We start from the raw sequence: 58407 nt of genomic DNA on the forward strand, positions 1-58407 counted from the left end.
AGTTATTTAAAACAAAATCCGAAATTTAATCATGATTTAGAGCCCATTTGGTATCAAAAGTTTTTTGATTAAAAAAATACTTTTTTAAGTTGGTTTTTAAAAGTGCTTTTTTAAGTAAAAGTTGTGTTAATATTGTGTTTGGATGAATAGATAAAAAGCACTTTTTAAATTAATAAATGTGTTTGGATACATATCATTAAAGTGCTTTTTTAACTCATTAATTTATATATATATATTTTATAACGGATTTCTAAGCAAGTGTGATGTATAAATATAAATAATTAAATCCATACCAAACAATAAAATATTGAAATCTTAAAAATCATAAAAACAATTGTTAATAACAATGGTTAATGTTTACATTTGTAAGGACCGTGTATCGTATTATCGTAAATCCTATATGATTATCGATAATTCATTAATTTGATATATGATTATACATTTGATGTATATTATGACAATGAAATTGAGAAATGAATATTGAATATGAATTGACGTTGTAAGAGCTCGATTGGAGAGGCCGGACGCCAATATAATACCAAAACCAACATTTGGTACAGTACATGTGGCGCCCGGGCGGTAGAAAATGACCGCCCGAGCGCCAGTGTGGAATATGGTGTGCTCTCGGACAGAACATGCCGCGCCGGAGCGGTAATTTGTAACCGCTCGAGCGCGGTATATATTTGACTTGGGGGCAGAACCTCTCGCGCTCGGGCGCGAGAATTCTACCGCCCGAGCACCGAAGCGGTGATGATAAGATTAAGTTCTTTCCTTCTTCTTATCATTTTGTATTCGATAATCGAGAGAGAGAAACGAGAGATCTTCATTTTCTTTCGTCCAAATCGACTTCGAAACGCTGTCTAAACGCGAAACAAATGATATATTTGTGATCTTCGCGTCGAGGGCTTCTAACTGAGGTAATTTTCTTCTAGTTCCAGCACCTCTAAATATCAAAGTGCTGGAATAGCATGTATTTGAAGTTGAATTTCTGATATGTAGTAGAATAACCGACAAGAAACTTGTATTCGAAGTCGAAATTGAATTATGATATGAATTTTTGAAGTTTCAAATGATATTTGAAACTCATATTAATGATTTTAGAGTATGTTATTGATTGGAATGAGTATGTTATTGATGTAGATAAAGTGTAATATCAATATCTTCAGGCTACATCAACTGGAAACAAAGAATTGAGGTATGTTGCGACCGGGTAACATACGACATGTATCTGTATTATATGATATATGTCGGATTGATTTGATTGATTGGAATGAGATTATGTGTCTATATGCCTTATTTGTTGATTGATGTGACATACATGACATTGAGATTGAGATATCGATGTATAAAATAAATGTTTTGTTAACACACATCATTTTATGCATACATCGATACATGACATGCACGTTGAGCTATGATCCTTGGATACCTTGATATGATTGGATTGGATTCCGGGGTTTGTGAACACAATCGCTATGCCGGTATTATATGACCCGTAAAGCATAGACAATTGTGGCCCCATATGATTGGATATGAGATTTGGGAATTTGATGGCGCTTTGCCGACGCTATCATACGAGTATCCCATATTGGCCGGTGTGTCAGCTCGAGCATTGATTTGATAGCGATTCGATTGATTCTAACATGTGCTCAGTGGATGGGCATTTGACCTGATACCTCAACGACATACATGCATTGCATACCATATATCATTGTTTAGATACTTGTGGTATATATGATGGTTGTTCCATACGGAGCTTTGCTCACCCCCAAGGGGGGCTGTTGTTGTCTTTGTGTGTGGACAATGGCAGGTACTCCAGGATATCAGGAGACCGGAGAGGGTGCTTCTGGACGGAGTCACAGTTTGAGTTGAGGTTTATATTTTGTTCCCAGTATATATGTATATATATATATATATATGTATCTATATACCGGGGCATGTCCCGAGGATATGAGTTGTTTGTATGTGATTGGCTTTGATTACGTGTGGGCGTGTTTTATGATTTGAGATTAAATACTATTTTCAGTATTCAAATTATAAAAGAGATATTTTTGGGCTCATTGTAAAGAAATTTTAAACTCGTTTTCCGCTGTAATTAGTTAACCCTAATCAAAGTGCATTGTAATAACGATTAGGAGCTAAGGGCCCCACAACATTCTACTTTAATTTATTTAAATAAAAACTAATAGTTCAATGTCGACCTTGTATTGGCAGTGAATTTCTTATGTCATCTCTCAATTCTTTCATTTCCGTAATATTTTCTTGTGTTGGCTCTTGTAATATTTTCTTGGGCCATGAGTGGATCATAGACCTTGTAATAGTTTCTTGTGTTGGCTCCAACCAGCGCATACAAAAGTAAAGCACATGTCGAAGTCGCATACAGCCATAACATTTGTTGAAGTATACCCTTTTCTTCCAATGAAATCTATTTGCTTGCTAGGCGGAACATGAATGCATATATGTGTGCCATCAATAGCCCCTATACAATCTTTAAAATAAGGCCAATATCTTTTGTCATTCTTAATATATTCAGGGACATCTGTAAAATTAAGATCGATAGGTTTGATGATATCTCTCGACAACTTCCATATGGACTCTAAAACGCTGTGAAACTGTCTTGAAACAGTTTCCCCCGAGTGTTGAAAACGCTCTTGAACATTTCTAACTGAAGCAGGTTGACCCATCATGTACAAAAATAATCCCACCTTTTCATAGATATCAACTCCTTTTGTTGGCTGTAAGCTATACTTTTGGAGTAGATCGTCACATAGTTTATAAAAAACATGTTTTCCTCATTCTAAACATTTCAAAGCATCATGTCTCATTATCATTCAATATCTCTGCCACCCATTGAGAACCTGATAACCACGATGTCCTGCATTTTTCTTTAACAATATATTTCAAAACATAATTCGTAACACCACACAAGGATAACAAAACCATTCTTTTCTTAGAGACATGTGTATTTCTAATACAATCAACAGAAATGTCGGAATCACTTGATGCATCAGAGTTATCTGATATAGTGGAGCCTGAACTCGCAGACATCCTGTGAAAATATATTAATAAAGATAAATATATATAAAAAAATAAACATTGAAAGTTTTAGATTATTGCATTAAAAATTTAAACATACTACTTAGTAAAGTTGACTCATCAATCAATAAAAGAAAAAAACAAGTGCATTATTCAAGTATTTTTCCTAAAAACATAACTCATGTCAATAACGCTTCAAATCATCTTTAGTGAATGTCTTTGCCCAACCAAGCTGCAGTTCCGAGTCCTTCAATCCGATAAATGTTTGCCTATTATGATTTTTACCCAAAACTCTAGTAACTATGAAGAATTGCTCACTGCCCCAACCACCATACCAGGCAAACTACGAAGAACCTCCAGACAATTTTCAATGCTACATGGATCATCTTTTGGTGTTTCGTGTATAGAATTTTGAGTCTCAAATTCTTGAAGGACACGATCAAGTTGATCGGCTAACCTAGTGGCAATGGGACCTCTTTTTTCCCCACTCTCCCTTCTTTTTCTCTTCCTTTGCTGCATAGAGTTAGTCAGCTCCCATTGTTGAGTTTTTCATAAATTCTTGGCTTTCAACATTAATATAAACATCACTTTGAAACTCTCCATCTAACTGAACATCTCAATCATTTGTATCATCGTTGAAATTATTATGAATTGGTTGATCCTCTGATGGTGCTATTGCAGCATAGCCAGTTGCTATGGAACCTTTAAATATATTTTCCAATAAATCTAAATTCTTGGGTCCCCTCAATCTAAACTTTGCATACTCGGGATTTTCATGTAATTTGCAACGTAACAAAAAATAAATAAAAATAATTGATTAAAAATTTAAAATGTAGTATATAAATTATGTACCTTAATCTTATCCTCCCACCAACTATTATCAGCTTGCACGGTCATCTTGTTATGATCCCAACCAAGGCCAGTCTCATTATTTCCAATAAGTTGTGCCCACAGTGCAAAATATTTTCTCATAGAATCTCATTTATTTTTGAATTGTTTTTTATTCAAAGAAAGTCCCGTTCTCTCATGAAATTTTGAAACTAAATTTGTGTACCCCGTTTTGTTTAAATGTTTGGTAGGCTTATTGCCGGATTCAATTTCTTCCTCACAAATTTTTAAGAATATTTCGGTATTCTGATCAGTCCAATCCGCCTTATTATTCCCATCAGCAACAAATCCAGGTTCAACAGTCTCAATCGTATATCTATGTAATTGACTTGGATTTGATAATCGTCGTTTAGAAGCTAACTTCGAATACATTCTATATTCAAAAAATAAAACATAAAAAAACAATAGATTATCTAATTCACAATATCATAAATGAAAAAGTAATACAAACAAGGATTAAATAATATTACAGTAATATTATGGTATATAACATATTTTAATTAATATAATATTATATACGTAGTACACAAGAATTGATGAATATTATATACGTAGTTGCAAAAAATGGAATAAGCAAATACTTTCCCCTTCCTGACTTCCTGGATTTATCGGATCATTGACCAAATTGTAACATAATTATCTAATTCACAATACGTAATACAGACGTAAATGAATAGGGAGTGTAGATTCTGTAGCAAAAAGAAAGCAGAAAAAAATGAACGAACAAAAACCTCGACGGAAAAAAAAAAAATTGTGTCTTGTAGAAGAATGGAGAAAAGATTGAGAGGAGGCTACTGATAGATGTTTTTTTTAAGGTTATTAAAAAAGCTAGTGAAAAAAGCTCTAAAATAGGGCTTTTAAAAAAGCTCTAATTTCAACTTAAATAAGTATTTTTTTAAGCATTAGAAGCCCACTCAAACAAATTAAAAATTAAAAAAACACACATTTTTAATTGTAGTTTTTTATACCAAACGGGCTCAATTGTCCACTCGATTAATTCGTGTAAACGTTCTAAAAATTTCTCTCTCTCTCTAGGGTTTTACACTGCACTGTTCGTATTTCGGATCCAACCAAAGATGGCGGCACCCGTGGTATCGAAGCCGAAGACGGAGACATTCGTAGACAACAAGCGGAAAGATGACATCCGCATGGCCAACATCGCGGCGGCTCAGTCCGTCGCTAACGCCGTTCGCACCAGTCTCGGTCCCAAGGGCATGGATAAGATGATTTCCACTTCCACCGGCGAAGTCATCATCACCAATGATGGCGCCACCATCCTCAACAAGATGGAGGTCCTCCAACCTGCTGCAAAGTTTCTCGTCGAGCTGTCCAAGTCTCAGGATGTTGTCGCTGGTGATGGAACCACTACCGTCGTTGTTATCGCTGGTTCTCTACTCAAATCGTCACTTTCCCTTCTCACGTCCGGCATTCACCCAACTGTCATATCCGACGCCCTAAATAAGGCTTCGATTAAGGCTGTCGAGATTTTGTCTGCAATGGCTGTGCCTATTGAGCTAACTGATCGTGATTCCTTGGTTAAATCGGCCTCCACATCGTTAAATTCAAAGGTGGTTTCACAGTATTCCACACTTTTAGCCCCTCTAGCTGTTGATGCCGTGCTTTTTGTGGTGGACCCTGAGAAGCCGGATCTGGTTGATCTGAGAGATATAAAGATTGTGAAGAAACTCGGGGGCACCGTTGATGACACTGAGTTGGTGAAAGGGTTGGTTTTCGATAAGAAGGTTAGTCACGCTGCCGGTGGATTGACGAGGGTGGAGAATGCAAAGATTGGGGTGATACAGTTTCAGATTTCTCCCCCCAAAACTGATATTGAGCAGAGCATTGTGGTGTCTGACTACACACAAATGGATCGGATTTTGAAGGAGGAGAGAAACTATATTTTAAGCATGATAAAGAAAATTAAAGCCACCGGATGTAACGTATTGTTGATTCAGAAGAGTATTTTGAGGGATGCTGTTACAGACTTGTCGTTGCATTACTTGGCAAAGGCAAAGATTTTGGTTATTAAGGATGTGGAGAGGGATGAGATAGAGTTTATTACCAAGACACTGAATTGCTTGCCTATTTCCAACATTGAGCATTTTCGTACAGAGAAGTTGGGGTTTGCTGATTTGGTGGAGGAGGTATCATTGGGAGATGGCGGGAAGCTAGTGAAGATTACAGGGATTAAGGAAATGGGGAGGACTACAAGTGTTCTGGTCCGTGGATCAAATCAATTGGTGCTTGATGAGGCCGAGAGAAGTTTGCATGATGCTCTGTGTGTTGTGAGGTGTTTGGTGAACAAAAAGTTTTTGATTGCCGGAGGTGGAGCTCCTGAGATTGAGCTATCAAGGCAATTGGGTGCATGGGCGAAGGTGCTACATGGAATGGAAGGGTACTGTGTGAAAGCTTTCGCTGAAGCTCTCGAGGTTATTCCTTACACTTTGGCTGAGAATGCAGGGTTAAACCCGATTGCTATTGTGACTGAGCTAAGGAATAGGCACGCACAGGGAGAGATAAATGCAGGTATCAATGTGAGGAAGGGGCAGATCACTAACATTTTGGAGGAGAATGTGGTGCAGCCTCTCTTGGTGAGCACAAGTGCAATTTCATTGGCCGCAGAGTGTGTTCGTATGATCTTGAAGATTGATGACATAGTTACTGTGAGGTAGAGTTGATCGGTGCCTCAAAAATATTTTGGTCATCTAGAAAACTGTTTTTATGATACTATTGTTACATTTATGTGTGCTTGTTATTCGGTTTAGTGTATTTTTGGTTGTTTTGAATTAGAACTGTCCCTTTCTTTTCACAGTGATTGGTATCTTTTTGTTATTCGGAATTGTTATGGCTTAACCAACAACACATGTAGTCTCTATGAAGTTTTACAGGTTAACAGCTTATCTTAAAAGCACAAGCATTTTTTGCCCTTGTGATGACCACACATCCTCAACAAAGTTTCTTTATATAAATTAACTGGACAAACAGATAAATTCCTCATTCTTGTTCTCGACCCAAACTATGGCAAGTTTTAGAATCGAAAATTCTAAGCCAGACGTGGATGATGGTTCATATAACGGCAGCATTCATTTCATTTGAAGTTCGTAATTATGCAGCTCATTTTCATTGTTATGACCTTTTTTACGGATTAAAGGCTCCTGGAAACGTGTAATGTTTCTAAATCGCCGAACAGTTCAAACATTCCAGTAAAGATACACATGTTAAGATATTTGATGCTAAGGTTGTCTGAGAACAGTTGAATTTGTGTTCCGTGAAATTGACCTTGTAGTTTTTTAGCAAATCACCATGTGTTGATGACTGAAGAATGTTATGGAATATCAGCTTCACCAGGGCACTCTTGGCCTCTGTTGTTACTCTGTAGCAGATGTTTTGTCAATGTTTCATCATTATGTTGGATTTTAATATTTGTCTCTGCTGCTGCTTTATCCCATAAGACTATATTGAGGCCAATCATAATGAGGACAGCTCCAATGACCCTGCAGTTAGGAAAATTCATTTGAGTTTTGGGGAAGTATTCCAAGTTATTTTGGTGATTGTAGACATTCTATCTTTTTCCTTCAATGTCTTGACATATCCAGAGTATAATTGGTCGCCAAGAATTACAAATGCCATGCCAGCGACCAAAACTGTTTGAGCTGGCTGGAAACTTGCAACAAAAACTGGACCTTCTTTCTGAATAAACCAGGTCTTTGGAGATATAACTCCCTGCAAGTACAGTAGAAGAATGATGTTGATAGTTCTCTAAAATTAGTAGTTCAAACAATAAGTGTATAGGGTTTGAAGTTTTACTGCATAGAGGATAGTGAAAATTTCTTCATCAGATTGGATTTGCCAATGTTTTGGATGTATATTTAGTTAATTTGTTATTGCCTTATCTAAGAAATATGACATTCAAGTCATTTTGCAGTCAAGCATGTTGCAGAGTGCAGATATAATGTAATCCTCCACATGGTTGAATAACATGATTCTTTTAGTTATCTTTTTTCATAATAACGACATACTTTATTTTTTGTTGAATTCTTCCTTAAAGTTCCATCTTGCATGTATCTGCAAGGTGTAGATTTAAATCTAATATGATTGGGTGCATAAAAGTTGAACATCGTTAGGGGGACAAAACAGGGGTGGTCCATGTTAGGCAGTGGTCAAGGATAGGGACGAAATTTTATTTTAATTATTTTGGAACCGATCACTCATTAGATAGCTTCGATGATTGAAAACCAAATCTGTCCAGCAAAGGGAGTCAGGAGTACTTGCATGACAACCAATGTAACACTCCACTTTTTGGTGCACTAGTTAGTGTGTTCGGAGACTGTATATTTGTTTTGAGGGTTATTTTTTGAGACAAAATAAGGTTTTATAGATAGAAATGTTGATTTGGCATCATGGAGTTATTAGAATTTGACCTGTACATTAGTTTACATGCTAATTATTTTCACTGGTATTGTGGTGTGATGTCCTTGAAGTGAGCGGCTTTAGATAGTTCATTCCGAAGCAGACATGACCTCCTGTGTGACGAGATAATTATCCACTGCAGTCGGGTCGATTATGTGTTGTGTACCTCTTGAAGGTCAGAACCCTTCTACCCGTATTCTGTTCCACCCGTATATAATGAACTCTTCTACTCGTATTCTGTTTCACCGTATCGTCGTATATTTATCCTATTATCTGGAGCACTGACTATGTGAACTAGATTAAGAAATATTTGAACTATTATATGAACTCTTCTACCCGTATTCTGTTCCACCCGTATATCATTGATCATGTATGATCATTGTTACACATTTTACTGTCGTGGTACATGACTGTTGGGGATTTTATCACCCCTCGGCCCTCGATGGCTCGATCAAGACTGCTTTTTAGCTGGGAAAGGGGGATATATGCAATGCAGGCGGATAGGTCTCATGTTTGTAAATACACTCACTAACAAAATGTATCTCTCCCACATCGAATATTTTGACCTATTGAAGAAAAATGGTAAAGTTTGTAGAAACTTAAATGGTGAAACCGAACTTGAGACGAGAATAGAAATATTTAAAAAATAATAAATATAAATATGAACTTAATGACGCAAAAGCTTTAAAGCCTTAGCTAGTGTGTCTTTAAATCTGTGTACATCAATAGTAACATTCTGATTATCCAAGTAAATGGTTTTAAGCCCTTCCCATCCGTTTCTATGGAAAGACAAAGGATCCCTCAAAACTGGATGATCCTTTCCATATTTTTCGCTCAAAGAGCTCTCATTCTCTCTTATCTTGTAATTCAAATACTTAATATTCATATCACCAGAAGGGTTTTCGAAATCGAGCTTTGCGAATCTGTCGATACCCCCTAAGGGAACTATTTGAATCAACACTGCGTTATCCGGCAGGAAAACCATGTTAGTTAGCCCCGCCCCATGGATCCCCACCAGTACATCACAGGAATTTACAACTTGCGCAAATCTTGACATGTTACTAGCCGAGGTTGCCTCTGCTAAGACCACCTCATATCCGAGCTTTCGTGCCACACCTGTGATTTCACCTTCGTTTGTTAAGATTCGAGTTCTTTTCCTCGTTATGACCATTAAACGAGGTCTTGTCCCGTCTCTAGCATTTAATCTGATCGCGCTTTTCCTTTCCAGGGAGAACGTTTTTCGTAGGAGTCGCCTGAAATTTCCCATTGAGGGCTCATTTGACTTCCCGAGAACCGGTTTTATTCTAAGCTCTTGGTTATATATGAGACCGGCGACAAGTTTATCATAGCAATGCACTTGTTTTTCTTTGTCAATAGCGACTATTTCATGCACAGTTAGTTTTTCAAGCAATCCTTGGAACTTTGCCACCCAAAATGACTTGTAATCGCTGGCGAGAAAACTGAACGTCCCTCTTGAAACGGTAGGAGGTTGAGTATAACGGAGTTATCAGATCCGCAAAGTCGTGAAAATAGTTTCCAGAGAAACCCCCTAACGAGAAAAGCATGGCAGGAAGGGTGTGGTTTTGTGTACATTTCGGGACGTTTACATCTTCGTCTGATACCCATTTTACAGTCCAATGTTTTACATATGGAACGCCTTTTCTGGGATAAGGTTGCATAGTCCAAGAATTTGTTGTATTTGGTGTGTTTGAAGGAGGTGTTACCAAATATATTGTGGTGGAATTGGGTTGAATTCTAATGTCCCCTTCCATCTCACAATAATCTGCCATCGTCTCTTGTACTCTGCATATAGGTTCCACTTTCTTTGTTTCTTTCTCTGCAAAATCAAGAGCCCATAGATGACGTAAATGTAAATCACATAATACATGACAAAATGTGTTTCATGTAACTAAACTTAAATTATATATATATATATATATATATATATAATTTGAAATAGAAATATGGAGAGTTGAATATTTATTATTTCAAGCCATATCGTTTTTTTTAAGTATTCCAAGTGATTGAAAACTAGAGAATGCATTTTCAGTACATACGTACCCGTTTGTCGGATCAAACAGCTAAAGTAAGTGAATCAAAACTCAAAATAGGCAAAATTAATTAATAAACCAAGAGAGTATTTTTCCCCCGTATGCCAAGTGATTGAAAACTAAATAATGCATTTTCAGTACATACCTGTTTGTTGGGAGATAATGGCGCTTGTGTTCATGATTTGGACTATATTTTCGTTAGTCCCGATGGATGTCCGGGAATTTGAATCATTGTTAACTGTAGTAATAAAGGTCAAAAATTATAAAATGACTTCCAATCAGATGAAAAAAATTGTCGTGTAAATATAGGTAAATCTTACCTATTGGCTTGGAGGATTTACCCTTTTCAATATCTATTAAAATAAAGTCTTCTGCAGCATTTACGGACACATCCAAGTCAACACCATCACCAACTGCAACAGTTCGTAAAATCAAGATTAATGTCAAAGTAACGAGAGAGGTTAAGCGTGAAAACCAGAAAACAATGTAAAAATATGGATGAGGGGCCAAAATTTGAGGTTAAACAAGGGTTGGCCCAGAGAAAAGATGGAGAAAAAAGTGATGATTTAATATAAACATATTTGAATGGTCGAAACCTATACTTTTTCTAAAATTTATGACAAAACTTTTCACGAATAGCAATTAAGCTAATTCAACGACACGACAATGCAGGGAAGTATAGAAGACTAACTCATTGGCAAGGGATGCATGCGATTCTTGAAAGTTGAACAAATGCTCAATGCGAAAACCAAGCACAAAATTAGCGCAGAAAACCCAAGTCTCTTGCGTTCATGTTGGCTAAAACTTTTTGATAATATTGGATCATACATTTTTGCTCGAACATGCATGGATCGGAGTTGCTAATGCACACTTCCACGTTCGAGCATGAAGAATAAAGTGACACTCAAAAAGTCAGAAGAACACGAACAAGGCTGGCCAGAAGCTGTATGCATTATCATTTATTGAATAAATTTCATGCTACACTGATTCGTCATGAAGAGAATGTGATCTAATAATTTATAACTAATCTCACAGTTTGTTGGTGGAATAATGTATGAAAACTTGTAGCTTTTAATAATAGATTATAATTTAAATCAATTAAACTATGCGATTACAGTTCAAATGTTATGTTTCAGTTGACGTGACAAATATTTTTGCAAATCACAATATTTAATAATCATGTTAATTTTTTTTACTTTTAACTATAGATTGAACATCGATCTTTAATTGTGTTGTATCAAAGCTTATAATTATTAAAGAAATTAAAAATCAAATATTTGATTCTTATCTAAAAATATTTAAACTAAACATCAATTTACACATGATGTATACATGGAAAGATGCAATTTTTTTTTTTTCGATTTTGATTTTCTAAGTTGTTAAATTTTAGTTTTATTCCACTATTTTTTTTTCTTGGCGATTGTAGGCTTTTTTTATGTGTAGCTGATGTGTCACCAATGTGACACTGATGTGTATAGTGTAACATAACGCTTCAGATGAAAAATAAGTAAAATTGTAAAAAAATTGAAAAGATATATAATAAGATTGAAATTCAATAATAATCAAAATCGCAAAAAGAAAAACATTAAATACCAAAAACTCAATTTTCCATACATATGTGTGTGTAAAATCAACGAGAGCAATCAGCGCCAGCGCTTATAAGACCCAACAACTAATAATTAGCTATATTAGTGCGATGAAATTCATCATATTGCTTTCTTTTTCATTTTCCTTTTTTCTTTTTTTTTAAATAATACTCATGCGAGTGGCGGTACCGAATGATATTATTTAATTTAATAGTTTACTCATTTGAAAGGAGTAATTCAACTAATGGTATTGAAAAAAGCGTGAAATTAAAGATTTCGAAGATTTATCGTGACAATTATGATTAGAAAGTCTAAATAGATGGGTCAAAAATGGTAGCTGGTGAGACAGTGTATATATATATATATATATATATATATATATATATATATATATATATGTGTGTGTGTGTGTGTGTGTGTGTGTGTGTGGGGGGGGGGGGAATTAAAATGTGTGACTCTTTCTTGTGCAATTGCATCTTAATTTTTAAATTATATAATTTTTGTCGACATTATGAAATCTCTTAATAATGAATTTAACCACCTCCTGTCGGTTGATAGAAAGATGGAGAAATAAGTAGGGGAATAATCAAGTATTTGCTGGTGCGGGAATGACATGAATTAGTCGGTCATATATCGGCGTTGAGTTATTTTTAGATAACATTTTTGTTTAATTTATTATTAGTATTTATGTACGACCGAATGCTCGTCGTTTCACCAAAAACTATACACGTCGGAAGTAGGTTTTCAAGTGGATTTATTCACCAAGTTCGATCAAAAATTTTAAATGATTTAGAGTAAATATATACTCTATATTCGGTCCATCAGCTTACATTATCATGCAACGATTACATTTGTTTTTTTGTTAACACTTGCGGGTGTAATGTTCAAAATAATTTGTTTAATGATAATCTCACATATTTTTATTAATAAGACGAGTTAATATTGTTTATATTTATAATAAAAACTAATATTTTTTATGTATGATTCAAAAAAAATACATATCTCATAAAATTAATCCGTAAAATCGTTTGATAACAATTTTTGTGTTGTGTAATTGACCCCTAATTGTGCAATTTATTAGAATTGGTTAATGGGCCATAATATATGAAAGAAATTCAAGGAGTTGTTAAAACTATTATAAATTAATGGAATCTGCACCTAATGGACACGATGATCTTGGTCTCAATGATTACTGCATTCAATGTGGCGATGACTTGTAGAAAATAAGATCTTAATTTTGAATGAAATTTTGATCTAATTATAACAATCCACAAAAACAAAAATTTGTGTGAGACGATCTCATGAGTCGTATTTTGTGAGATGGATCTCTTATTTGAGTCATCGATGAAAAATTATTATTTTTTATGTTAAGAGTATTACTTTTTATTATGAATATTGGTATGGTTGACCGTTTCACAGATAAATATTCGTGAGACCGTCTCACAAGAGACCTACTCATCCACAAACTAAAAAAAGTCTTGTTGAACATGTTCAATGTGCACTGAAAATATTTATATATTATTTTCCACACATATCTTATATTATGTTTCTATCTATTTTATCTATAAGAAGAGATTAATTTGATTTATTCAACAGAGGATTTTAAAGTAAAATTTTTCCTTAAGAAAGAGTCAAAGTAGTTTTTATTTTTGAATCTTTGATTAAATAGAAGTTAGTAGAAACATTAAATTTTAATTTTGTTCTTCTGTGCATAAATCCATAATTTCCAGTTCTGTCGACAAAATTGAAGAGACTTTTAAAAGCTCTTGTAAACATTCAAAATATATTTAAAAAAGATAAATAAATTTTTAAAACTAATTTTAGCAAAATATAGTCTAAATTTTATCTTTGCCTTTACCTGATATCGACTAAAAAATTATTATCCATCTCGGAATTACTGTCTTGTTCAGGCAAAGAAGGCCGAAGAGAGAGTCCACGAGTCGACCGTTCCCGTGGATATGTCATGAAGATATGGTTTGCGACTTGCTTAATGGAATCCAGAATAGAGTGAAAGATCAAATTAACAAAATTTGGGAACTTGAACATTTGCTCATTTAAAACTGGTAAAATAACATTATATTAATCAACACCAAAACGGCCACATTACAATCCATACTCAAAATTTACCAAAACTTATTCCAGATAAAAATGTCAATCCAGAGTACATCAAAAGGCCAGTTAACACAACATTCTTGAAACTAAATGGATACAATGTCAAATCTTGATGCAAGTTTCTGCGGATAAAATCCCCTCAACTAAAGCATAGGAAGCTTCATCTTAAAAAACAATAATGAAAACGTTGCCTCAAACAATATTGGATCTCTTTTTACATCTCAAATACATGTGTACTTGACTTTTTATATTCAATACCAAAATTCAAGTTTCAAATCATGTATAAATGATCAAATATAGCTCTTGCTGCTCTACTGTGCACATTCTGAGTTCATGAGAGACGCCAAATACAATTGTAATAATTCTGAATCAAATAACGACTTCATTCTTCACATCTTAAGTTTTGTTGCTCTGATAGACATTACTGGTAATAGACAAAGAAGAACGAACAATTTAACAATGAAACAGATAATCAAAATATGAAATGAAGCTAAAAGAAAATTTGTGTTAGAGATCCAGCACAAACCTCTGGTAGCAGACAGGATTGATTTGTCCACAAAAACTTAAAAAGCCAGATATTTGTCCATAAATTATTCTTCTCCAGGTAATTGAAATTCAAGATCAAGTTTCATCTTCAGATGTGATCTGTCAGCGCTGAAATAAGACCCCCAAATGGCAAAGGGGTTCAGAACGTAGAAAAGTAGTACCATGAGAGATTCTGATTACGAACCATAATGAAAATGAAAAGGGGACCAAAAAACTCACACGCAAAAACTTTTGACAGCTGGAGTTTTTTCAATATAAAATTATATTTCTCTAAGTTATAGGATATAAGAGCGCTTTTAATCAACCATAGAAAGTCGAAAGGCCACTGATCAACTGTAAATTTAAGAAGAATCCATTCCCGACAATAATTTTTGTAATTTCTTTATAGGGGTGCATCCTCCAGAAAAACCAAGATATTGATTCAGTCTTCTCGCTGACATTTTAGCCTGATGTAACTCAGGCCCTAGCCACCATTTCATTACATACAAAACCACATGGCAAACGGCATATTCTAACTGCAGGTTAGATAATTCCAATAATCTCCCTCCAAATAAAAAATAAACATAAAGGGGTGTCAATGAGAAATTTTTTCTCTAGTTAAGAATATTTCTCCTTAAGAAGCAGCAGAAGGATGAGAATTAGCTAACAATTCTACCATGCTAGTTTATTCAACAGATAAATTAAGGTCAACTGTTCACAAGTGTTAGCTGGCATATTCAGAAATCCAAGGTTACTGGATGTGAACAGGATAATACATACATGTTAATAGTTGGTCTATTAAGTGGCCTCATTCCAAAAACTGAGAAATCTAGCGATGTTGGAGCCTGTCTGCTCCTCTCTCCATCTGTCGGTCTTATCTCATTACCATGAACATCCATTTTATCCACGTGGTGAGCATTTAGATCAAATCCCTCACGATGAGGCATCACTCTTCTAACTTTTCTTGGAGGAGACAATACAGTTGGACCCTCCTGGGCATTGAAGTCTGAAACCTTAGGATTGACTGACTCCCTCTTTGGTGGAGGCCTTGGGAGCAAAGCAGGTTCTGTAGGTGGAGGAATGGAAGAAAAATACCTATAGAACAGAAAATCAGTCCAATGGCTGCAAGGTAACCATGAAAAACTTTAATTACATACCGATGCTCCAGCGCATGTTGTGCTGAAATCCTTGATTTTGGATCGTATGTAAACATCTTAGATAAAAGATCCAAGGTGTCATCACTAGCCATGGGAAATAATGTACGCAACGGTTGGCCAGGAACAAATTGATATTCCACGTAATCAGGAAGATATACCATATCTTGCCACTGAGATGGCTTTGGTGTTCCAAAAGCGGCAAAAATCTTTCCCAGTTGATCAATATCACTATTTCCCTACATTAACTCATTTTGACCCATAATTTAACCACTAAAACAAGTAAAAAGTCCAAAGGGACAGCATCTTTGCAAACTATGAGCATGAGAATGTTTCCCAGCAAATAAATCATAGTTAGCTTAAAAGAATAAAGGAGGTGAGCAGCTTTTGTTAACAGTAGATGATATCAAGCACAGGTGGTCGCATCAGTAACACTAAACTGCAACATCGCTTTCACAAAAGATCTCCATTGATGATTATGATTAATTGCCCACAAGCTATAAACATACAAAATCAAAGCTTTCAAACACTCAAACACAATAACCGATATAGATCTACATATCTACCTCGTTTGTGAATTCATAGGTATCAATGATTTCAAATTGTTTTAACAGCCTCACATAACAAGGGCGATCAACAACACTCAAAACTCACATTCATAACAATAGTCACCAAGAAAGTAAAGCAGTAATCGCTGTCAACAGGTTAGTTGATATATAACCACAAGGGTAGCAAGAGTCACCTGCAGAAATGGTCGACGTAAGAGTAGTTCAGCAAAAATACAAGCTGCAGCCCATACATCTACCCCTGGACCATATTGTTTAGCACCAAACAACAGCTCAGGTGCTCTGTACCATCTAGCAAAAACCTATGATTGCACAGAATTTAAAGGCTTCTGTAAATGGTTGATTTAAAAGATACTAGTTTAAGAACAAACTTAAGACACATGGATTTCTGCACATGCCACTTTCAGTTAATCTAAAACGTGATGGCCTTCAACTTCCTATCTCAGGATGGAGTAGTCAGACTTGGGCATACCTGGTGAGTGAATCTCCGATCAGGGCTCCCAAATAAACGAGCTAGACCAAAATCAGCAAGTTTAAGCTGTCCACGGGATCCTATAAGCAAGTTGTTGGGTTTCATGTCCCTGCTCAAATTAATAGAAAAGGCTCAAAAATCCTGAGCAAGTTGAAGAATCCGAACAAATGCATGGAACATCAATGCACCTATGCAGGACCCATTTCCTATGGCAAAACGCAAGTCCCTTCAAGGTCATCTGAATGTATGACTTTATATCAGCTGGGGAAAGAACTATATTCCTATCCCGGATAACGGCCTCTAAATCTGTCTCCATGAACTCAAACACGAGATGCAAGTTCCCCTTATGGGGGAAGGTGTCAATTAACTCGATAATATTTTCATCCTTAAGCTCCTTGAGCAATTTAATTTCTCTCAATGCGGTAAAATTCACCCCCTCCTTCTGCTTCCCCAGTCGAATCTTCTTAATAGCGACTGTCTGCCCTGTCTGCACAAAGCCAAAAACTTGAATCAATTTGCTGCGTCACATTTGAGCTGATCTATCCAATATCAGTAGAAAGTACTTCTGAAGTAACGAATCGAAATTACTTCTCCCAACCAACATTATAATCAAGCATTCAAAACAAGGCACTCCGAGAAGACCCAAAATATAGCTAAAACCCTAGAGCACTGTGCACAACTTTAAAAAGAAAAAAAGAAAAAAGAAAAAGGAGGATAGCACATAGGATAATAGACTCCTTACCTTGGTATCGATGGCTTTGAAAACGACACCGTATGTACCTTCGCCGAGGACCTCCCGCTTCAGGTAACGATCGGCAACTTTCTTGCTAATTAACTGCTCCACTTCTGCCATTTCTCCTCTGAATCTCTCGTTTCAGGTGACGCTTCTGGCCCAATTACACCAAAATTTGGACGAGTCTTGAAAATTTAACCTTAATACCACAATTCTGTAAACTCATTATTCTAGCCAAGATTGTTTAGGACAAACGAGCTTCATTTGTCCGCAGCCACCTCCGACTTCCGATGGCCACAGGACGAGGATTATTTATTTATATATATTTATATATGTAAATAACTAAATACTGACGTTCTCCGCTTAGACGAGCTCTTTTTTAAAAAAAAAATAAATTGATTTTTTTAAAAAATATATTAAAGTATTTTTTTATTGATAATTGATTAAAACAATTATTTAAATAGTATAGATTTGTATTATTTATAGTGTTTTATATTTTGTATTATTTATAGTGTTTTTTGTTTAAACTTTTTTTTAAATATAATTTGTTTAACTTTTAAATATAATATAATCAATATTTTATGCAACCCTAAATAAAACTGCTTTAATTCATCTCGGCCCAGCCTGAAAAATCTGATCCAATAAAATGTGAACAATGGAGCCCAACTTTGTTAAGCAAACCCATTGTAGTGTTTTTGCGTTTATATATATATATATATACTTTTCGACTTATATAATATGATATTTGAAAACCCTACACCACATTTGGTATGTCTTTCCAAAATTAATTTTCCTCCCAAAAACAATAAAAATACACAATTTGTTTGTATTTTGTTCATTAACGTTCTTTAGTGCATTTAATTTTTAATAATTTGTATAAATGAGACTTGTTTGATAAAAATATAGCACGATTTGAAACACCAAACATAGCAGATGATTTCGTCCTCATTTGTAATCTTTTCTCAAATTTTTTTGAACACCTATCAAAGAATTATTAATAGGTTTTAATTCAACATCTTCTCACTTTCAATAAACTTCGTGTTTGATTAATATTTTAGTGAAATATAATCATAAGTCTAGATTGTATATTTAATTTGGAAGTTGATGGAGATAAAAACATATAAACGTAATGAGTATAAAACGATGGTGAATAGTATACTTATTGGTAGGAAAAATAAATAACAAGTGATTGTGTTTTATACTAACCATTAAATATGTAGAGTATGACTTTCATATAGTTCTACAGTAGTGGTTGATAAACAATATCGAAGAAACAAGGATAACAAGAAAGAGAGTCAAAATACATATAAAAACTCATATGAGAAGGTCTCACGGATCAATTTCATGAGACATATCTCCTATTTGACTAACTCATTTAAAAAATTATTTTGCATACTAAAAATAGTATTTTTTTTATTATAAATATAAAAAAAATTAATCCAAAATATATATATGATATTATCTTACAAGATATTTTTACACGAAGGAAAGATAGGTAAAAGAATATGACAAAAACTTGTGTGAGACGATCTCGTGGTTCGTATTTTGTGAGATGAATCTCTTATTTGAGTTATCCATGAAAAAATATTACTTTTTATGCTAATAGTATTACTTTTTAGTGTGAACAGAGTATTACTTTTTATTATGAATATCGATAGAGTTGATTCATTTTACGTATAAATATCCGTGAGATATACTCAATCAATATAAACAAGATATGTAATGATAAAATATTCATTCTTAGCGGTCCTAAGAGCAACGTTTCGTTTCCCAGAAACGAGGTAATCCCTCCCTGTTTACCCAGCAAATGAACTGGATTCAATGATAGAGTTGGAGAGGTCATTCAAAGAAAGTACATATATATACAGTATTTTGTAATAATGCAGTATTTATTATTCACAACTATTCCCTGCAGTCAAACGTAACATTGAATTCCCTCAAAACAAAAAAACAAAAAAACAAAAAAAAAATTTAAAATGTCCCTTCTCTTGTTGTAAATGTAGCTATGTTAACCATATCTATCTATGCAAGATAATTTTTGAATAAAAACTCTCTTTATATGTATATATATATATATATATATATATATATATAATTTCTTTAGGTGTATTTGGTAAACAATGTAACGAAAACATTATTTGAATTTATAATTAAGTATACACAAAAACTGTTGTTGGATGGTTTCATTGGTCAATTTTGTGATATATATATTATCTTTGGGTCTCGATAATTTATATATATATATATCAAAATTATTATTTTTATTGTAAATATGAGTAGAATTGACTGAGTCTCATGAATAAAGATAAATGAAACTGTTTTTCTTGAAAATAAAAGCCCTTGAGTCTATATATTTGAAAGTTCTAGCTCTTTAATCAAAAAATAAAAAAATAAAACATTTTTTTTAAAATTTGACTCATACATTAAAATTTTCAGGTACGACGTCAAACGACTCACATGTTATTTGTGACACCTTATCGAACAATATGAAACATGAGACGTGGTTCACATTTCAAGCTCGGATGAACACTTTGTCAAGACAATGATCGACCCATTCGTTTATTGAAAAAATTAAGATTGTTGTAAGCAACTCCACCCATTTTTTTTTCAAATAGTGTTTATTAGATTAAATATTTATCGTTCTCTCCTAGGGTTTACGGCCTATGCGCTGTCTATAAACTGTTAAACAGGGGCAGTAGAGGTTGGTCAGATTTCTTTCTTTCGTCTGCAGAAGTGTATATCTCAGGTCACGTAGAGTTCTTTAGATTCAGCCGTATAATATTTTTTCTTCCTACTATCTCTTGCTTTCATTTCCATGGCTTAGATCTGGAAGAAGATCTTCTCTGTATTCACGCCAAATCAGCGAGTTGATTTCTTGTTCATACGGGCGATTAATTTCTAGCTTCGACCCTTGATTTCTTCAACAATAATTCATACTTGGGTTCCATATTCTTGAAAATATTTAGTAACAGGATTTTTTTCCATCTGTGCGTTTCCATGTCCATATTTCTTTCAAGATTATTAGTGTAAAAGCGTGGAGCTCCTTGAAGTCCAAAAGAGGATATTATTGGGAAGATTAAGCTGCTGATCTATGGATCCCTCAGCCCTATCCATGTTAGGGTTTTAATTGGATGGATTTGTGGTTTCCATATACCAGGAGCTTGAATTCAACCCAATATTTACACCTTCTTTGGATTGAAGGGAGCTCTACACTTTTGCCTTGCTTAAACACACTGACATATACACACAATATTTAGTCAACCATTGATCTTCTGTTATTTTTTTAGTTTACTTTCTTGGATTTTTGTTCAAGTCTTGCTCTACGAGATAACAGATTTATCTATTGTTACCGGTGATCTCGATATATTCAATGTTAAAGCTTCTTTTTTCAAGATTATCCGCGTGAAATTTTATCTTATCTCCAACTGTATCTGCATGGAAACTCAGACTCCTGTAAATTTGTGAATCCACCTCTAGGTTTACTTTACTATTTTTGGTTGCTGGGGAAGTCATCGATGCTGACAAATGAGCTTTGTTTAACCCAGTTTGGAGGTATATTATTTACTTTATTTATTGTTTCTCTTGGAGTTTTGTTCTTATTTTTACAGGGATCACAATGGAAAATACTCTTGCCGTAATGTAACAGATGGGAAGAGGCCGAATTATATTATTAATTTACTCAAAATTAGCTTGGGTGGGATTCGTGGGAAATTAATTATTCATGATATATATCTGGTGTTAATTTTCAGTTCATATTGTAATTTTCTTTTTAGATTTTGTAATGAATGAGAACTCATTTTCATATCTAAAATATCTATCAATCTATATTTTATTTATTTTTTTATTTGAAGAACCAAATTATACTTTTATATTATAACTGTATATAGGAGAAATTTGATAAAATGTCTCTCAAATTATACTTTATAATAGTATTACCGTGAAAAGGAGGAAATTTGACAATTTAAGACATGGCCCATTCACAATACGACTTACCTTTATTATTATTTGTTTCCTTCGTCTTTTTGACGAGTTTTTTTTTTTTTTTTAATGTGCGTTGATGCCTCTGCATTTCAAAATTATCAGATATTTTCTGTAAAATATATAAATAAATATATATATTTATATTCAAAATTATCAGATATCTTCTGTAAAATATATATAAAGTTCTTTTTATATGTCGACCAGTCACAAACTATCAGAATTATTTTATTTTTTATTTTTTCATATGAAGAGATATTAAATGTAAAAACATATTTATTTATTTATCATATAAGTTTTAAGCTTAAAAATTTGTGTGAGACGGTCTCACGGGTCGTATTTTGTGAGAGATATCTGAAATTTGTTTGTATTGATGACTTTTACCAATAAGAATATTCATATATATGTGTGAAAAAACAAATAAACAAACAAACATATTTATTCGAGACCAGAGCGGAAGCATATTAAATTTTCAGAATTTTAGGATATTGTTATTTCATTGTATTTTCAATTAGCATCAATTCTCTAAAACTGTGTAAAAAAAAAATTATTTAATCGAAGTCTCTCACGTTAAGTGTATAGAGACTCTGTATATTTTTGGTATAGTTTTAAATATTATTGGAAAACAAAAACGTTACTCCCAATGACAATTTAATGTTGCTTGGCAAACACTAAGAGCAGATTTTCAACGATAGGTTTCTAATATTATGGCTACTCTACTTTCAGATGCAACCATTTTCTTGCTACTTTTTAAGCCCAAGTTTTAGTCTTTTCCACCTCCTATCCTATTTTGCTATCTCCCTCAAAAGAGTAAATATTTATATAATTGGTGATTTTACACTCAAACAGTTTGATGCAAATCATAAAAGGGTAAATCTCCATTAAAAAATAAAATAAAAAAAATTACTTTTGCCCGAAAGATCTGGTACTTAGCTAATGGGTAACTGACACTTTTTAGTCTTTTTAGGTTAATAAATTTTGGCACCATTCCCCCAACAATACTTTGATATCGCCCTGGTCCCTTGGTAAATGATGTGTAGTCATTTTCTCTCAAATTTCCTGTCATTACTTCTAGGTGTTTGGTAGAAATTAAACATTGATATGGGCATCTTCTTTCAATTTCGGTTAGTGTAATTTTCAGTTAACGTAATTATTTCTTTAGTTAATATAATATATTATAATTTTCAATCATGTAATCGTTGAAAACTAGTCGTTGCATAAGAATAACAGTATATATAGAGATTTTGTGTTCTATAATTCTTTATTATAAGAAGATATACCATTTGACAAACAAATAGACTTAAATTTTATTACTCCAAAATGTCCAAATATTTGAACAACTTCAGCACTAGCTCTAGCCCTAGCTCCACAAGCCAAAGCGAAGTTCAAGTCGAAGATGATGACAAATGTTATGATACATAAGAAGAATTAATGTTATTGATATTTCAACCAAGCCGACAAATACTTGAAGTATATTAAAGTAATGACGAGATGTGACGAAGAAGAAGGTTCACCCAAATAAATCGCGATGTCAGAAACGCGAGGCTCGTCAATGATCATTTTTCCATAAATCCGGCGTATCTAGATCTAATATTTTGAAGACGATTTCGAATACGAAGAGAGTTCTTTATTCGCATAGCGATTGCGCTTGAAAATCATTCATTGTATGCAGCAAGAAGAAAAGACTTGTCATCACTACAAAAATGCACGGCTACGATTTGTTAATTGCCTTGTGAAATCCATGTCGACCATCTTGAAGGGTACCTAAGTATTGATGAATCAGCTGCCATCTAATGCCTTTTCAAGTTCTATGAATCTGGTTGAACTATTTAGTAATCGATACTATTAATAATAATCATTTAACGAAGATTGAACAAATATTTATTTAATATAAAATAAAATAAATGAATAATCACACAAATAATCAATTATCAAAAATTAAATTCCTTTAAGCAACTAATTTTTGGTATTTCTTCACACCACATTTTCTCTCTACTAATTCAATTTAAAAAACGTATACATTTCATTTTTTTTTTATTTTTTTTTTAAAAATAATCTTTCCCTTCGTTTCTACAAATTACACGTATGATACGTAAGCCACGACCGGCTAATCTCAATTGAGTCGCACATCAACAATTACAATCCACAAATATAATATTAAACGAAAGTTGGTACATGATGATCACTAAAAACAAAGGCGATCCAATGTAGCAGACAGACAAATGATGACGACAGAGCCGTGGTGTCTGCAAATCTCCGGAAGCATACACACAAAGAAGGCCTCTTATCTTCTGTCATGGTGAAAAACCCACCAAGAATCTCTGAAAATTATTAATCCATCCAACTAACACTAAATCATGTAGGGATAAACGACGGAATAAAAACACTAAAAGCTAAAAAAAAAGATTACAACATTTCACAACCTTATGTCTCGCCTTCCTCCAGATCTCGCAGATCACCAGAAACTTCTTTATGAATGTTTGAGATTACAATACTACCACAACGATTCTACACTATGAAGTGGGCGTGCTTGAGTACAAGAGGGTGAAGAATAGTTCTACCTCTGGTATGGTTTGAATATGTTGGATATACTTATTCCTATTTGATTCTTGAAGAAGCAACTCACTCATCCGAGCAATTCTTGGAAGAAGTTTGGCCAGTGGCATCCCAGAAACTAAATCGCTACCTCCAAACTCAGAAATTAGATCTTCCAACATCATGCTCACCAATGCTCGCAACGAAATGTCGACAATATTTCCAAATTCAGCACTGTATAAAGACAGATCATAACAAAATAGGCAGCGTTACGCGTTTCAAGATTAACTTGTTCTACTAAGGTATCACAAGTTTTGAATAGGTAACATCTAACCATACCTTGATACAACTGCACGTGTCTCTGCCATGAGTAATTCATATTTGGTAGCACGAGCAATATCGGAGCCAATTGTGCTAGAGGATGCAACAAGTTTATAAGCTCCAGCATCATCAGGCATCAAATAACTCACCCAGTGATGAGGGCTCCCCTTGCTCAACAAAGTGTCAAGTATCTGAATAATAAATTCGTGGAGAGACGAAAGACTGAAGAAATCCTTCAATTGTGCTCTGCAAAATTTAAGATCATGAGAAGTTAAACAAGATGTAAAACTAAGTGTATCACTGGGGGTTGCAAAAGCTGAATTATATGGAACGACCAAAGGAACAGGAACAAGTAAAAACAATTTTACAAACACGGTGCAAGAAAAAGTAGATAGTAATTTCATGGATTTCATCTCCTTCACACAACTAATCAAGTTGGCAAGCCACAAGCTCTAGGAAAGCTACTGGCGCGCATATTAAGGACCCGAGCCTGGTGAGATAGTGATCATCACTGTCAGGTTGAGTTGCCTCAATTTATGTAAAACTTTCAAAGTAAGGCTCCTAACTCTCTACTGTATATTAACCACATCAATTGTGCCTTTTCAAGGCAAAACATATCTGACTAGTTCATTTACCAAATAATATACTGCTGAGCTGATATAAGTTATATTTTACACAGGATAAATTAGTATGTGATGGAAAGAGGATAAATAAGTTTCCCTCTAGTTGATACACAGTATAAATCGACAAATCTAACCAATAGTTTAAATCGCTCATCAAACTCGGGGAAAGTTTGGGTGTATTTTCAGATGAAATCCACAGCGATTGTGTTTTCACTAGTTCATTTTATTGAAAATCAAATAAAAACTGAATACGATGGCTACATTTTCGAAAAAATATTTTTTAATAAAAAATTCAAGTTTAATTGGGTAACTATTAAAAAATTTCCGCAAGTTTGTTACTAAGAACTTTAAAGTTTAAACCATGAATACAGAGGCCCGTGACCAAAATATAAAAACCTGAATTTGTTGTCAGAATATAAACAGGTTAAAACAATACACAGTACAGTTACATGACAAAGTATGAAAAGCACAGAGGTTTAAGCAAGTGAAGGCCCTAGCATGCTTCCATGGGGATATAACAGTGCTCTAAATGGCGTTCGAAACAGCTGCCTAGGCAGGAGGCAACCGCCGACCGCATTGCCTTTGCCTTCGGCGGCCGAAGATGAGAAGCGGCGGGCTAGGCGGCATTTATTTTTAATAAAACCGTAATGCCGCCGCAGCCGCAGAGAACACTCCGTGTTTGGTAATATCATACGACCGGCCCGCCACCGCCTACCGCCATTTACAAAACTGGGATATAACATAATTAACTTCATCTCAATCTCATACAGGTATAAGAATGAATATTCAGTAGCATGTCATATGCACATGTACACATCAAAACACTAAAGACTTTAAAAAGAAGTTCCTTCGCTACCTCCAATCAGCTACATAAAAAAAGGTGATTTTACTTTAACTGAAAGGGCCTACCCTTTAAGGACTTCAGAAGCCACTGCCTCTGTATAAGATATAAGGGCAAGAAGGCCGTAATTTGAAAGGTAATCAGCACAGACCAAAAACTGCTGCTCGTCATTTCTGTCAATTAGCTCAGCTTCATCCTGAACACAGAAATGAAATAGCCTATAGATACATAGTAAACTAAGAAACACGAATTTATTCATAGGGCATTTTCACATGCAAGCTTGATTCTCTAAATCATAGATCGTCACAAAATAAACTTAGCAAAAAGCACCAACGATGCTCGCGGTCAAGAAATTTAACTGGTTAAATAGAATCATGCAGGCAAAAGTTGTCTCAAATTCTCCCAGTCCAAAAGTATTCTACTGGTCTAAAGAAGTCATCCCAAAAGGAAACTGCTACGGACAAACTAGGGTAATAAAACACAGTATTCATGGTTAGTCGAGGATAAAACCAAGAAGCCCGTGAAGCGGAAATTTTGTTATTCAAAAAAGAGGAGGAACAATGCTGCTCAATTCAACAAAGGATTTTCACCTACTCAGGGTTCGCTACAAGTTACGAGTTCAATTCTAATGATCATCTTTACTAAAGGTAATAGCATTAGATGTCACAACAAATAAACATCCAATTTAAACTTTGATCTAAATACAAACAAACATATAAAGAAGGAATCAAGGAAATGTTAAGTGCAACTGTGCTCCATTCAAACAAGATTTAAGGTAGTAAACTAGAAAGTCTAATATTCAAGTTCATATACAGAGTAGGCAGTCTGCGTTTATGTAAGTATTAGTTACACGACCTTAAAGTTTATCGTCTCAAGCAAGTTTCCAATTACATGTAAAAAAATTATATTTTAAACTATCAACACGTACATCGGTACATGAAGTATTATGGTTAGCTCATCCATAGAGAAAGAAGAATGTGATTTTCTTTTCTTAAGCCAAATCAAGAACCATAATAAGGGATTATCAATAGCTTGTGGTTATTTTAAAATTTGTTAAGTATCATATATTTGGATCAGGATCCTCCTAGAATAGAACTAAAGCAATATCAAATATAACTAAATAATAAAATACAAGCAAAAATGATATTTGTGACTATCAGATAAAACAAATACACAGTACTGCACTGTGCTTACAAGTATGTGAGAACTTCCAAGACCTCGTGCAGTGTCGATATATAGATGTCTCCCTAATATGTTGACTTGGACTTTGATATAGAGGCTCAGCATAGTCATTGACCAAAGAGCCAGTATCATCTTCGTAAAACCTGGAAGCACAGCGGCCAACTGAATAAAAAATAGTGATAATCCAACAAAACCATTAAATTTTTTGGTATCATAGTAGATGAAAGAGCACAGTAGATACACACTGAGAATTTTGAGTTTATCCCATAATTCAAGTTTTTCTGACGTAGATAAAGTGTTCGGCTGGCCCTTTCCTTGAATCAATCTCTTCGTCAACTGTGTAAGGTCCAAGTTCTCAGCTAATCTACAATCTAATAGATCCATTACATGGGGAAGTGTTGTTGAATCAGATATTCCCTGAACGCTCTCGAAATGGGCTTGAATTCTATTGATCAAACAAAAAAAAAGGAATATGAGCACTGAGTTGCTTTAATAGAACAAATAAAATAAGATTCAGAGGCATCCTAGTTCTCAACTGAGCTTTGATGAGTTCATCATTCTCTCTTTCAACTGCATACTGTTTCTCGAGATCATTAAGCCTAGCCCTCCTAGCATCATAGAGTTTGTAAAATAGATATCCACTTCCAAAAACTCCAAGTGTAATGCACACTTTCCTCTTATGCCTCCTCCAAAACTCCCTATTCATAAATATACGCGAAAATAAATATAAAATGTAAATAAGCCGAAAATATTAGGTGACAGACAGATGAACACAAGATATGGCCTTTTATGTGAAATGATCATGGATTTGGGGAAGATAAAAGGTGAAATGGAAATGGGAAGCATAATATATGTAAGCGAAGCTTCATCACGCTTTCGACAAATTAAGCATACTTCAAATTCATGTTTACCACAAACTGAAATAAACATATAACACACTGATATTAGATAAAATCACCTTCATGTCAATATTTAGCTTCCCAGTAACCAAACGGATGTAATAAATCAGATCCATGATAAAACAGGAAAGGCAATTCGATCCATGCTTTCCACGAAAAATCCCCAACAACAGACATGGCTAAGTTCCCATTAAATGAAACAAGAAATTAGGTCACGGCCCTATAACAATTTGTTCATGCAAACAAATCCATATCAAATATAAAAAAGAACAAATGGAGACAAGAAAGCGATTCGAGCGCAGAATTGATAGCTGAACAGTGAACAGAAGAACCATGGTTACACATCCACAAACTAAACCAAAGATAAAGAAATTAAGGAAAATAGATCAACAAACCACATTAAACTCTTTAATCGATCCTTATCTCTGGAGTGTTGAATTCGCTTTACCACCGTCCCCGAGCACTGTCCGACATTTGTATCTCTCTTTCACACCACCAAATGCGAGCCGAGAGGGTTTTTGGGGAGCGACGGAATTCGTGAAGACTCCTACGTCGTTTGTTTGTTTGTTTGTCGGGAATATAATAATAAATCATTAATATGTAATAAAGAAATTTAACAAAATATCAACAAAAATTTATAAGGAGCCGAGGCAAGTTCGATTAAATGAAGGGTTGGGGTCTTTTAATTTTATTTTCTTAAAAAAATTTAGATTATTAAATAAATCGATTAAATTATGATTTTTAATAAGGAATAAAACTAAGAATATTGATATTAACGAAGTGAAATAAATTTTAGACACGATTACAATGATGACCTGGAAATTTTATATAATATAATATAGCACATTTTTTGTTTCAATTACTATGTAATAATATCGTTCAAAATTCAACATGGGCAAGAAAAAAAAATCCGGGAACAAATTTTTTTTTTCTTTTGCAAAATATAAAACTTATGGGATGTTTATTAATTATTAACACTAGTGCACCGACGGATGCATTGCTTGATTATATAATATTTTTTTATAATTCATTTGATTTATATTTAAATGAGGATCAAAATATAATTATAGGAAATAATGAGGTACTACACTTTAATTTTGATATATAAATTAAAAAATAAAACGAAAAATAAAAGAGTAAAAATAATTACCTCATTAAGAATTGAACCTATAAACCTAATCCTTAAGAAACGATGATTTTATCCACTAAACTACATATAACTTATATTAAATTTTTAACATTTTATTAATATATATAATTATTAAAACAGATCATGATACCAAATTTAATTACTGTAAGTGTCTCAATTTTAATAAAATAATATAGAAGTATAGATATCGTTGGGCCCAAATAAATAAATAAAATCAGCCCACGAGAAAAGTTGAACTCGTAATCTGAAAGGATTTTGGCCCATTAGATTTTATAAGCATATCGTCAACCACGATGGGTGGTGGAGAATCAGTAATACCAAATACCAATACCTTAAATTTTTTTGTCCAATAACTTATTCAATTGTTTTTAAGCTTTCAACATATGTTAATCGAAACAAGGAATTGTTTCAATGAACATTTTTTAATCGAAGTGTAAATGGCATAAAAATTCTCAACAAATTATATTAAAGTAGGCGAAGATGGCCGGGTGTACTTTAGCAAATTCAATCGTTGCTAAAGAGAAAAAAAATTTGTACAACCATTGTTTAGGGGTGATGACCTCTTTAAAAGTCAAGGGTTTACTTTATTTTGTGGTGTATGTCAATGACAGTATATCAAGTGATTTACACCCAATGAAACGTAGAACGACACACTAATATGGATGTGTTTGAGAACTTGAGGTGTTTGTTAATAAATTAGTCGATTAGAAAAATATTTTACTTGTGTTTGAAATTATCGAATTTGAGTTGAATTCGAACATTTTTTTCTAGTCGAACTCGAGCCCATGTTATTTTTTAGAAAGTTCACAAACCGCTCGTGATTTTTAATATTTTATTAATATAATATAATTATATACTAAATAATATATTTCGACTTTTATTTCGAGTATCTCGCCAACTTATTTGAATATTTTTAGCGAACTCGAGCCTTAATTCAAATCGAATTCGAACTCGGATACATCTAATTCAAGTCGAATTCAAACCATAAAATTTTATTAATATTCGACTCAATTCGATTTGGAATGATAAATAAGAATTTTACTCAAATTTTCAAGTATAATAAACCTTTACAAAAATGTATCCAAATTCCATCCACCAAATACTCTGGATCTTCTTTGATTTTTGGATGCCCATAAACAGGCCTTGGGTGAAATTCAAGGCTGTCGTTTGAAATGTTCTCATTCATAAATCATTGGACAAAGTATGGAATTTATATAATCAAATGCTCACAGTGAAATGAACCAAAATTTCAAAATTTGCAGTCTCAAGAACTGATAGAAACACTCGATACTGTTGCCCCTCCACTAACTTGCATTATAAAATACGTCCAAATACAACGCGATCTTCCTGCCTACGAATGAATCCCGCAATCCTCTGATGCTTCCTCATGTGATTTTTCATTTTCCTGAAGAATGAAGAGAAGAACCATGCGAGACAATAACTGCTTCCACCGGGAAAGTCCTCGCCATGACAGTTTCCAGTTCTATCATCCTTGCATAGCATCCATGGACTTGGAGTGCCGGAAGCCCTCACAACCCGGACAATTGTGCAGGCTCTCGTGAATATAAATATCACATTCGAAGCAAAAATGTTGCTTGCATTTTGGACAAGAAACACAAGGAGCTGGCAAGTTTCCTGCTTGTACAGATTCAATGAACGAAGCATAAAGCACAGAACGATGTAAACAACAGAGAAACTTCAAATAACCAAATTACTGTGCAACTTCAGAAACATTATTCAGATAATATTATGGTTCCGTTATCACGAACCAGAAATATTTGTCAAGGGAAGACATATTTCATATAAAGCTCCATTAGAATTGCCTTGCTAACACTGGGGATATGAACAGAAAAATGGTACTCGGAAAAACGGATTGAGCTTAGATTGAAAAAGAAAAACATGACAACTCGACAAACCAGTCATCTGATAGCATTTGTGCATTATCATACTTAGAGCAGCTTTAAATGTGACAAACAAGATTAAAGTGGAAAGTAGGTAAGAGTAACTACCTGGATTCAGAAGAGATTGCTGGCAACCAAAACAATTTTTCGGCAATTTGCGTGGATCATTTAACACTGATGGTGATACATCATTAAATGGCGTAATAGGAAAGAGGTGATGGTAAGATCTTGCCAAATGGGGTGATGAAACAAGTGTCAGCCCACATATTCGACATTCACTTGGAAGTTCACAGATGCGAGCTCTGCATCTCGGGCAAATATATCCCCCACCACTCTTAGCCTCCTTATGACAAGAACAAATTGAGATCACACCTTCTGCCGCTCTTTGTGGAAAACCCATCTTGATTAGATTTGGAATCGCAAATTCCGCTATAGCTGGGGGCGGCGGTGCATGCTCAAGGATTAACTCTTTCAAGTGAGCCTGTCATGGAAGCAATTCAGAAATCAGTAATAATATTGAAGATAAATATTACCCGTACTTTCGAGGGTGTGATTTTTCCTTACCGTATCAATCATAAAGAACAACACTTTTAGGATTCTTTTTAAGAAAATCTAGCTTTTCACTGCCACTCTCGCATGTTCAAATTCATTATCAAATGAAACGCACCTCATCTAGGGCAACGTAATATGATCCACCAGTTTTTTGGCAAAGACATTTGCACACGTAAAGCTCCGCAGAGAGACCAATAACTGAGGACCTGATTTTAGAACTCTTGCACTTTTCGATGGCTTCATTTACATCACCAGGATCACAAGTGCTAAGAGCAGAATACAAAATAAGAACTTCACGGTGACCGTATGTTGGGATTTGATTCAAGAGGCTGTGTACAAGATCAAGACCATTTTGGAGGGACGCGTCGCCAGAGCATTCCAACTTACCCATCAACACTTTGATATGGGACTCAGGACTTCCGCCAAGATCTGTAAGACTATGTGCAACTCCATCTTTTAATGTCACTAAACCAATTTGACTTAAAGGATTTTGGTCGAAGAACTCCCTGATGAAAGCCTCCACTTGTCGAGCAACAACAACCATTCGACTTGGTTTATAATCCATCTCTGACGCGGCCTGCATGTCAAATTCTAATTTAATCATTGCTGTTACAGAACAACTAAAAAAATTATATGCACGTATACAGGGAAATACTTCAAGAGATTTCTTATCTCACTAGTGCTGTTAAAACGGTCTAAAGCTTAATAAAAAATAATTTTTTAAAAGATGAATAAGATACAAACAGAAAATGATCACATCGGGCTCTGCTTTCTCAGATAACTCCACTGCATGTTATTCATATTTTATACAAAGACAGAAGTCGACTTCTATAATTTTGGGCAACTGCATATGGTTTTAAAAATGATACACTTAAAATAAAATTTTAACCAGTGCCACCAGATGTGCAAGGCAGGCCTAACAGTCGATCAAACTCGCAAGATATACATGTTGCCAAACACATTAATTTAAGTTCCATAAGCAAACCAACATTTCGTAAAAATTAACACATAGGAACTACTCATGCGCATTCAAGGAAATTCTTTATCTTGCATCCACAAGTCTCTTTTGTGAACAATTCCCACTCTGACTAGCTAATTAAAAGACAAACTCCAACATAACAGTTAATTTCAATTACACTATCAAAAGAGGGTGGGTGATCTTTTTCCCGATCGCAACACACTCCACCACCTCAATTGGATGATAAAATGTGGATTTACAGCAAACTATCAAGAAGAGATTACTTTCATGATGGAAAACTGTTTAATTTACATACCCGAGATAGATCAAGAACAATGTACAAATAACGAATCAGGCCTTTCTGAATTCGGACAGATGTCGCAGTGCGAAGACGTCGACGATATTGAGCATGTTGAAGGGTTTTGTTGTCAATAGGGCGGAGAAGCCCAGATTCATCCTCTTGAAGAAACTCCCAAGATCTCTCATCAGCATATGCCCTTTCCCATGCATCAAGCCCCCTACCATCTCCTTCTTCATCATCATCATCGTCCTCTTCCCTGTTAAATCGTATATCTTCACCATTTGTTTCATTGTGCGACATGCTGCTTTATTTTTACAAAACAAAACAAAAGGAAATCAGGGTATATGCAGAAAGATAACAATTTCACACAAATCTGCAATTGATTGTGTCCAAAATAGTATGTATGATTATTTCTAGAACAGCTCATTTTCCGGAATAAACGAAAATATATACCCTTCCAAGCCCCTTTCCAGGCTTGAAGCTCCCCTGCTCTGAAGCTAGGGTTGGTCTTTCTTAATTTTATATAATTATAGTAATTGGAAAAGAACAAAAAAAGTCCAATTTTTTTTTTTTTTTTTTGGAATTAAAATAGACCGAATCTCAACATTTTAACTAGAGTGAATGTAAAAGACCAAATCTGAGAAATAAACGAAAAATAGAGAACCAATTCGAAAGTAGAGTCTAAATTGACACGTGGTATAAAATGAAAAGCGAAATGAAGAATTATCTCCATATAATCATTACATTTATCTACACGATAACAAAATTTTGTTGGTTTTGTCCGGACGTCAGATTTAACAGTCATGTTAAATGACAAAAACTTGTGTATCCTGATTCAGGTGGCTCGCGTGGGGGGTTCAAGGGCCTGGGCTGGTCTGGGCGTGGTCCAGGGTTGGTTAGGGTCGGCTGGGCTCGGCTGGAGGTGTCCTAGGTTGGCTAGGAGTCCTAGAAGTACATGAGTCTCACGCGCACACACATACAAATTTTGGTTTCGGTTTCAGGCTGGGCTTGGTCAGCAGTGTCCCTAGGTGGGTTGGCTACGGTTTGGCTCGAGGTGGCTCGAGTAAATTGGGAGATGGCTCGGTAGATTCACTTATGTGTCAATTTCGAAAATTAAAGAACAAAATTTGAATCCATGGATCCACGAGTGTGGCTCATGAATTGGAAGGGTAAAAATAAATACTAAAAATGTAATGTTTAAAATTTGGAATAAAAAAAATGAGTTTTAAAATTTTCCGGGATTTAATCGCCACACGAAGCGTTAATTAACGAATTAATTGAAACGCCTAGTTTTAAACTTTATAAAATTATGAAAAATTATATTTAAGCTTAAATAATTATTAAAAGTTTAAGTTTTTAATTTGGAAATTTAATATTAAGTTTTGGTTTAATTCGGGATTAAAATGTAGTAATATGTCTTATTTAAATATTTATTTAAAATTCATCTATTTAAGCCAAATAAAAATATGAGAAAATTCATGTAAACTTAAATAATTATTTATAATAATCCCATGTCATTAAATGTGAGAAAAAGATAAATGCGAGAATTTTTACGGCCAGGGGCAAAACGAATTTTTTACATTTCGAAAAATACGAAAATGTTTGGCAGCGTTTCGTAGGATCATAATGCTTGTAAAATGATATTTTATGATTTATTATGATGATTTTGATGATATATGGTAAAGCTGTGCAATTTATACTGTCTAAAATACTATTTTTGGATAGCTGTCTTATTTTATGATTTTTAAAGAAAATGAAAAATATTTTGAAGGATGTGAATTGGCTATGACAAAAGATATGATATATGATATATGATTTTTGTGGGGATGACGTGAGGGCCAAGGCCCCAGAGGGAGCCCATATACGGGCCAAGGCCACAGAGGGATCCCGTGTGTGGGAAAAGACCCCAGAGGGACACTGACGATCGTATTTTCACGGTGGAGCCTAGTGCACATCCCCATGGACCATGTGGAGCTAAGACTACAGTCGACCAAATGATAAAAGCTAGTCACTTTCAATGATCAAACTTCACCCAAAATGATATATGGTTAAAAGCTTATGATAAAAATGATTTTTATGATATATGTTTTATGATGATGATTAAAACTATTTTTAAATGATTTTTAAGATGATTTATTTATGTTTAAATTTATTTTTAAAATGATTTTACTATGTATGATTTATTTATGCTTAAATGATTTTTAAATGGTTTATTTATGTTCAAAATATTATTTTAAATAAAAATATGATTTTAATGCATGTGGATGTATATGTATTATTTGCTATTCATGTTTAGAACGTATTGAGTCTTTAGACTCACTAGGTTTGTATGATGCAGGATTTGATGATTTTTGGAGGCGGTGACGATTGAGTCGATCGAGTGCAGCAGTACACACCCGAAGGCCTTTATGTTTCCGCACTAGCTAGATATATTTAAGATTTAAATGATTTTTATTAGAGATATTTTTATGCTTTATTTATTGTTAGTTGATCATTTTAAAGGTCAATTTATGAAGTTTTGGTTAGGTGATGATCAAAGATTTATTATATGCTCTTGAGATTTCATATGCTAAATTATTATGATTGTTGATTATGTTAAGTTATTTTATTTAGGTTAGTATTTTAGAATTTATGATTAGGAAAAAAAATCGAGGTCGTTTCATGTGTCATCGAAGTATAGGTTTCCATGTTCAGTATTACAGAAGTATTGATCAGATTGAATCGGTTCAATGAATTCTTGTTCAGTTGATCTGTTTATGAAACAAGTAGATGAAGAAGGAGCCTCTATATTAAAGTTTGGAAACATAGGAGGGACGTACTGATCACCATTAAACTGCCAACAATAATAGTTCGGTACGAAATCATATCTACCTAAATGAAACTTTACAGTCTCGGCATCCTCAAAACATTTGTTTTGACACTTCTTACGATTGCATGGACATCGTAATTTCCCATCTAATAAACAATCAGGATGACTTAGTGCAAATGACACAAATGTCTCAACACCAACACAAAATTCACTACTTAAGAACCAATTCAACAACCTATGATACATCCAACTTCTATCTATGTTCTTCATTGAAGCCTACAAGTGTTAATATTTATTTAAAATATATTATCAAAAACTATAAAACGAAAAGTTAAATAATTATCTACAAAAATAACATTAACTTAATTATCTAGTAAAAAAATCTAATGCATGATTTACAAAATAAATAATCTCCTACGCTAAAATTCATAAATAAAATACTACGCAAAAATTAAAATTAAATATTAAATTTTCTGTAAAGAAAACGCTTTAAAAACCTGACGTGCGCGAAGATATGCAGATCCACGTAACGCTGGAATATCACACCGACGAGCAAATCTACGAAATTAATATGAAAAAATGTTAGTACAAAGTAAAAAAGCCGAAACTGCGAAAAAACCGATAGAGTTTCGCTACAAATGTGACACATAGCGACGATTTAAACACCGTCGCGAACAGCGACGGTTATTCACAAACCGTTGCAAATTTAGGTCGGCGACAGTTTGTGCACAACGTCGCCATTGGCAACGGTAATATTTAAACCGTCGCTAATGACAACGGTTTTTGAACAGCCGTCGCTATTGGCGACGGTAGAAACAAACAATAGCGACAGTTTGTCCTAGCTCGGCGACGGTTGGAGGAGCGATGGTAATATCTAAACCGTCGCTAATGCAAATGTTTTTTAGCGTAACTAAAATTTTTATCTCGCCAACTTATTCAATTGTTTTTTAGCTTTCATTCAACTTTGTTTTGCTCATTTTCAGTTTTTAATATCATTTGAAATGATATAATTAGGTTTTATGTCATTTGAGAATCGATTACGCATATTTATTTGCTTAAAATTTATTTCACTAGCATCTAAAATTTTGGTTACTTTCATTTTCTTATTAGTGTCGTTTTGAAACATGACTCGTCTACGTTTTACAAAAATTCGTGTCAAACTATATTAAATTGTTGAAGTCCAACCAATAAATTAAACATGCTTGGATTAACTATTTTTGTCTAAATTTGGATTTAGCTAATTTAAGTTTATGTAAGTAATTTTATTTATGTTTTCAGTAAAATATGATACCTTTTAAGCATTTTAAAAATCATAATGATCCAATTGAAATATTTTTCAGCCGGAATAAAATAAATTTATGAAACAAAGTAATCTTTTTTCTAATAAAAATAAACGTTATTTTTAAGTGTATTATCCAGAGAAATTTTAGGGATATTTTCTAAACACGATGAGTTTTTGGATAAAAAAAATTATAAGACTTTTTTTTCTTCATTGATTTGTGCGAAAGTATTTTTAAAATAATTTTTTTAAAAAGAAAAAAGAAAAAGAAAAATGACACGACGACAGAAGCCCTAATTTCCCCAGCCATTTTTTATACGCCACAATCCATATTTTGGCTCACCGAAGCCCAAAGTAGCAACTTCACTCCGCAGGCAGAAACCCTCGAATCAAGAATCATGGCGCAAGAGCAACTGATCCTTCGGGGCACGATGCGCGCCCACACTGACTGGGTGACTGCCATTGCCGCACCCGTCGACAATTCTGACATGATCGTCTCTTCCTCCCGTGACAAATCCCTTATTCTCTGGTCCCTCACCAAGGAGGACAAAAACTATGGAGTTGCCCGCCGGCGCCTCACTGGACACGGACACTTCGTTGAGGACGTTGTCCTGTCATCCGATGGACAGTTTGCTCTTTCTGGTTCTTGGGATGGAGAGCTCCGTCTCTGGGATCTGCAATCTGGGGGCACAGCACGCCGCTTTGTGGGGCATACTAAAGACGTGTTGTCTGTTGCTTTCTCGATCGATAACAGGCAGATCATGTCAGCCTCTAGGGACAAGACGATTAAGCTGTGGAATACCCTTGGCGAATGCAAATATACGATTCAGGATCAGGACGCTCATTCCGATTGGGTTTCTTGTGTGAGGTATAACTACATGTCTCGTATTTCTTATTAATGTTATATTGTTCTATTTTATGGGTTTATGAAAGGATATTTATTTCAAAGGTAGTTATTCCCAATTAGATACCCGATCAAGTTGAGTGTCTGGTTACAATGAGACTTGTAAATCTAACTTCTCTGAAAACATTCATCATGACACGACATGATTGAAGCTGAAATTATTCTCGTAGTTATAAATGTTGATGACTTCAAAATAGTGAGTTGATAAGCAATATGTTTTGTTCTGCTTAAGGTTTTCTCCAAATGCCCTGCAGCCAATGATTGTTTCCGGGTCGTGGGATCGGACAGTTAAGATATGGAATTTGGCTAATTGTAAGCTGAGGTCTACGTTGACTGGCCATTCAGGATATGTGAATACTGTGGCAGTGTCTCCTGATGGGAGTTTGTGTGCTAGTGGTGGGAAAGATGGGATTATTTTGCTTTGGGATTTGGCTGAGGGGAAGAAGCTTTATTCTCTGGATGCTGGCTCTGTTATTCATGCTCTGTGCTTCAGCCCAAATAGGTATTGGCTGTGTGCAGCCACAGAGTCTAGTATCAAGATTTGGGATTTGGAAAGCAAGAGTGTCGTGGTAGATCTTAAGGTTGATTTAAAGCAAGAGAGCGAGATGGCTGCTGAGGAAACAACTCAGTCTGTTGCTTGTAAAAACAAGGTACATTTGCTTAATTTAAGTAGTTCCCTACTTTTTTACTCATTTTGTTGTTTTTAATTTGATGTTATGGCTCTTTAATTTCAGATTCTAACTTCCTTGACCTTTTACTGCACTTTACGATGGGATTCGACTTTCATGTACACTTTGAACTTTGAGTAGTTCGATGTTGTTATAGAGTTACCACTGCAATTGTGTTTGTTATTGTAGTTTCTTTTTAATCGCTGTGGGGTGTGATTGGCTAATAAATTTGAATCGGTGGAGTGTGTCTTGTATCATTGTGTCTGTTGTAACCAGGCATTTGTATGATTTTCATGTCAAATATGTAGGCTAGGGATGCGTTTTTTACTCCCTAAATTTTATATTAAAATACATAGGCAAAGAATGCTTTTTATACCCCTGAATTTTTTATATTAGTTTTACGCATTCAACACTGTCCCCATCATTTACTGTTGTGTTCACTAATGATTCAGTTTATCAATGCCATTCATATTCGTTCTCTCTTGATTTCAAACTTGTAGATATTATGTCGCCTATGGAAATTAATTGAGACTATTCTCCTTTTCTGATGTAATGAGCGATTTTTCTTGTCAAAAGAATCCTCCAATTCCAATTTTTCGCTGCAGATTTTTAATTGATTGAGAATTTGAGAACTTATCAAGTTAATATATTTGTTGTCATTCATTGATTGACAATTAAATCTCGTGGATTTCTCAATGAGAAATAGTTGCTGTTACTTGCTTTATAAAATCCGTTCCAACTCTTGTAAATATAACGATGTGTATCCTATTTTTCTTTCCTATAGTTTAATGTGTAATCTTAGCGCCTAGTAAAAGTTTATTGTTATAACATGCTACCAAGAGCTACTCCATTCTCATTTGGCCAACTCTTCTCCATATGTATACATGATTCAAGTCCTTTCCATCTTGTCTGGGTGTTGCAATGGATAATGTCACTGCTGCTTTTGTTCTTTTAAAATGTGCCATATGAATTTAACAACAAAGAAATAATTGGAGAACTTGTGAACACTTACTTACCTTGGATTATATATGTGTTAGCATTTTGTATGATAGCTGACTTTCTAAATTGCTTGATGTAGATCAATTACTGCACCTGTCTTAGCTGGAGTGCTGATGGAAGCACCCTTTACAGTGGTTACACAGATGGTGTTATTCGAGTTTGGGGCATTGGACGCTACTAGAAATGCGACTTCAGCAGAGCTGCCAATTTTAATTTTTTTTGTTGTTTCAGTGACCTTAAGTTGCAGTATTAGATTTCATGAAATGCTAGGTGTTTGAATTCTATTTCCCTGGTTTGATATCCGTGCTTTTTGATCATGAATAATTTGTCAGGTTACATGTATTTTTAGGACATTTGATCTCAAGTTATTTTGTCTAATGAAAGATCCATGGAATCTTGTCAGTTTTGCTGGGTACTGAGTTTTTTATGCTTGTGACGATACCAATGGTTCATGTTATCTTATTTTCAAAACTCCACATGCAGTGGCTGACCCATAAAATTGGGGGGAGGCGAAATTTGCAGGATATATTATAGGGAGGCTTACTTAAGAGTCCTCTGCAACAATTTGTTTTATGATTGATTGAATTCTATGGGACAACAATTTTATATATGTACTCTTACTTACCCACATGTTTCGCACGTGGTGAAATTAGTCTATGGTTTTTGAAGATCCGAACTAGTTAGCTAAAGAATTCAACTTTTTTTTTTATGTCTCGGTAAATGTGAAACACAAAAAAGGTTTTTTAAGTGTTGTATTTGTTTAATGATTAAGTGTGAAATATTTTTAGAATTTTTAAAATGATGTACTATATTGTAATATAATCAGAAGCTATTCCTGAAGATAATGGAAGTTAAATTACAACTTTAAAATTTAAAACAGCTCATATTATGTATTTAAATATCTAAATATGCAAAATCAATAATGATCAAAATGATATTAAATTCACGAGTATGTCTTTTATGAGACTGTCTCACAAATATTTAACTGTAAGACGAGTCAACACTACCGATATTCATAATAAAGTAACACTCTTAGCATAAAAAATAATATTTTTTTATGGATGACCCAAATAAGATATCTGTCTCACAAAATACGGTCCGTGAAATTTTCTCACACAAGTTTTTGTCTGAATTCACAATAATGAAATCATCGTAAATTTAGCCCATTACTTTTTATTATTTATTAAAAAACTTGAGAAAGGAAATATAGCTGTGGAAACTGGAAACAGAGAGTCCAGCATGTGGCACGCACGTGCATTGGGACATCTGAGATGATAATAAAAACCGCGGGAACACTTTCGACTGGTCAAACTTCAAATTCATTTGGCGGGTAATAAAGAAAACGCATCAATAAATGATCCGCCAATTTCTCATCTGACAAATTACACTCGCCACCTAAAAATTATTTATTTACCAAATAAATTAGCAAAAAAAAAAAAAATAATGGGCATCAATAATTTTCTGAGATTCATGAAGCCGCATGTTCAATCCGTTCACATAAAGAAATATTCTGGCAAACGAGTAAAATTCTTGATTTATGGACTTGATTCTGTTATCCAAGTCAAAATGCATGTCCTTCCTAGTTCCTAACTCTGTTTTTTTTTTAATCTGCGATGCAGGTAGGGATCGATGCATATTCATGGCTTCATAAAGGAGGTGATTGATAATCTCGCATAAAAAAAGTGTTATTTTTCTCGAATTACTTTTGGGGGGTTTGAATATGACATTATTGGCACTTTTTGTAGCTTATTCGTGTAGCATGGAGCTATGTCTGAATACTGATGGAGACAAGAAATCCCAATATTTGAAGTATTTTATGCATCGAATCAATATGCTTCGACACCATAAGATCACTCCGGTGGTCGTTTTTGATGGCGGGAGTATCCCGTGTAAGGCTGCCATAGAAGATGAAAGGCACAGGCATGTTGTGTTTGTGTACAGTTGCTTGTTATCTTAGAAGTGCAAAGTTCAAGGGCGATCCAAGATTGTATGCCAATGGTTTTTTTTTCCTTTTCAAACTAATGTGATTTAGGAGAAGAAAGGCCAATAGAGATATGGCGATGGAGAAGCTGAAGGAAGGTAATGCTAATGCAGCCTCTGAGCTTTTCCAGGTATTACTTCATTTTTAGTATTGTTTCTTTTAATTGTGAGCCTTCTCTTTTTGACACTAAGTTGAAACTTTGTGGGAAACTATGAAGTACAAGTATTGTAATTGCTTGTTTGTGAGTTCTAGGCAGATGATAGAATCACGTAGGGAGCACCGTTTGTTTCCAACTTCCTTGAGGATTCACAAATACATCACAGACTTTGTGTACTATCCATGACATTTTATGTCGATTTGTGTGCAAGTGGGAGTACTTTAGTTCCACATCATCTCGTTACTTGGTACTCTATGCCAAGGTGGGATTTTTGCTTTTGAACTATTTAGAGAACTTATTTTCTTCACGCCTCACGTGATATGTACAACCATCATATATAGATTTTTTTAATCAAAATAATCTTGAACAAAAGGGTTCATAAAATATAAGATGCAGAAATTACTTTGGACCTTTGTTTGTTTTCCATTTTTCCTGTAAAGTAATTGATGAGTTTACGATCCTAGGCTTTGATAAGTTGAGTTTTTTTTCTTGCATTCAGCGATAGCCTACAAGTATTATATGTTATGAGGATAAATTCTACAAATACTAAATATTGGAATATAAATCTTCATGCCACATTTTCTGTATGCTTACACGTCCTGATTATTTGTGTTATATGATGTAGAGGGCAGTGAGCATCACTCCGCTGATGGCACATCAACTTGTCCAGGTAAACATGTCAGTTCATTCATTTATAGGCTTCTATCCATTGTAAAATGTGGCATGAAGATATATCTTCAATATTTAGTATTTGTAGAATTTATCCTCACAGCATATTTTTGGATGCCTATGTTAAAAGGATATAGTGGGGTATTTTTTCATCTAACTTCGGCCAACTATTTTTTTTAAAAAAAATTAACCTCATATAGTGTATTTCAAGTAAACTTGAAGATTTAAAAAAGTTTGACCGCATCTATTTTCCCAATTTCCCTGGATATGATATAGCAGGTGCATACTAACTTCCAATACCAAACTAAGTTTCTGACGCAGGACTGATCAATAGTACCAACTGTTTTAATTTTCAGATTTTGAGATTAGAGAATATTGAGTTTGTGGTAGCTCCATACGAGGCAGATGCACAACTGGCATACCTGTCTGGTCTTAAAGCTGAAGAGGGTGGGGTTGTAGCAGTCATTTCAGAGGACAGTGACTTACTAGCATATGGTTGTCCAGCTGTAAGAAATCGCGCCTAAACAAAATCAAATGTTATTCACCCTTTGCTTGATTTCAGTTCGAACTTTTCTCGCGCCAATTTTTGCAGGTAGTCTTTAAGATGGACCGATATGGCAATGGTGAAGAGATAGTTCTGGACAAGGTCTTTAATACTGTTGGTTGCGTACCATCCTTCAAAAGTTTTGATAGAGAATTGCTAACAGGTGAATTATCTTTGTTGAATTACGGGTTATGAGTTCAAGATTTATCATAATTTCAGAACTTACAAGACCGATTAGTTTCGGTTTTAGGACCTGTCATTTAGGATCAACCCATCATGTGTACTCATGGTAAAAATATATTTTGTTTCTTTCGCTACCCCTACTAATTTCTTGCACTGATCAGGACTTCAATCATGGGTATTTCAGGTATGTGTGTCTTGGCTGGCTGTGATTTCCTTCCATCTGTTCCTGGAGTTGGAATTGCAAGAGCTCACAATCTGGTTGCCAAGTACCGAAACTTCTCCCGTGTAAGAACAGTCTTTGATCAAGTAAAAGTTGAACCAAGTCATTGATAGTATGTTAATCATGTCCTAGATACTTTTAAGAAAAGCTCAGTTATAATGCAAATCTCTCACTGGAATTTTGACGACATATTTTTTGTACATGAACCACCGATTGATGAAAATTGGTTTGTTTCAGCCAGATTTTCGCGCATGCTCATTTCGATTTTCTTCAACTTTATTCTTTTGAGCATTGATTGTTTCTTGGAATGGCTAAAAATCCTATTGAGATTCGCAGATTCTATCAGTTTTGAGATTTGAGAAGGGAAAACAAATGCCTGAAGATTACTCCGAGGCCTTCAAAGAAGCAGCTGCAGTGTTCCAGCATGCTCGAGTGTATGTATAAGATAGTATATGGTACTCTATAACACATGAAACTTCAAATTTATTTCCTGTAATCACGTTGCATATATATCATGATCTCACATCACATCTCAACAGATGACAGTACATATGGTGTACAAATTTGAGATACTCTCCTACCCAAGATACTATTCTTTTGGTTTGAATTTTCCTTTTCCAATGTCCAATGTGTTGAGAAGATGATGTGGGATCATAGCAATAATACTTGCATCACTGTTTAAAGTTGTTGGCAGATATGATGCAGCTAAAAAGCAACTCAAACCCCTCAAACCTCTAACGCCGGATCTCTTGCAAAACGAAGATAAAAATCTTGATTTCTTAGGGCCGTATCCTTGTTCTTTCAATCTATTACTTTTCAACATGCTGATGTACAGGATGCAGGTCTTAGATAATAGATCAATTATAACCTGTACACCTTTTGATTCACTTCGTTTTCCAGTCAAAACTAGTGCTACAAATCATTTATGTGAAAGAGCAGCTTGTTTAAAACTCGGTATTTTCTCTCGTTTTCTCCTCAACATCAAATAATTAGGGACTTACCCCCATCGCTAGCAATTGCAATTGCTCAAGGAAATCTGGACCCGTGCACAATGGAAGCTTTTGATCACTTCCCTCAACCAGGAAACCAGTTTAATCTCAACTCTCCAGCTTCTGCTTGTAGATTCTTGAGACAAGAAGAAGCTACTGAATCCACTGAAGGTGCATTTTTCAATGTGTCAAAAACTTCTTTTCTAGTAAATATTTGTGTATCTAACTGAACCCATGACCGACCATTAAGGTCATAGATATAAATACCTTGCAAATGATGGACCCGAGATATGGATTTGGAATCAGCAATTTAATTTATTTGGGTGGATGAATCTTACATTTTAAAATATAAGCATAAAATTTAAAGCAAAGAACTGCCTTTTCTCACTTCCGCTCGTCCATTTTAGCTCACCACCTAGAAATTTTCTTTTCACTAGCGATTTTGTAATATGCTCTAAGTTGAGGAATCGTTAGCCTAAGTGCAGTGCTCATGCTGTTTCAGGCAAACATTCAGATGATGTGCCAACAGACAAAGTGATCAATGGTTTAGCCCAACAGAAGCCCACAACAGTTGCGGAGGAAGTGCTGAACTCCAGTGAAATTTTATCACTACAAAACTTGGTTTTCCCTTCAAACGATGAAGCCTCCACAGAAAATGTAAAAACGCCCTTTCGACTTCCTTCAAAGATTCCGAACAACAACCCGTTCAAAAAACGCAAACTGGAACAAGTTCAGACGGTTGCAATTCATGAACAGGTTTCAACGGTTACTGAGATTGAGAGCCTAGGCCCCATTGTTGAATCACAGGAAAGTATAAACTCTAAACATTCATCTCTTCTTACCACAAAAGTGGAAAATATTAGCAGAAAGCTACCAAAACATAGGCATTGCACAGCTGAAGTATCTAAGAATACAAGCATCTTAAATTTCTATTCTAGAGTGTAATTACTTTTTTCTTTCTAAATATTTATTATGATTTTCATGCATTCAGATCTTGTCGGTCTTTTCCATTGATTAATCAAGGAATAGTCAACAAAAAGCAAGCAATATCATCGTTGGAAATTTGCATGTTTCTATAATTTTTGTGAAAGTATTTTTCTTTTTAGAAATAAATCAAATAGGATTATTTTACGTTTTTCTTTTAAAAAATATACATATCATCTGGATAATCTTGATCTTTCATTCGTTCAGAATTTTTTTTAAAAAAGTTTAATTTTTAAGACCAAAACAAAAGATACACGTATGGAGGGGTCGAAGCACATGTTTCATGAAATAAAAGCCAATAATTTAGGGCATCCATGATTCTTACTGATGCAGGAGGAACCTCCAACAAGCACACTACAACTCTTTATTAAACTTGTATATAATCATAGCATCAATATTTTATATATATGGTTTTGGTAACTATCTGCAAGATCAACTAATTCAGCGTTTCCGGTTGGCGGGTTCTTTGTGAGCATTGAAATAGACGGTGGCAACAGGCATTCCCAGATCAAAGTGATGCGCGAAGGCCCTCGTATTGAAATGCGAGCGGCAACCCGGCGGCTCCAATGCGCTCATTGCCACTTTCTGCCGGAAGAGCACCAGTATGTAGCGGTGGATTCCCACCGGTGGCCGTGGCCCTGCATAGGGCAGCACCTCCTTCCCTGAAACCACATCACCAATCACTAATCAAGAATATCTAACACAAAATTAAATTCAGATCATATCCACTCCTGACACTCAGTTTTATTCCAACAAGTAAATTTTCGACTAGTTCAATAATTCTTTTAATGAAATTATTTTAGACAAAGAATAATAAGAGACGTGAGGTCGTATACATCATCGCACTTCCATGGTCGATCTCTCTAAAATTCATTGTGTCAATGAATGCAAAATTAGAACAAAAATAATTAATACATGCATTAATTAACATTATCTAATTAAATTATCAACATATACGACTTTATTTGGACAACAGGAATCCAATTAATCAATTTCAAGATATCTAGATCATTTTACCTCTAGTGACATTGGTGCAGCCAGGAATGTCCGTCACGATCCTTAAAAAAAAAAAGGTACAAAAAATTATACTGGTAATGAAAACCAAAACAATAATAATTTTCAATTTAAATCAATGGTTAAGATTTTGATATTTTATGTTGTCAAATTTCAGTTTTGATATTATATTTTTATTTTTTGTATTTTATTTTTTATTTTTTATTCGGAATATTGACACTGCACACGTCATGCAACACTCTGTATGAGTGCCACGTCTGGAAAAGATTAAATTTTTAAAAAGATAAAACGTAGACTAAAATTTTACAGCATATAAAACCAAACTCGCAAAGAAGAAGGACCAAAAATGCAATTTTCTAATAAGTGGGACAATGTAACAATTATTTACCAATGGATCCATTCCCTCATGCTAGGCTCGCTCGGACTTGGAGCATCTGGATCTGTCATCACCTGCACATCATGCAACACGGCCACATCCCATTAACTACATCGAATCCGGACAAGATTAGCCACGAACAACACAACCCATAAAAATTTAGCAGCGGCATAGAAATTTTGACCAAATTTTTTTTTTCGAAAACACAAGACATGCAAATTAAACAAGTTCTGATCAACATGTAAAGAAGAAAGAAAAGAAATAGTGGACTAGCTGGTGTGAGTGGTACCAGAGTGTAGAGATCAGTAGGAAGACCAGAGATAAGGACCCTGGGTGGTGCTGCGGCCATGGAGGGCTTGATATCGCAGCCATTAGTGACATGCCTTGTTCCATAGTACACAGACATGTTCACTGTGGGCACAAACATGTCAACCACATCGCCAATCACCCTACCAACTACCAGAGGATCAACATTTGTTGCCATTTTCAATCACCAGAAATGTACACTATAGCTTATTTTATTTATTGTGTTGCAGTGGCTGGCCGGATGGATATTTATAGGGGAAGATTTGTGAGATTGGGTGGACATGCATAGGGCGATGTAAAAAGCAGTACACCACGTGTGAAAACCTTGCGCCTCACTGCATAAACCACCCTTTTCATGTTTTGTAGGCTGCTTCGCCAGGCGTCACAACTTACTTTTTTCTTTTTTTGTGGTTTTGTTTTAAAATAATTGTCCTCTTAATTGGTTTAATCATAGTCTCCATTGTGCACACTAATTTCCATACACAGTTGGATGTATTTTATGCCATAGATAGATTTCCACTATGGGTTTTATTTGTTTATAAATAGATATGACCTTTTAATTTTTTTTTAAAAAAATAACTGTTCAAGATGTTTATGCGTCTGTATGGAACTTATAATCAGTGTCTTTTAACACGTAATTGCATGTATTACTGAATTTAATTAACCTTTTTTCCCCGGTTGTTTTCTTTGGTACTCTTTCGCAGTGCTGATTCCGTGCGCTATCCAATTTTTCCGCTCAATGTTGTATAGGATGACTCGCTCTTTCGCAGTGCTGTCACTCATGTTTATATTAACGCGATTTATCGCATGTTTTATCATGTGATAGAAAAATAATAATCAAGTTTATAGTCAAGCTACTTTTCTTATGTTTTATGTGATGCATTGATAATTTGCATATAAAATGGATATTATAAAATTTCCTACATAAGTTTTTACCCCAATTACTTGAACATAAAAAATATTTGAAATCAATGTTGTTTTTATAGTCATTTGTGCTTTCAGAGTTATTTTTGATTCTCATGTTTGAATTTTTTTCAGTGCATAGAGTTTCTTTTACATCTAGAATCTTTTTTTTTTGGTTGGTTGCTTTGACACATTTTCACAGGGCTGAAAATATGATGTCCAATTTGATTTATGCTATAGAACGGAATGTGTTTTCCGTGAATAAGTACATTATATCGGTTTCGGTTTTGTAGATTTCATTTGGGATTGTTACTCATGTTTATATTCAAACGATTCATTGCGTGCTTTATGTGCTCGGTGATGATCACATATATAATAATGTGACTCATCGTATGTTTTATGTCATGTAGTGAGAATTTGCGTGTAAAATGGATATTAGAAAATTTCTTATATAAGTTTTACCACAAGGATTTGAACTTAAAAAAATGAAATCAACATTTTCATTTCGTTTTGTACTTACAGAGTTATTTTTGGTTACGAAGTTTAAACTTTTTTCAGTATATATAATTTCTTTTGCCTCTAGAATCTTTTTTTCGGGTTGGTTGCTTTGACATGTTTTTTGCAGTGCTTCAACGTGATATCCAATTTCGATTTACGTCATAAAATGAAATGTGTCTTTTTGAGCATAAATACGTAGTTTTGGTTTTGTAGATTTCAATTGAGATTTGTTGCTATTAACGTTTATATTCAAGTGATTCATCGCATGTTTTATGTGAATGACGCTTATAGTCATGCGACTGATCATATGTTTTATGTAATATAATGATCATTTGTATGTAAAATGGATATATAAAATTTTATACATATGTTTTTACCTCGAGTACTCGAATTTTTAAAAATATTTGAAATCAATGTTTTTTATCTTCTTTTGTGCTTTCCAAATTATTTTTGGTTATCATGTTTGAAGTTTTTCTGTACACGGAATTTCTTTTTCTTTTAGAATCTTTTTTTTTCTGCTTCTTTTTTTTTCGGGTTGGTTGCTCTGACACATTTTCACAGTGCTGAAAATGTGATGTCCAATTTTGATTTAAGCTATAGAACGGAAATGCACTTTTTGGTGAATGTGTGTATTTTTGGTTTTGTAGATTTCACTGTGGAATTCGTTGTTAGTCACATTTATATTCACACGATTCATCACATGTTTTATGTGATCGGTGATTTATAATCATGCGACTCATCATATGCTTTATGTGTTATAGTGATAATTTTCACGTAAAATGAATATTCGAAAACTCCTCATATAAGTTTTTTTCATGAATATTTAAACTTAAAAAATATTTGAAATCAATGTTTTTATTTCTTTTGTACTTTTAGAGTAATTTTTGGTTCTCATGTTAGAACTCTTTTCGGTACATATAATTTCTTTTGCCTCTAGAATTTTTTTTCGTGGTTGGTTGCTTTGAAACGTTTTCACGGTGCTTAAATCGTGATATCCAATTTTGATTTATATTTTAGAACAAAATGCACTTTCTCGTGAATAAATAGTTTTTAGTTTTGTAGATTTCACATGAGATTTTTTTATATTCACTTTTATATTCATGCTATTCATCACGTGTTTCATGCGATACAATGAAAATCACATTTATAGTCATGCAATGCAATCCACCGAATGTTTTATGTACTATAATGATAATTTGTAGGTAAAATTGATATTATAAAATTTCGTGTATATGTTTCTACCCAAGTACTTGAACTTGAAAAATATATGAAATTAATGTTTTTTATGTTTATTTGTGCTTTTCAGAGCTATTTATGTTTCTCATGTTTGAATTTTCTCATCAGATGAAATTTCTTTTACCTCTAGAATCTTTTTTTTTTTTTGCTTTTTATTTTTTTTCGGTTGGTTGCTCTGGCACGTTTTCACAGTGCTGAAAATGTGCTATCCAATTTTGATTTAAGCTGTAGAACGAAATGCACTTTTTGGTGAATAAGTGTGTATTTTTGGTTTTGTAGATTTCACGTGGAATTCGTTGCTACTCACGTAGTCACGTTTATATTCACGCGATTCATCACATGTTTTATGTGATCGATGATTATCATGTTTATAGTCACGCGACTCATCATATGCTTTATGTGATATAATGATAATTTGCACGTAAAATGAATATTCGAAAACTCCTCATACATGTTTTTTTCACGAATATTTAAATTTAAAAAATATTTAAAATCAATGTTTTTATTTCTTTTGTACTTTTATAGTCATTTTTGGTTCTCAAGTTAGAACTTTTTTCAGTATATATAATTTCTTTTGCCTCTAGAATCTTTTTTCGTGATTGGTTGCTTTGATACGTTTTCGCAGTGTTGAAACCGTGATATCCAATTTTGATTTATGTTATAGAACGAAATGCACTTTCTTGTGAATAAATAGTTTTTAGTTTTGTAGATTTCACATGAGATTTGTTTATATTCACGTTTATATTCATGCTATTCATCACGTGTTTTATGCGATACAATGAAAATCACATTTATAGTCATGCGATACACCGAGTGTTTTATGTACTATAATGATAATTTGTAGGTAAAATTGATATTATAAAATTTCGTGTATAGGTTTCTACCCCAAGTACTTGAACTTGAAAAATATATGAAATTAATGTGTTTTATGTTTATTTGTATTTTCAGAGCTATTTTTGTTTCTCATGTTTGAATTTTCTAAGTAGATGAAATTTCTTTTACCTCTAGAATATGTTTTTTAAGGTTGGTTGCTTTGACACATTTTCCCAGTGCTGAAAACGTGCTGTCCAACTTTGATTTGTGCTATAGAACGAAATGCCTTTTTTCGTGAATAAGCACGTGATTTTTGGTTTTATAGATTTCACGTGGGATTCGGTGCTACTCATGTATATAGTCACACTATTCATTGCGTGTTTTACGTTATACAATGATAATTACGTTTATTGTCATGTGACTAATTGTATATATGCTTTATGTGATATAGTGATAATTTTTGGTTCTCATGTTTGAACTTTTTTCAGTACATATAATTACTTTTACCTCTAGAATCTATTTTTTTTTGGGTTGGTTGCTCTAACACGTTTTCACATTGTTAAAAACGTGCTATCCAATTGCGATTTGGATTGATTGTTCTAACACGTTTTTGCAGTGCTAAAAACGTGCTATCCAATTGCGATTCATGTGACAGAGAACAAAGTGTGTTTTCTCGTAAACAAGTAATTTTTGGATTATGTACTTTAACATATAATTTCACGTGCTACTAAATTTTTCTCTTTTTTTTTTCCGGATTGTTTGCTTTGGCACATTTCCGCCGTGCTGATTTCGTGCGCTATCCAGTTTTCGATTTGTGTTACATAGGATGAAATGCTTTTTTCGTGAATAGCAATTTTTGGATTATTTAGATTTCATGTGGGATCAAAATAAATTGAAATACAATATAGGTAAAAAGATATTTTATCAATATAGAAAATTTCCTACACAAGTTTTCCCAAGTAGCACGTTTTGGAAGCTCCACTTGTTCACGTACAATATCCGAAATCATTGTGCTAATGTTCAAAATGCTTCAGCTAGCACGTTTTGTCCTAGGAGTGCCAATCAAGAAGTTCACGTGTTGTTGACACAAAAGGGATTGCATAACCACGTAGATACGGATTTTTATACACATATTCCATTATTTTTTGGGTGGTTAATACTACAAAAAAAACGCTGCATCAGCGATGAAATTCATAAAACTAGCGACGGTTTTTTCAAATTATATTTTCCCATGGTTTTAATGAAACCGTGGGCAAATTACCACGGTTTTTAAAAACTGTGGGCATGTTAACGATGGATTAAATAAAACCACGACGGTCTTGAAAACCGTTGTTAATTGCGACTGTTTTAAATAAATCGTCGCTAAATATTTATCTTCTATATTTGAAATCATTGTGCTAAATTGCTAATGTTCAAAATGCTTTTCAGTTACGTTTTGTCCTTACTGCTCTTAAAATAAAAATGGCTCATTAGCTAGAGTTGTGTTCGGTTTGAAGCATTTTATTAAGGATTGAAGTCACAATATAAAATTATGGATTTCAAAGATTTTATTTCAATAACAAAAATGGATTGAAATCAAAGTTCAAGAATTTAAATTTGATAGATTTAAGGATTATATATTTTTATTTCAACAAGTTTGATATATAATGTCTACCACTTATGTGATCATTATTGAGATTAAATCAAAATGTCTACCAATTTCATGAACCTAATTAAGTATATAAGTAATAAAAAACTTACTGTTATTCGTGGTTAAAACAATGATAGTTTCTATTTAAAGTTTCATTAGAACTCAGAACCAGGTTACACATTGGATAGGAAATACTTCGTATTAATGTTAATATACAAACAAGCAAGTAATAAAAAGGCAAATTTACAGTCATTTTTGGACAAACTGTACACAAAAATCCAAGAACAAAATAATGAACTTTTGCACATTAGTGAATCCTCCTTTCTGGTCAACAAATCCAAATATCAAAAGCACTCCTTTCGTAAACTATAAACTACGTCTATACTATCTGTTACTATGAACCTAAAACAAAGAAAACATCTAAAAATGCAAGGGGAAAATAACCTTGTGGATGATGTTATCTCCATTTTTTCAGCAATGGAGATAGGCAACTTTCTCAGACAACCCATCAACTTCTTCATCTTGCTCCGCAATGGGATCTTCCTGCCAACAGTGGAAAAGATTATAACATTTAGTATGCAATAAAAAAGAAACATGAACTAGTAATCAGCACTTCTATCTTTGTATGCAACATGGAACCATTTGCTTTGATTTTTTTTTTTAAAATCCTGTCGAGGCAGCTAATTCATGTTTAATTTATTCGAGCTCGACCATTTCGAATGGTAGTGTTCACTTATTCACCAGCCTACCCTGTTTGCTTCTTATGAAGCTCACGAACACATCCACGAGCTCAAGATCTCGATTGTTAGTTATATTTTCATTTGATAGAGGTCGATCTTAAACTATTAATTAAGTTGAGCTTAGCCTGAAGATTATCAGGTTTCACAAGTCCACAAAAGTAACAAAGATTTCACCATAAAAGAGTGATGAAACATGGAAGCTACAACCGAAAACATGAGACCATGAAGAGCAGTTAACTACCTCGGTCTCTCTTTTTCCTTGGATGCCTATACATTTAGAAGCACTGATACTTGCACTCTTTAACAAGCTCCGAACACTGTAATTTGCCTTGTTTGGTCCATTTTGTTCACTTTCATTTACAGTTGGAGGACTATGAAGTGTTGGGGAGACAGAAGCTGAAGCTTGATTTTCACCATCATTCTCTTTACTGGCATCATCCTTGGGTGCAGGGACACGCTCTCTAAACATAAAATGCGGATTTAGAGAGTAATTGCACTCAGTGGAAACAATTTTAACTCAGAGCAACACATAACATGCAGATATAAAATAGGTTCGAATTTCTTTCTTCTTCAGCAATGTCAAACGCATTTAACTCTAATTTATAGCACAACTGGAATAGTATTTTTCTTTGTCCTTGTTTTTTTTCAATCATAAGAAATGTGTAGATGCAACCCAATCTTCAGCATTTCTTCAGGCTTCATCTATGTCTCAAAATTTTATCTAAATAATCAACTATCAAAAGCTCATTGAAAGATAGTTGATATTCATGACCCATGACACCACCAACAAGGCCGAGCCTCGACAATTTTCAAAATCCTTGAAATTTTCTTTAGCCATTAGTCCAACGTTTCCAAGAAAAAATTGTAACTTGGGTTGGATATGGATTTAACATTCGTTGTTTGCATATGGACAGCATAATAAATTTCTCTAATTTTAGTGAAATACGGGATAATGTAGGGATTTTTGTCTATTTAATCATTTAATTCCTCTGATCTGCAACTGCAAGGGAAGTATCATATCCTTATCATAGACATACCTAGGTAGTGAAACATGATGCCGTAGGATATGAGAGCTTTTTCCACCCTTAATGGAATGCTCCTCGAGATGTGCAAACTGTCTCTTGAATCGATCAACACCACTAGCAAAAGTTGGAGAAAACAAATTCAGTATCCAATCCAAAGAAAGTGTCTCGTGCTTCGCATACAAAATAGGAACAAGTAGATTTCTAATGCAAGCAGTAAAATTTCTTCTGCAACCATAATGATCACAAGAACTATCTGAGTGAAAAAATAAGTCATTCACACATTACAATCGGTCTAACCTCGGGTACATAAAGCCACTACTCTGATCTCCATCACGAAGATACTCTTGTAGCATCTGAGGGTGATACTCTAGTATCTGTTTGCTTGAGATAAAAGTACTCGGGATTAATAAAGGAGTTTAAGTCCAACGAACCATGCAATCACAAGGCTATTATCATGTTACTAGGCCAACCTCTCGATAAATTAACTCTCTAACATCATCTTTTGTCAATTTTCTCCTTTCAAACTCAAATTCAAACTTCGATATGGGTTGAGTTGATGGCTCACGGTCAGCATTTGCCAACCCACGAAAGTACGGATCCGCCAATGCCTGCAAGCATAGTCATCCAAAGTGTTCTCACATTACATACATTCGTGTGTATATCTATATATATATGTCACTAAATAGTTAAATAATAGTAACAAACAAGAGATCACTAGAAATTACTTCTTCGGCAGTTGGTCTATCTTTAGGATCAAATGCAACAAGACGTTCCAGTACACGCAGGGCCAAAGGGTCAGCATTGGGAAATTTCTCAACAAATGGCACAGGCTGCTTCTTGTGCATGTTTTTGAGATATCTCCTTGCCTTTTCATTTCTGATCTGCCATATTAATAGCAAAAAAAGCTCTTAATTGACAATTTTATTGTTGATTCCTTGGAACGTATTGATTCGAGAAACAATAACATTTTCTCAAAAGTAACTTAACTAAACAATCCAGAATAATTTGTTTGGAAATAGAACAAGCTTAGAAGAAAATAAAATCAAAACGATGCAGTGGGATTAAATATCTAACCCTTGCAATAGATTCAGGAGGAGGCGAGCCAAGGAGATCAGTGATTAAGTCTAATTGGTGGACCACATTTTTCCCAGGGAACAATGGTTTTCCATTAATCATCTCGGCAAATATGCAGCCAATGCTCCAGATATCAATAGCCGGGGTGTACTGAAAACAAAGAAATTCCGCAACAATTTTGCGTAGATGCACAAATCGTGTAACCCAGGAATAACATTTTTTTCCAAATTCTGATTGCACAACATTCATAGCCTACATACATGTGATTAAAAGCTACTTCATGCCCTATGGCCCTGACTTTCGACAGCAAATATACATGCTTGATCAATATTCTTGACGGCTTATCTTGTAACTACAGATGAAAGATCCAAACTCTGCCACTGACCATGTTCACCCTATATAACACTTTAGACTTCATCAGTGCATGAGGTACCATCATAATGTAGCCTACAATTAACTTCAAAGTTACTACTATTATTCTATTATGTAACCTGTGAAGTCTAGTTGAAGGATATTCCCGGTAAGACGAACACAGACAGAAGTGAATGGATGTGAATTTAATGTATATGCTAGTTAATACAATCAAAGCCTAAAACAAACTAATCCTTCAATGCTCTCTAAAGCATAAAATCACTGGTTGCCATGTCAAAATTGAGGAAGCATTGGAAAAAATGCAATAAGTATTTACGAAAACAATCATTAGCATTCACAAACTAGTGAAGACCTTCTGATCATACTAGATATAGTGTTTATTACTAACCAGACAGTCTGCAATTGAAAAAAGAGTATGTTGGGAGATCAGCTTACTTTTGAGAAAAAGGAGCCGCATAATTCAGGTGCTCGATACCACCGAGTGGCAACATAGTCCTTCACCATTTAAACAAAAATTAGTACAGTCGAGAGAAGTACAACGTGGCGTGTCAAAATAGAATCTATAATATACGATAACCTTCATTTAAATCAGACTTACAGTCCAGAATATGGCTGATGGGGCATCATTAAATGAGACACGGGCTAGCCCAAAATCACAAATCTTCAACTTACAGTCAGCATTGACAAGAATATTCTTCGGCTTCAAATCTCGGTGAAACACGTTTGCTGGACAAAAGAAAAATATTTTTCAAGTACATGAGAGAAGTTTCCTTTCTGGTTCTAGAAATTAGTGTATGCCAACCCACTTAGAGTGGAGTGATTGTTCACTTACTTTGCATTCATAGAATTGAATGACAAAGGTAGATGGATGGCCACATTCAAATTTGCGTTCATAAGAATTGAATGACAAAGAATTAACGTGTGTTACGAGACCATTCATCTGCCCCCCCATCCTCAAGTATTTGTCATTCAGTCGTTTTATTAATAGGAAGAAAATGAAGATTTCACGAGTAGATGTAGAAGACAACCTGCGTGAATATATTTTAAGCCACGTAGGAGCTGGTACAAGAAAAATTGATAGTGTTCCGGGGTTAAATCGTCATTAGCCTTAATTACTTGGTGAAGGTCAGATTCCATCAATTCAAAGATAACATAAATATCTTGGAATTCTCTCCGAGAAGGAGGAAGCATGATGTGCTTAATCACAACAATGTCCGGATGGCGGAGCAGCCGGAGGAGCTTGATTTCTCTGAGGATTCGCGTGGCATCGGATACATGCTCGAATACATCATTGATCTTCTTAATGGCAACTTTTTCTCCAGAATAGGTATCAACTGCAGAAGCTACGACGCCATAACTACCTTTGCCAATAACTTCTTGAACATGATATCTACTTGCCTCGCCATACTCTGTGAAGAAATCCTTTTCCAGTACGCTCTAACAAAAATGTATACATATAATGAATAAATAATTAGAGAAAACAGAACAAGGAAAACCATCTTAAGATGTTGAAAATGCTTCGTTACAACAAGACTCCGCAAATCAAAGGTGTCTCATCTCCAGAAAAGAAAAACTAAAAGCAAACACATAAGCTAGTTAACCCATTCTCCGAATTCCATTCTGTCTTAAAAAACAAACATCAGAAAGCAATCAACGGAAGTCATTATAGCTTAATCGAATGGACCATGGAAAAATAACATGTTTCTAAAATCACCATAATATCTGGTAATTCCGTTCATGGAAAACAAAGTTCTATGGACTAGTCGCATAACACGTAGAGAACCATGAAAAACGAATAATTTAATGTTTAACCTCTCTCTGTCTTTCGACCAAATCACGTCTCTCTCACTTTTTCTGCATAGCAGATCAGTCATTCAAAGAAGGGTATTTCATATTTTCCCTGTCTAGAGTTGACCAACGTTCGACGGAAATGATACATCAACTGTGATCTGACACCTCTCAGATTAATTCACACTTCAAACCAAACAAAAGCTGCCAAAACCAGAGACCAGAGAAAAGCAAAAGAATAAAACAGCCCCACGTTCCATTCCGATTAAAAGAAGAGCCCAAAACGAAGAACAGATACGCAGATCCACACATTGCATATCGCAGTAAAACAATAATCATAAAAAGTTAACCTTTTTGTGTGGTTCCATGGTTGAGGAGGAGAGGAACGAACCCTCTTGCAAACTTCGATCAACTCGAGTCCCGAAAAGTCAAAATCTTGCACGACAGTGATCTCTACTTCTTCTTTTTCTTCTTCTTCTTCTTGTTTTTCTAGAGGAACAGCCTGTGGGTTTCTCTCGTATGCATTAATTCTGGAAAGAGAATGAGAAGTAACAGACGCTGAGCTGCAATGGAACCAGTTACGAACCCATCCACGGATGCCTCACTCACCACCCCCATATATAACTCCAACTGTTACAAAACAAAGAAACAAAATTCAATCTTTTTTTAGGCCCCGTGTCATTCGATCCGGTTCTTGAGTTTGTTCCGCTCACGTTCAGCAATGCTCGCTCTCTCTATGGTCTATGTGATGCAAAGAGAAAGGATGATCAATAATTTTTTGTTTTGCATTTTCAAGTTTCGAATCTGATAGGCCCATTGGATTATTTTTTCAACTAGTTGGCATCAAGCTTCAATGATTATCTGTTCTCTTTCATTTTTTATGGCTTTTTTTCCCCTTTATATAGAGGTGTACGTAAAGAATAGAATTTAGCAGTAAAGTAGCCTATATTTCTGTGTGTTAGAATGAGAATTGTATGATTTTTTAAGAAATGTCGACTAATTTTAAGACAAAAATTTGTGTGAGACGGTCTCACATATCGTATTTTGTGAGATGGATCTCTTATTTGGATCATCTATGAAAAATTATTACTTTTTACCTAAATAAAATATCTGTATCACAAAATACGATCATGAGACCGTCTCACACAAGTTTTTGCCTTAAAATTAATTGACATTTCTAAAAAATGCATACAATTCTCATTCTAACACATAAAAATATTACTTTTTATTGTGAATATCGGTAGGATTGACCCGTCTCACAGATAAAAATTTGTGAGACCGTCTCACGAAAGACCTACTCTAATTTTAAAATCAAATGTTAAATCCTAGATACAAAATCTCATATGAGACAGTTTTATCGATGAATTTTGTGAGACCAATACCTAATCACAATATTAAATATAATGTTGATCGTGCTTAAGATGTTATAAATTAGTTAAATTATTATTGATTATGATAAAAAAGTAAAGCTG

The 58407-nt window shown here is 34.3% G+C and overlaps 9 protein-coding genes across 12 annotated transcripts; 3 read left to right on the forward strand and 6 right to left on the reverse strand.

Annotated features, from left to right (window-relative positions):
* The first annotated feature begins 4910 nt into the window (after positions 1 to 4910).
* Positions 4911 to 6824, forward strand: LOC142542360 (T-complex protein 1 subunit delta). Its single transcript, XM_075648960.1, has one exon. It carries the CDS (start codon positions 5001 to 5003, stop codon positions 6594 to 6596), a length of 1596 nt encoding a protein of 531 aa, XP_075505075.1. The 5' UTR covers positions 4911 to 5000; the 3' UTR covers positions 6597 to 6824.
* A 2147-nt stretch (positions 6825 to 8971) lies between these two features.
* Positions 8972 to 11393, reverse strand: LOC142541407 (alpha-1,3-arabinosyltransferase XAT2-like). The gene is given in 5 exon segments (XM_075647941.1): positions 8972 to 9793; positions 9795 to 10171; positions 10531 to 10623; positions 10706 to 10798; positions 11077 to 11393. Coding segments are annotated over 5 exon segments (1512 nt in total). The 5' UTR covers positions 11234 to 11393; the 3' UTR covers positions 8972 to 9001.
* A 2781-nt stretch (positions 11394 to 14174) lies between these two features.
* On the reverse strand, positions 14175 to 17852 carry LOC142542361 (cyclin-dependent kinase D-1-like). The gene is made up of 8 exons (XM_075648961.1): positions 17543 to 17852; positions 16989 to 17287; positions 16801 to 16909; positions 16505 to 16630; positions 15766 to 16001; positions 15389 to 15703; positions 14610 to 14737; positions 14175 to 14507 (listed from the first exon to the last, which is right to left on the reverse strand). Exons 1-7 carry the CDS (start codon positions 17651 to 17653, stop codon positions 14674 to 14676), a joined length of 1260 nt encoding a protein of 419 aa, XP_075505076.1. The 5' UTR covers positions 17654 to 17852; the 3' UTR covers positions 14175 to 14507; positions 14610 to 14673.
* Positions 17853 to 23600: 5748 nt separating this feature from the next.
* Positions 23601 to 28491, reverse strand: LOC142542371 (peroxisome biogenesis protein 3-2-like). Of its 2 annotated transcripts, XM_075648975.1 has the most exons (8): positions 28308 to 28491; positions 27550 to 27711; positions 27259 to 27458; positions 27026 to 27156; positions 25900 to 26027; positions 24386 to 24613; positions 24073 to 24280; positions 23601 to 23832 (listed from the first exon to the last, which is right to left on the reverse strand). In XM_075648975.1, exons 1-8 carry the CDS (start codon positions 28310 to 28312, stop codon positions 23806 to 23808), a joined length of 1089 nt encoding a protein of 362 aa, XP_075505090.1. In that variant the 5' UTR covers positions 28313 to 28491; the 3' UTR covers positions 23601 to 23805. The 2 variants fall into 2 exon arrangements, with proteins under 2 accessions (XP_075505090.1, XP_075505089.1); XM_075648974.1 differs by having other exon boundaries at positions 23601 to 24280.
* A 1719-nt stretch (positions 28492 to 30210) lies between these two features.
* LOC142542362 (general transcription factor IIH subunit 2) lies at positions 30211 to 36207 on the reverse strand. Of its 3 annotated transcripts, none has more exons than XM_075648963.1 (5): positions 36081 to 36207; positions 32790 to 33075; positions 31631 to 32092; positions 31072 to 31444; positions 30211 to 30697 (listed from the first exon to the last, which is right to left on the reverse strand). In XM_075648963.1, exons 2-5 carry the CDS (start codon positions 33072 to 33074, stop codon positions 30549 to 30551), a joined length of 1269 nt encoding a protein of 422 aa, XP_075505078.1. In that variant the 5' UTR covers position 33075; positions 36081 to 36207; the 3' UTR covers positions 30211 to 30548. The 3 variants fall into 3 exon arrangements, with proteins under 3 accessions (XP_075505078.1, XP_075505077.1, XP_075505079.1); XM_075648962.1 differs by lacking the exon at positions 36081 to 36207 and adding an exon at positions 33228 to 33365; XM_075648964.1 differs by lacking the exon at positions 36081 to 36207 and adding an exon at positions 33228 to 33268 and having other exon boundaries at positions 32790 to 33078.
* A 977-nt stretch (positions 36208 to 37184) lies between these two features.
* LOC142542364 (small ribosomal subunit protein RACK1-like) lies at positions 37185 to 39835 on the forward strand. The gene is made up of 3 exons (XM_075648965.1): positions 37185 to 37730; positions 37999 to 38416; positions 39513 to 39835. Exons 1-3 carry the CDS (start codon positions 37261 to 37263, stop codon positions 39612 to 39614), a joined length of 990 nt encoding a protein of 329 aa, XP_075505080.1. The 5' UTR covers positions 37185 to 37260; the 3' UTR covers positions 39615 to 39835.
* A 984-nt stretch (positions 39836 to 40819) lies between these two features.
* Positions 40820 to 45223, forward strand: LOC142542365 (exonuclease 1). The gene is made up of 12 exons (XM_075648966.1): positions 40820 to 40954; positions 41053 to 41089; positions 41179 to 41353; positions 41466 to 41544; positions 42197 to 42241; positions 42597 to 42746; positions 42833 to 42947; positions 43152 to 43252; positions 43524 to 43621; positions 43882 to 43974; positions 44181 to 44347; positions 44679 to 45223. Exons 1-12 carry the CDS (start codon positions 40877 to 40879, stop codon positions 45119 to 45121), a joined length of 1581 nt encoding a protein of 526 aa, XP_075505081.1. The 5' UTR covers positions 40820 to 40876; the 3' UTR covers positions 45122 to 45223.
* A 216-nt stretch (positions 45224 to 45439) lies between these two features.
* LOC142541408 (protein MOTHER of FT and TFL1-like) lies at positions 45440 to 47063 on the reverse strand. The gene is made up of 4 exons (XM_075647942.1): positions 46840 to 47063; positions 46563 to 46624; positions 46178 to 46218; positions 45440 to 45822 (listed from the first exon to the last, which is right to left on the reverse strand). The coding sequence occupies exons 1-4, from the start codon at positions 47032 to 47034 to the stop codon at positions 45602 to 45604; spliced, it is 519 nt and encodes a 172-aa protein (XP_075504057.1). The 5' UTR covers positions 47035 to 47063; the 3' UTR covers positions 45440 to 45601.
* A 5100-nt stretch (positions 47064 to 52163) lies between these two features.
* On the reverse strand, positions 52164 to 57792 carry LOC142542366 (mitogen-activated protein kinase 9-like). The gene is made up of 11 exons (XM_075648967.1): positions 57286 to 57792; positions 56176 to 56584; positions 55746 to 55873; positions 55583 to 55642; positions 54776 to 54925; positions 54427 to 54582; positions 54172 to 54309; positions 53999 to 54075; positions 53714 to 53815; positions 52918 to 53137; positions 52164 to 52479 (listed from the first exon to the last, which is right to left on the reverse strand). Exons 1-11 carry the CDS (start codon positions 57301 to 57303, stop codon positions 52408 to 52410), a joined length of 1530 nt encoding a protein of 509 aa, XP_075505082.1. The 5' UTR covers positions 57304 to 57792; the 3' UTR covers positions 52164 to 52407.
* Positions 57793 to 58407: the final 615 nt, after the last annotated feature.

Source organism: Primulina tabacum, chromosome 4, assembly GCF_025594145.1.
Source record: "Primulina tabacum isolate GXHZ01 chromosome 4, ASM2559414v2, whole genome shotgun sequence".
In the NCBI taxonomy this organism is placed as follows: Eukaryota; Viridiplantae; Streptophyta; class Magnoliopsida; order Lamiales; family Gesneriaceae; genus Primulina; species Primulina tabacum.

Bases quoted from the DNA above. Each gene is read 5' to 3' on its own strand.
- LOC142542371 (XM_075648974.1), bottom strand. The intron at 27,157-27,258 runs GTGTGTATCTAC...CTGTGCTTCCAG, and splicing joins GGATAAACTCAAAATTCTCA to GTTTTACGAAGATGATACTG. The intron at 26,028-27,025 runs GTAAGCACAGTG...TTCTGTGTTCAG, and splicing joins TTGGAAGTTCTCACATACTT to GATGAAGCTGAGCTAATTGA.
- LOC142542362 (XM_075648963.1), bottom strand. From the start codon at position 33,074: ATGTCGCACAATGAAACAAATGGTGAAGATATACGATTTAACAGGGAA. The intron at 31,445-31,630 runs GTGCGTTTCATT...CTTCCATGACAG, and splicing joins ATTACGTTGCCCTAGATGAG to GCTCACTTGAAAGAGTTAAT. The intron at 30,698-31,071 runs GTAGTTACTCTT...CTGTACAAGCAG, and splicing joins GCAATCTCTTCTGAATCCAG to GAAACTTGCCAGCTCCTTGT.
- LOC142542360 (XM_075648960.1), top strand. From the start codon at position 5,001: ATGGCGGCACCCGTGGTATCGAAGCCGAAGACGGAGACATTCGTAGAC.
- LOC142542364 (XM_075648965.1), top strand. From the start codon at position 37,261: ATGGCGCAAGAGCAACTGATCCTTCGGGGCACGATGCGCGCCCACACT. The intron at 37,731-37,998 runs GTATAACTACAT...GTTCTGCTTAAG, and splicing joins GATTGGGTTTCTTGTGTGAG to GTTTTCTCCAAATGCCCTGC. The intron at 38,417-39,512 runs GTACATTTGCTT...TGCTTGATGTAG, and splicing joins CTGTTGCTTGTAAAAACAAG to ATCAATTACTGCACCTGTCT.
- LOC142541408 (XM_075647942.1), bottom strand. From the start codon at position 47,034: ATGGCAACAAATGTTGATCCTCTGGTAGTTGGTAGGGTGATTGGCGAT. The intron at 46,219-46,562 runs GTAAATAATTGT...TTTTTTTTTAAG, and splicing joins ATGAGGGAATGGATCCATTG to GATCGTGACGGACATTCCTG. The intron at 45,823-46,177 runs GTAAAATGATCT...ATGTGGTTTCAG, and splicing joins CTGCACCAATGTCACTAGAG to GGAAGGAGGTGCTGCCCTAT.
- LOC142542366 (XM_075648967.1), bottom strand. The intron at 53,138-53,713 runs GTATGTCTATGA...TTTTATGTTTAG, and splicing joins CATCATGTTTCACTACCTAG to AGAGCGTGTCCCTGCACCCA. The intron at 52,480-52,917 runs GTAGTTAACTGC...CACTGTTGGCAG, and splicing joins AAGGAAAAAGAGAGACCGAG to GAAGATCCCATTGCGGAGCA.
- LOC142542361 (XM_075648961.1), bottom strand. From the start codon at position 17,653: ATGGCAGAAGTGGAGCAGTTAATTAGCAAGAAAGTTGCCGATCGTTAC. The intron at 16,631-16,800 runs GTATGCCCAAGT...GTGCAATCATAG, and splicing joins ATCGGAGATTCACTCACCAG to GTTTTTGCTAGATGGTACAG. The intron at 14,738-15,388 runs GTATGTATTATC...GTCTTATTTCAG, and splicing joins AATAGACCAACTATTAACAT to CGCTGACAGATCACATCTGA.
- LOC142542365 (XM_075648966.1), top strand. From the start codon at position 40,877: ATGGGCATCAATAATTTTCTGAGATTCATGAAGCCGCATGTTCAATCC. The intron at 42,242-42,596 runs GTAAACATGTCA...TTTAATTTTCAG, and splicing joins TGGCACATCAACTTGTCCAG to ATTTTGAGATTAGAGAATAT. The intron at 43,253-43,523 runs GTAAGAACAGTC...TGAGATTCGCAG, and splicing joins AGTACCGAAACTTCTCCCGT to ATTCTATCAGTTTTGAGATT.